This window comes from Equus quagga, chromosome 8 (assembly GCF_021613505.1).
Source record: "Equus quagga isolate Etosha38 chromosome 8, UCLA_HA_Equagga_1.0, whole genome shotgun sequence".
In the NCBI taxonomy this organism is placed as follows: domain Eukaryota; kingdom Metazoa; phylum Chordata; class Mammalia; order Perissodactyla; family Equidae; genus Equus; species Equus quagga.
In genome coordinates, this window is record NC_060274.1 from 8010413 (window position 1) to 8082501 (window position 72089).

Genomic DNA, 72089 nt, shown 5'->3' on the forward strand with positions numbered 1-72089 from the left:
TTCCAGCCACCCCCTGTGCCACAAGCCCCCAGGCGAACGTGTCTCTAGAGCAATGAGCTTCATTTGGAGGGTCATAATGTGTACTGGCCGTTACAGACGCCCCCTGAGAGACGGCCAGTGCAACAGCATGTCCCGCTGCATGCTGCGTGCTCAGAAAACAGCTTAGAACAATAGCTTTCTGCCCCTGTTCTGCAATAAGGGGCATCATTTTGAGAGAAAAGGGGGCTATGCTTAGCTCACTCATGGGGAAAATTACAGGTAATAAAAGTGTAACATTACAAGAATATATTAGAATTTTGATGACTGCTCCTTATAATGTGGTCACTAATGTTTCTTTCTCCCCCCAATATCTAACATTATAACAGCTATATCTTAGAGACTTTGTTTCATTTTCTGAGAAAGAAAGACAATTTTGTTACACCTGAAGTTCTACTCATACTAAGGAATTCTAGGACTTTATAACAAAATACATCACCTAGGGAGGATATTTTAGAAGTTTGGGTTTATGTTCTCCCCTCTCCCACTCGGCATTTCATGGAACTTCCTGACATTCATTAAACAGAACCATAATCAAGAGAATGTTAAGAGTTTCAAGTGACTTTTTGATTAAGGAAAACACTATACAAAACCAACTGAAAATTACAGGAAACTATTAAAGTAGTCTGATGGGAAATGTACAGACATCAATATCTTTCCTACAAACAAGGAAAAATCAGTTATAAAGCCCAAAAGTTCCCAGGCTTGCTATCAATAACAACAAAAACAAGTAAACTTGGGGAAAATCTTATATAAAATGCACAGGAATTATACATAGATACATATAGGAATTATACATAACTGAGTGACATAAATTGAGAGAGAAAATATTACGGGATGGGGAGATTGGGAAGGTTGAAGTATTGTAAAAATGGCAGTTCTTCCCCCAAAGAATTGAGATGTTCTATTTAATCACAAAGAAAATTAAAAAAAATTTTTTAACTTGAGAGAGTTAACATAAAGTTTACCTGGAAGATAGTTGAATAGTAAGAATAGCCAGTGAATAGTGTAGGGGAGGAAGATATTTCCTCTTCCCAAATGTGGGTTCGTCTGGCCGGAGAACAAATTAAATTCACATGAGACAGAATAGCAAGAGAAAATTAAATGAGGAACCATGGCCTGGGGCCTTTCTTCCCGAAGGAAGAAAGGGCACCAAAGAAGTGGGGTGCACAGAGTGGTTATATACCCCCAAACAGGGTGTTTCACATGTGATTGAAGTGTCCCTCCCACAATAGTTACAAGATTGCCCTGTCGGCACAGCGCTTGATGGACACAGCAGGTAGTGGGTTTGCTATCTTGGTGGGCATAGCAGGAGGCAAGTCTATCGTTTGGAGCTGGGTGGTCACAGGTGAGCACAGCAATCAGTTCCTAGCCTAAGGAAAGATGCTTAATCCTTAAAGAAATACCAACGTTGGGAGGGGGAGGGAAGTCAGTTACAGGAGGTTACCAGAGAAGCACCATAAAATGCAGATTTAAGTATTTGCCTTTGGTATTGATTAAGAGTTTCTAGAGAGAAGGTCATCTCCTTTCTTATTCCTGGTACAGAGAGGGAGGCACCTTTTACAGATAGAGATTTACCTTACAAATGTAAATGTGTCCTAACAAAGGGCAAGTTCCATTCCTCCTTCCCTGTCCCAGTTTATCAAAAGCAATCAGCCTCAAATAATCCTGATGCCAAAGAGACCTATCTTGGGGTGGCCAATTCCAGGTCCCCACAGTAGGAATGGTAAGGTCTACAGAAAACTTTGTCTATATTCACAGTAGCATTATAGACGCATAAGACAGGAAAATAAACAGAACAGAGCTGAGAACCGTAAACAGATCTTCGGATATATAAAAAGTATATATTTTATAAAAGTGACATCACAAATCAATGGAGATGGGTATCTTTAAAGTAATGGTGCTGGGAAATTTTCTTGACATTTTGTGAAAAGTAGCATTCGTTTTTCATCTCACATCCCTAATAAATTTCATTTGAATTAAATAATAATATAGAGAAAATAACTCCATAAAAATAATAATATATGTTAAAACTTTATGTCCTCTCAGTAAGGCAAGTGTCATGGCACAAAAACAGTGGAAGAAATAAAAGAACACTATCTATTTAAATTTTGAACACCTTTGTATGTTAAAACTCCTTAAATACAAAGGCCAAAAATAAGCTGGGAAAAAATTGTTGGCACGAATTTCCAGCTTCCTAAAATGCACTGGGCTTGCCTTGCTCTCTGTTCCAGCAGAGAATGGGCTATTTCTGTGCCGATGTGGGCTGTCCTGATCCTCTTCTTGCTTTCATGGCCCCTGTGCCCATGCACCAGAGACAGTGGAAATTCCACCGTTTACTTACTGAATATCTCTATAAAATATCTAATTGTTTCCGTACCTAAGGACTTCATCAGGGTGAGTGTACTTTTAGAAGTGTATTACTTTAGGCTTCGATTTTTAAAACTGGAAATATGATACGGTGCCTTTAGGAGAAGTCAGTTCTAAATTCTCAGGGGAGCAAAACTTGGAATTAGAAGGAGTAAACCTAACCAAATTTCAAGTGAATACTTGATGGGAGCAAAGAGGAACTTCACTGAGAAGAAGATATTACTCTGTTGATACGACCAGAGGTCCCTGAAGGCACTTCAGTGACTGGCAGATAAGTGAAGCCAGGAATTCTCTAACTTGTTCGGTTCCTGGCAGGTACAACTTACCTAGCGAACAAAATCCATGAGTTATTTATCTGTTCATTTCCAGTATAAAATGAATTCCAATTGTACTTACAGAAAATATCTATTGAAGGTGTGCGATATAAAATCACAGCCACATGCACACATGTTTGTTAGAAGGGAATAAAAACAGGTTCATTTGCAACTTCTGCTTCTGATCAAGGTGGAGTAACAGATCAGATTGACCCTCCTGCCTGAAACAATCATAAAAACCAAAGGAAATTCATCAAGCAGCAGTTTTCAAGGCACCGGACATCAGGTAACGAAGGAGAGTAATCCTGAGAGATGGGAAATAAAAAAGGTGAGCCCAGTGGTCACCCCAGCCTACTGCCTTGAGAGAGTTCCCAGGCCATGGCACAGGGACAGAGAATCCAGGGGGTGCCCAGGGGAGTCCTGGGTAAACAGAGCTCCACTGAATAAACAGAGCAGAGAGTACAGGAGACCAAGGTGCCTGGAGTTTGCAGAGTAAAGTACCAGAGAGGAGACAGCTGCATGGAGGGAGAAGTCCTGAGATCTGCAGAGGGTTCCCCTCAAGAATTCAGCAGGGTACTGATGGCACATGCACATGAGGAGACCATCTGTGGCTGGAGAAAGAACTGTCTAAGAGGATTAGAGAGAAAAGATCCAGAAATAGTGCCTGTCCCCATGGCAAGACAGAAAAGCATCATAATTAATGGGTCATTGGGTAGGGTACTCAAAGTTGTCTTTTGTCAGTAGTGTGGAACAATTAGCCTGAGACTCAATGCTGCTCTGTTCCAACCAAATTCTTTTTTTTTTTACTTTTTTTTTTTGGTGAGGAAGATTGGCCCTGAGCTAGCATCTGTTGTCAATCTTCCTCTTTCTTTGTTTTTTTCTCCCCAAAGCCCCAGTACGTAGTTGTGTATCCCAGTTGTAGGTCATTCTAGGTCTTCTATGTGGGACACCACCACAGCATGGTGGTCTGCACCTGGGATCCAAACCAGCGAACCCCAGGCCCCTGAAGTGGAGCACACAGACTTAACCACTCAGCCATGGGGCCGCCCCTGTTCCAACCAAATTCTTAAAAGCAAGATCCAAACTTTTTTCCAAGTAATTTAACTGCATCTCAAAACAAAGATCAAGAATATTTATGGATATACAAAAATACTAAGCACAAAACAAACTAAAATTCACCAAGCATGCAAAGAAACACGAAAATAACTATGAGGAGGAGAAAAATCAACCCATCAAAACCACCCAGAAGTGATCCAGTGTTAGAATTAGCAGACAAGGAAATAAATCAGTGATAACTGTATCGCTATATTCGAGATGTTCGAGTAGTTAAGTAGACCTGAACCAAACATCTAGAGACGAAAACTACAAATTATTAGCTGAAAAATACATGGGATGTAATTAATAACTGATGAGACCTTGCAGAAGAAAAAATAGTGACTTTGAAAACAGCGAGAGAAACTATTCAAAATAAAATACAAAAAAGAACTTTAAAAAAATGATAAAATCATCAGCAAACTGTGGGACAACTTCAGATGGCCTAATATATGTATATTGGGAGTCCCTGAAGAAGAGTAGAGAAGGGGACAACAGAAAAACTATTTTAAAGAAATAACAGATGGAATTTTTCCAAATTTGGTGAAAAGTATAAACGCATTGATCTGAGATGTTTATCTAACTGTGAGCACAAGAAACATCAAAATATCACTCCAGGTTACTTCATACTCAAATCACCAGCCACTGATAAAGAAAACATCTGAAAAGCAGCTGAAGAAAAAAAACATAATACATACATAGGAGCAAAGATAAGGATGACAGTAGATTTCTTTTGGGAACCAATGCAAGCAAGAAAATAGTGGAGCAACATCTTTAAAGTATTGGGGAAAAAAATCCAAAATTCTATACCCAAGAAAGTACCAAATCAAAATTAAAACAAAAATTTTAAATTGTAAAACTGTTGAGACAATTCACCTCCAACAGAGCCATGTTACAAGGAATTTTAATGGAAGCTTTTCAGACAAAAAGAAGTGGCACCAAGTGGAAATGTGGATTCACATTGTGTTTTTTCAAGCTTGGCATTGTTGACATTTGGGCCCAGATAATTCTCTGATGTAGAAGGGCTGTCCTGTGCACTGTCCTATGTTTGTCAGCATCCCTGGCCTCTACTTTCTGTTTTGTTTTGTTTTTTAAGATCGGCACCTGGGGGGCTGGTCCCGTGGCTGAGTGGTTAAATTTGAGCGCTCTTCTTCGGAGGACCTGGGTTTCGCCAGTTGGGATCCTGGATATGGACATGGCACAGTTCATCAGGTCATGTTGAGGCAGCATCCCACATGCCACTGTTAGAAGGACCCACAACTAAAATATACAACTATGTACTGGGGGGATTTGGGGAGGGAAAAACAGCAGGAAAAAAAGAGATTGGAACCTGAGTTAACATCTGTTGCCAATCTTTGTCTTTTTCTTCTTCTTCTTCCTCTCCCCAAAGCCCCCAGTACATAGTCATACATTCTAGTTGTAGGTCCTTCTGGTTCTGCTATGTGGGACGCCACCTCAGCATGGATCGATGAGTGGTGCTAGGTCTGTGCCCAGGATCCAAGCTGGTGAAACCCTGGGCTGCCAAAGCAGAGACTGCAAACTTAACCACTCAGCCACAGGGCCTGCCTCTCCCCTCTGGATGCTAGTAGCAACTGACCTCAGTTGTCACAGTATGATTTCATTTACATAAAACTCTAGGAAATGTAGGCTGATCTATAGACAGCACCTCAGTGACAGGGTGGAGAGGACGGGGCGGGGGAGGAGGGATGATTATAAAGAGGGTGAGGACGTTTTGGGAGGTTGGATATATTTATTGTCTTGACTGTGGTAACAGTGTTATGGGTGCATACATGTCAAAATTTATCAAATTCTACACTTGCAATATGTACAGTTTACCATACACCACTTATATCTCAAAAAGCTGGCTGTTTGTTTTTTTAAAAAAGATCCTACGATACTGAGGTTGAGGGCCTGCTTCAAAGGTTGAAGGGCTTTTCCAGAGTGGGTGAAGGGACCTTGAGCCAGGGGTTGAGTTACGCAGCTACATTAGGGATGATCATTTCAAAGTAAGCCAATTTTTACTCCAAAATACAGAATGCGGGTACTGCCCTAGAGAAGATGCACTCACAAAGTTGTTTAAATATCCATGAGTGCCTGGAAAGTGCCAAGCACTCCTCTGGGCAATGAGGATGCATCAGGGAACAAGGGACCCAAATCCCCATTGTCTTCCGACACTGTCAACCTACACTGTTAGTGGGGGAGATTGAAAGTAAACCCAACAACTATGGAAAATGTGCTTTAAAGAGTGAATGCTCAGAAAGCAAAGACTGTGTGTCTGCATCGGGTGTCAGGATGGGGGAGATGTTGTAACTATAAAAATAGACAGGATGGCCCTGCTGACCTGAGCACTGAGTACATCCTGAAGGAGAGGTAACGAGGATGCTGGGTAAAGCATCCAAGCAGAGGTAAGGTCCTGCAGGGAAGCTGGGGAGCATATAAGGGCGCCTGGCAATCACCCCAGTGAGAGGCCATGGTGGCTTGGACCAAGGCGGTGGCAATGAAGGTGGAGACAAGTGTCCGATTCTGCACATCTGGCTAAGATGGAGAAGACAGGGTGCCCGTGCGTGCGAGAGAATGAGGAGTCAAGATTGACATCAAGGCTTTTGGTCTGAGCAGCTGGAAGAATGGAATTGCTGTTAACCCAGAGTTTGAGTGTCTCAACTTGCAAGCTCGCTTTAAAATTCCTTTCAAAAAGTTGAAAACCTGAGCTCAGGTTTTTGCTGTTTTTGTTGTTCATTGATCCATTTATTTATTTTTGACAAATAAAAATTATGTATATTTAAGGTGTACAAGGTGACATTTTGATGTATGCATATACACATTGTGAAATGATGGCCACCATCAAACTAACTAACATATCCATCGCCTCTTATAGTTACCATTTGCATGTGTGGCAAGAACATTTGGAATCTTCAAGTATATGATTTCAAATTTCAAGTATATGATTCATTATTATTATTAACTACAGTCGCCATTGAGCTGAGGTTTTTTTAAAGGCTGTTACTAGAGATATTTCAAGCTTAAAAATAAAACTAGTTCGTTTGCTAATTGCTGCTTCAGTTGTCTGTTTGAAAACTAGTAGCAGCCAAACAAGTCTAAGAAAAAAATTTTGCCAGAGAGAAAAATTGAAACTGAGCAGCTCTTTTCTCGTCATGAATGGCGAGTGGGGTGACAGAGGAAGTCTGGTTTTAGCTGGAGCTAAAATGGATCCAGTTCGGGCAAAAATAGTGCTTCGCAGGAGTATACTTTGAGAAAGAGAAGCTCTACATCATATAATCTAATACTCATTCCCTTGTGGCTTCAGCCACCCGTGTAAAGCTGATAAGCAGAGTGGCAGAGAAAAGTAGCTAGATCATCTTTGGGTCCTGATGTGAGCAGCTAAGAGAGGGAGCGTGGAGGCAGCAGCAGCCACCTTTGAGGGGGAAGATGCAAGGAATTGACTCCTGAGAGGCGGGGAGCTTGGCCAGGTGCTGATCCTCAGCTGGGCAGAGGAGGAGGGGGCTCCCTTTAAGGTATGGAGGGAAAAGAGATGTCGGAGGAAATTCCCTGCCTGTCAAAGATGATAAGAGGGATGACAAGGTTTGCTGTCCGCCTGCCACCCCTCAACACTCACAGAATTCAACCATCGGAATCGTGTGTGTGTGCGAACGTGTGCTGAAGGGTGACCGAGTGACAAACTGGAGCCCAAATGGGTGAGCAGACCCTCAGACTGAAGTCTGCACAGTCCAGAGGACCATGACTCAAGTTGAAAGTTAATGGCCCCAGGCTTGCCCCAGCTGACCCCACAGCCCCTGGGGCAGCCCAGGCAAGGGGTTTTTCTAAGCACTGTGCAATTTTAGTCACTAACCACATGTGGCTGTGCAACTTTATATTTAAATTAGTTAAAATGAAATAAAACTTACAATGCAGTTCCTTAGTTGCACTTGCTACATTTCAAAGTTCAATAGCCACATGTGGCAGCTTGCCACCCTATTGGGGAGTGCACATACAGAAACCTTCGATCATTGCTGACAGTTCTAACGGGCAACGTCTATAGGGGCGGAGGAGACCAGCTGCTCAATTCTGCATGTGTTTAAGTGACCTCGGTGACATCTGATCAGGTCCTCTCCAAGCTGAGACCCATCATCATGATGGACATGCAGGGAAAATTCCAGAGCGTCAAAGAGATGACCATGGCCTCCGTGTCCTCACTTTACATTCACAGAATTATATTCACGGGGGTCCTGCCGGAGAGTCCCCAGAAAATATCTCATTTTGCCAAAATGTTCACTCTTTCTAAATCTTGGTTCACGATAAAGCTTTTATAACAAAGCATTTTCATGTTTCTACACTACTCCCTAATTATGAGTTACACACATACATATCTATGGCTATTCTGTGGAGCAGGACAAGGGACAGCATGAAATTGGTGACGTGACCCTAAATGGGTCACCTGGGCTGTCTGGAATTCAATTCCTCCAACCATAAAATGAAGTAGCTGTGTTACAATTTCAGGGATCTGTGTCTGTCTGAACTAATCAGATTTTGGAAGCTGAGTAAGTGACTTTAACTGTTGGCCAGATTCTTAGGAGGGTTCCACGAGCTTGCGTGCTCAACTCCCCAAAACAGTGGGAAACCACAGTTCTAGAGAGTTGCAGGAAAACAAGCCCCACAGCTACGGAGCTACTTACCCAAACTCATAAAAACTATCAGAGCAGGAATGGAATCCAGATCTTCAGACTCGCTGTCTTTCTGCTATCCCACGCTGCGACGTCACGTACTGTGCAGCACATGAAAAGCGACCAGGAGATAGGACTTGCCCACACGGACTTAACCACAGCACAAATCTGGGAACAATCAGAAGATGCCGTAATTTAGACGAAAGAGATTGGTGTTCTGTGGGGCCTCCCGATGTCCCGACGACACAGCATTGACCAGATTTTGTTTCTACCGCAGCTTTCAATTTGACGATGGATATTTCTGGGTTCTGCACAAAGCCAGCACAAAACTCAGCATCTGGTGCAATGAGAACATCTCACAATATGGAAACACAGTTCCTCTTCCAGACCGGCAGAGTTGGAGCGTAAGCAGGTGAGGGTGCTGAGTCCCCGGATGGCGTCAGCAGCATTCCCGAGCTATCTCCCAGAGCTGCAGGCCATTTCAACAAAGGGCAAGAAGACGCACCTGCTGCGGCTGCTGGCACTGGCTGTCAGCGAGGATTTGCCCTGTCACACAGACAACCGGCGGGGCTGAGGGAGAGACGTGAATTTCGTCACTGGCACACTGACATAAATTGGAGTTGAGCTGGAATGTCACTGGCCTTTTGCTGGCTCAGGGGGTCTTTTCCAACCACAAGCTGCTGGACTCAGTGACAACAGCTCTGTAGAGTTGGAATCCAAGGCAGGCCTGCCAAGTGACCCTGGGCAACCTGTGAGCAAGTGAGCCTGTCACCAACCAGGAAGGGCTGGTTCATGGTGGTACAATCGCTGAGGAAGAACATTCTGGAGCCTGGTTTCACTCACCTTTGGCTGTCTCCTTTACTTATTTGTCAACATTATAAATAAGAGGCAAATGACAGGACCTTAGGATGTCGAAATGTGAATTATCTTTTTTTTACCTAGATGTCTGAAGGTACTGACCAGAAGATAAGACCTCAAATAAAACCAAATGTTTTTACGAAGTGAACTTTAACTTTGCATATGTTACACCCAATTATCAATGAACAAAAGTTGTTTATGGATTTATTTACCGTTTGGCAAGGATTCAGTCACCTAGTCGCCGGTCCCACGGAAAATGATCGAGTAAACAAAAATCCTCTGGGACTGGCTCAAGACATCTGCTTTAGCACAAGTAAAGGAAATGGAGAGAAAAACAGATACTTTCTCCGAAAGAAAATGTGAGCTTGGAAGGAATATTTTGGTTACTTAGAATCAACTCAATGTGTATCATTGAAATTTCACAAAAATCTTAGTTCTTAAGTGAATTGGAGACCGCTCAAAGAGCATGAGCTTGCCAAGCTTGAGTTTTTCAATAGAAGCTGCATTATTTTGAGGGTCTGAGCCCATGGCTCTGATGCAAATGGGATTGAGTGGTTAACTAAGATTATCCAGAAAGTTTGGTGGCAGTTTCTGTGGATAGAACCCAAGAAGAGGCAGTAAAAGATGAAGGATGCTATTTCAGGATCTACTCCTAACCAGCTGAGTAATGTAAGGCCCATCACTTACCTCTCTGAGCCTCTTTTTTCATCTCTAAAATAAAGGATTTGGACCAGTAGTTCTCATTTGGTGACATTTAGCAATATTTGGGACATTTTGTCATGACTTAGGGGGTGGGGTGTTACTGGCGTCTAGTGGATACAGACCAAGGATGCTGTTAGGTTGAGCAATCCTGGTTTCAACTAGATTGGTCTAGATCTTCAACCAAGTAACGTCCAGCTCAAACATCCTAGGGTTCAATAGATAGTTCAATATATTTCTTCCATTCTGCATCCTTTATTTTCAAATCATCCCAAATTATTTATCTTCAACGTAAATAGTAATTTTCATGTTACCAAAAACACATGGATAATAAGCACTTTTTTAAGGTTTAAAAAACAACGACGACAGCAATAGAATAAAGCTTCCTCAGTTCTCGGAAACAGCCGCTTAATAAATATTTACAATGGCAGTTGGCAACGACTCAAAGCTTTCCAGGATATAATGCACATCCCAGCAGTAAACTTCATCTCTCGGGAATCTCTCTTAATAATGTTGTTTGGATGATGTTTACCGAATAAATGATTCATCGAATAACATCTTTGGTGTTGAAAGAAAGATGGAGCTTATAAAAGTGCTGGACTGTGGGAACTAGGGAGGCAAGGACATCCATGTATGATTTTGGTTGGACCTACCCACAGATTTCGAAAAGGAAATAAAGCTAAAAATGTTTTCCCTGTAAAACGCCCTTTCACATTCCTCTTTTCCAACAGATGCTTTGTTTAGAGGAAAATGCATTTTCTGTGCTGATCCCCACCCTTCCCCTGAAGCCTGAGTCAGATACCCTTCATCTTGGTGCTTCTATAGAACCCCGTGATACCTGTGGCATTGAACTTCTTGCATTTTATTATAAATGTTGTTTTATTTGACTGTCTGGCCTTCTGGACTCTAAGTTTCCCAGAAAAAGCCTGTACTTTGTTATTTCTCATCTTCAGCTCCTAGCCACATAGACATACAGTAGACGCATCATAAATATCGGCCGACACTGGTCAAAATGGCAGACTTAGCAAGTCTCACTGGCTCTTCACACAGAGCAATGCTAGTTAGCATCATTGTTGGATAGAGAGCCAAGCTCAAAAGCAAGAGAGGATTTCCCTAGGTGCTAGAGTCATAGAAGCAACTCGAAAACAAAGAGGCAGCTCTTAGGTTTCAACATGAGTTGAGACCATGGAATGCCATACATCCCTTGGCGCTGGGGTTTAATGCCCAAGGAGGAACAGAAGTCATGGATTCAAGCCTTATGTGTGCTGAGCAGCTGGAACTGAAGCCAAACCCAGGTTATGGCGGCTGACTCCCTTGCTACAGCAAGCTCCGAATAAACAGCTTTTGCTTCTTATGAACAAAAACCATTACCACACTTGCTGATTTTAGCTTTTATCACACGTTAATTCTTTTCTCTAAAAAATCAATTATTTCACCCTCTAAAATTATCTGAAGAAAAGAGGTGAAAACATTTTTTACAGTTCTCAGTTATAGACTCTTTTCTTCACATTGCATTTCTTTCTTGCTTGCTCTGGGTAAATGAATGTGGCTTGTTGGTCCCCTAATTCACTTCCAGTCCTAAGAAAACTATGACCTTAGACTGCCTGTTCTTTCTTTTGCTGAAACAAAGAACCCAAACTCTGATACTTGATCTTGAGGAAATCCCGAATATAAACAAACACTTTGATCCCTTGCCATCACCTGTCATTTCAACCAGAAGTCGACAAGTCTTTTCCTAGTCTCCTACTTGAATTTGCCTCTCTTAGGAACATGAAGAATTTCTGGAGGAGTTAATTACCCCGATGATATGCTCGATAAGTTTTTCTTAATGAGAGTGGTAATCTAAAGAAATGAAGAGGACGTAGGTAGCTGTTGATCCAGGAACCGTACACCTCATGCAAACCAGCTTGGCCCTACCTAGCTGTGATGATAGATCCACAACACAATGAGCATTATGAGGCTCTTTACCTGTGCATGACATAAAAGACTTTGGATTTGCTTCTAGCAAATCACTAAATCCTTAAATTACGAAGTTTAAAGGATCCCTACAGATTTAGTTCATTCCCTTCTATTTATGGATGAGAAAATTGAGCCTCATTAACTGACTAGCTTAAAGTAACAGAGCAAGTTATAGCCCTTCTGGGACAAAGTACAGATTCTTTTCTAGCCCAGTATTTATTTCATTGTACTACAGGACGCTTTCTTGGCTCCTTTTAGAGCCAAAGCTGGCTACAGATTTTATATCCCTAATTTGGGGATCAGTGAATTATTTATATAACTTCAAAATCCAGTGGAATCTGGTTTTATTGCCCAAACTTTATAATGAATTATTCTGATACCTGATCTGAAATTTTTCTCAAATAACCATTCTTACTACGGGCTGCCATATTGGTATTTACATAGTAAATGAGTAGCTGAGTCATTTGGAATTTTCTAAGTGATAGGACTTTCTTTTAAATTAGGATCTGCTATGAAGTAGTAGGGATCTAAAATAGGTATGGTTTAGATGAGCACTTATTACTTTCTCATGGAAAAGCCTGAAGGTACTAGCCCAGAATCTGTGGAACGTTCTATGCCACAAGGCCCTCAGGGAGCTTTTCTCCTTCTGGTCCACGGGTCAGGCATTCCTAGCCTTCAATTTCTTGGACCATGTTGGAGGCGAAAGCATCAGAATGCTACAGGCAGAGGAAGCAAGAAGAGACAAAGAAGAAGGGGGCAAACGAGATGCACAAGCTATCTTTTAAGAAAGGTTCTCAGAAGCTGGCACATGATGTTTTCTAATTGATCTCATTGGCCAGGTTTAGTCACAGGGCCACACTTCACTGAAAGAGCAGCTGAAAGCATAGTCTGTATTCTGGATGGCCGTGTGCTCCGCTGAAAGATAAGGGCTCTGGTACTGTCAAAGAAGATGAGAATGGGCCCTGAAGGACCACCTGTAGCCTCTGCCTCATTGCCATAGTTTAAAGGTCCTGGAACGTGTCTATTGACACCTGTGTTTTCACTTAACGTAAATATGCTTCCATGAAATCTTTTTCTCAAAATCTTCTTAAACTTTCACGTGCTTGGTGATTTCAGATTCTGTTTTAACACGAATTACTTCCAAGAGACAGAGCACTGTGGTATGGTGGAGTGAGCACTGGACTGGATATAGGAAGACCCACATACGGTATGGGCTTTCTAAGTGGTTGACTTTGTGTTTGAGCTCTCTGGACTTCAGTTTTTTTAATTCATTCAGTTAGTCAGTCAGTAAGTCAGTCAATAAACATTTACTGTAGCTCTTACTATATAACCCCTGGGTTAGGTACATGGTCTCACACAAAGATATGGCATTTTGTAAAAGTTTTTCATTAATTTTGCAATAAAGTCCTTATATTAGATGTATAAATTTGCAGAATTTACTTAGATTGGAGACTACAGTGAACACAAGGTTGCAAGACTAGCAGAACTCAAAACAGCAAAATGAAAAACAGAGGGAAATTTTTTTTTTTTTTTTGGTGAGGAAGATTGGCTATGAGCTAACATCGTGCCAATTTTCCTGTATTTTGTATGCGCGTCTCTGCCACAGCATAGCTTGATGAGTGGTGTAGGTCCATGCCCAGGATCCGAACCCACAAACCTGGGTCACCAAAGCAGAGTACTCTGAACTTAACCACTACACCACCCAGGCCAGCCCCACACAGAGAAATTTTGGAAATGTTGTGAATAGAATTGGGGAAATGCTGGAGGGTACAAGTGCTTTGAATAAACCTTTTATGCTTTCAAAATCTGCCATTGTACAATAATTAGGCAAATGGATTCAGGGAAAATGTGAATGAATATGATTAGCTTCCCATTGTTGACCCCAAAATATTTAGGTTCTTTAAAAAAATTTCAACAGATCGTACGGTTTTCATTTTCCTTATTCTCAAGTGTAGGAGAGGAGGAACTCTTCCTCTAACCACTCTAGGCCCTTCTGGCTGGTCTATGAATTAAATTGACACAAGACAATAATTATTAAATAATATTATTATTAAATAAATTATTAGATAATTAAATAGGAGAAAATCAAGCAAAGCTTTGTGACGTGTATACATGGGAGAAACCCACGAAAGCTGAGTAACCCACCAAAATGGCCACGGTTGTCATCTTAAGCACCATCTTCAGCTAAAGACAAAAGAGGGTATTGGGGGTAGTGGTTTGGGACTTCAAAGGGAAGGAAGGCAATTCACATGGAGATGGAAAAGCAAATGTTTGGAAGACAGAACTTCGATAAGAGTGGGCTTAGCAAGGACCCCCCAGTCTACCGATATCTATGGTGATCTATAGATCTATGGTGATGGCCTGTCCTGGGGACAGGCCTTTTATCTTAAATTCTTTTAGGCAGTTAGGGGGAAGTTCAAAGTTTCTTTGAGTCTTCTTTTGTTCTATCAAGGCAAAGAGACACGTTTTGGGCTGGCCAATTTTGATCCTCCACACAAGCTTTTTGTGGTTTAATTCAATACTTCCGAAAAAGATATGCCATCCCTCATGAAAATTATTGTGGTTTTGTGACTCACAACCTAATTGTACAAGATAATATGCTTCAAATGAGTATGGAGTGTCTATACTGGAATGGTCCTCGCTCCACATTGTGTAAGAAGGTCTTTCCTTAAAACAAAATTCAAACTTATCATCAGGACAGCTTTGGGTTCAATGGAAGAAGAAGGCATTTCCGAGCTCTGGGGTGCAGGTGGAGGATGGTGAAGAAGAAAGATTGAAGACAGTAGGGCAGAACAGGGCTGCATGGTGCTAGAGGACTATAGTTAGGACATAGCTCAGTAAGTCCCCTGACATACACGTCATCCATGTCAGTCTAGGGCTGTTTGGTCATCCCTAGTCTCTCTATTTCCATTCTTTCACTAGAGAGGGATGAAAAAAGTAGGAGTGGAGCAAGTCAAGTAGGGAAGAGTTTGGACGGGCTCCATTACCAAAAATTGAAAGAGGGAAAATAGGAAGGTCTGGAAGCCTTCTGAGAAGCCAGTCAGAAAAGACGCTCCTTCCAATACATGAAGTAGACCAAGAATAACTGCCATATGGATTCTATCACTCCCTTTTGGTAGTTGTATGAGTTTGCTAGGGCTGATGTAAGAAAGTACCACAAACTAGGTGACTTAAGCCAACAGAAACGTGTTCTCTCACAGTTCTAGAGACCAGAAGTCTGAAATCAAGGTGTCAGCAGGGCCAGGCTCTTCCTGAAACCTGTAAGAAAGAATTCTTCAATGCCTCTTCTAGTTTCTAGCGGCGGCCATCCACCCTTGCAGCTGCAGCCCTTTAGTCCCTGCCTCTGTCTCCATGTGGCCTTCTCCCTGTGTGTCCTCTTCTCTTTAGGACAGTGGTCATGTTGGATTAAGGGCTCCTCCTACTCCAGTATGACCTCATTTTAACTCATTACATTCCAAATAAGGTCACATTCTGAAGTACTATGGGTTAGGACTTCAGCATATATTTAGGGGGACGTATCAGTAAGCTTCTGCTTTTTCACTGTGGTGATTAGGCTGAAAGCCTTCAAATAGAGCATCCTGTATGGAAGGAGGTAGCAAGGGAAACGGCCCATCAGGCTGGAAAGAGGAGAATCCCAAGTGACAGAGTAGGTGGCAGAGGCTGCAAAAAACGAAGGAAAAATGGATGGAATGACAAAGGTCTTTTGAAAGTAATAAAGAAAAAAAAAGAAGAAGACAGCCATAGAAAGTTGGCCAAAGATGCCACTGGGGATAGAAGAGTCAGGAAGCCCAAAGTAGTTCATAGATATGCTTTATAAGAGCAGCTACAACTTCATAGCTTTAATTTTGCTGTTCTTCTTTCCTTCATCTGCATCCACTTTTTTAAAAAGTGTTTTAAAGCAAATTATAGACAGCATGCCATTTCATCCATAAATATGTCAGTCTGATGTACCCTAACTGATTTGGCTTCTTTTTTTCAGCATAACCACAATGCTACAATCACACCTAACAAAATTGAAAATAATTCTTTAATATCACCAAATATGCAGTCCACATTCAAATTTCCCCCATTGCCTCAAAGACTGTTTTTACAGTTCAGGCTGAACAAAGTCCACTTACTGTACTTGGTTTTATGTCTCTGAAGTCTCAGATTCTTTACTGATCCCCTTTCCCTATTGGTTTTCACACCACTGATTCGTTGGGAAAACTGGGTCTTCTGAAGAGTATCCTGAATTCTGGATTTAGCTGATTGCTTCCTGGTGTTGTCATGTCACGCACTTGTTACTTACCCTCCCCATTTCTTGTAAACTGAGAGATGTAGAGACTTGGTTGGACTCAGGTTTACTGTTTAGGTTGTGTGTGTGTAGCACTGACTGCGTTACAACACATGACCCATAAAGTCAGGTTGTCCCACTTTCAGTGATGCTCAAGTTGGTCCATGGCTTTCCATGGTGTCAGCTTGACCCCTCCAATATAAGATTCCTCATCATCATCTTACCTAATGATTTTGGCATCTATTGACTGTTGATGCCTAGATTCATTATTTCACGGGATGAAAAAGAAATCATTATGGACTCATAGATTTTTAAAATATATGTCATGTGTTTCAATCCAGTGCAGTTATTATTCTTTTTGATGCCAAAATTGTCCCATTTTAAGCCAATGAGAGCATCATCAGGTGACCCTTTTGTCCTTTCAACATGACCTATAGTCTCAGCTTTCTTGTTTTCTAGACCAACAGGATATCCCAGCTCATCATTTTAATTTCCTTCCCCTGATGAGGAATCAGCAGCTTTTCCAAGGAGGTGCCCCTCTCTTTCATCCACTACACCCCTGGTCCCAGCTGAAGTCCTAAAAAAATTAAAATGTCGTGGGCCCTTCCTCTCTCACCAGATCTCTTTGACCTCAGGCACTACCCTTCCGGTGGCGAAGTTTACGGCTTTGCTGTGAATTAAAAGATCTGTTTCTGGCACCTGTTTGTTTTTTTTTTTGGGGGGGGTTGTTTTTTTAAAATCAGTTTGAGATTAATTGACATTAGCGTTATGTATTCCCTTTGACTATGACACACACACCTGTGTTCAAACCCCCATAATATAAGCAGATGAGAAGATTACAGGCTCTGTAATCCTCAGTGCTCTGGATAAAGGATCTTGAGAAATAACGACTTGATGAGAGAGGAAACTTGTCACTAATCCAAACTTTAAAAAAAAATAGAAGCTGAGAATTATGGAAATGAAAATCTTAAAGAAAAGATTCTTCCTTTCTCATTCTCCACTAGTATTCCGTGTAGCATTTGAAGGGTATTCCTTCTATCCCAATTGGATTTGCTCTCTTTGAAGAAAGCAATCCAATTAAGTTGACATGATCTTGGGTTCCTGGAGAGGTTAAATGCCCAAGAAAGTTCTAATTGTATTCAGATATTAATAAGGCATTCGCTTTGACAAACAAACCTGTGAATGTCCCAAGCTGCCAGATCAAAGAGCTCGGAAGGCCTGCAAATCCATCTGAGCTGTACATTCAACCTGGCTTGGATGTCCAAGCCCAAACCTCAAACTCTACACTTAATTTTACATGAGAAATAGTAGTCTTTAAAGACAAATGTTGTCTGGGATGAAAGAAACTCAGTAATTAACTGTCTGGGCCTTTAAAAAAATTATTTTCCCTACAGCTCTTCAAATTAAGCCTGCAAAGTCTGCTGGGTTGCCATTGTGGTTTGGTGTTAGGCTTGTAGGGGAGAAAGACAAATCCTCTACCCACTCCAGGTCCTTCTGCCTGGGCTGCTAATTAAACCAACATGAGACAGAAGAACAGGAGAAAATTAAAGAAAGCGTTACAACATGTATACCTGGGAGAAACCCAGGAAAGCTGAGTTACTCAGCCAGAATGGCTGAAGCTGCCAGCTTAAATATCATCTTCAGCTTAAGACAAAGGAGGAGGTTGGGGGTAGTGGTTTGGGACTTCAAAAGGGAGGAAGGCAATTCACATAGAGATGGAAAAGCAAGTGTTTGGTAGACAGAACTTTGATAAGAGTGGGCTTAGCAAGGACTCTCCCAGTCTACTGATACCCAAAGTTATCTACGGTGATGGCCTGTCCTGGGCACAGGCCTTTTATCTTAAATTCTTTTAAGCAGTTAGGGGGAAGTTCAAAGTTTCTTTCAGAGTCTCTTGTTCTTACAAATAATCAAGCCAGGGGCTGGCCCCCTGGTCTAGTGGTTAAAGTTCCATGTGCTCCACTTTGGCGGCCTGGGTTCAGGGGTTCAGATCCTGGGTGTGGACCTACTCCACTCATCAGCTGTGCTGTGGAGGCATCCCACATATGAAAAATAGAGGAAGATTGGCACAGATGTTAGCTCAGGGTGAATCTTCCTCACACACACACACAAAAATTCAAACCAAAGAGACACATTTTGAGATGGCCAATTCTGATCCCCCACAATGTCTACTGTCTTATCTTATTTGCAAATTATCTAAACACTTAACGAATTTTTATCATTTGATTTAACCTAGCAAAACTTCAAGGTCTCAAGTTACCAAAGAGATTTTGGAAATTATTAAATACATGTCATAAAATACGGTTATTACTAAAAGTTTAAACTCTTATCTCATTTGCATCTAAATCGCTTGTTCCCAAAAATTATGTTTAGATTTCCCATGAAAACCTCATGAGATGTTAGATAAAATTAGCTATCCTTGTAAGCTATTTTTCCTGAGAAATTTGTAACAAGGATGACATGAGCTTATTTGACTAATAAACTCAGGCTGCAGGTTTGCATCCTATCCAATGCTGATAACTCGGAGGACATGCCTATTTTAATCAAAACAAACGTAAACAAGATTTTATTTACTGAAGATTATTTCATATCACGTTAACTTGAAAGATAATTTTCATCAGTTTCTATTATGTTTAAAAATAACATGTTAAGCACTTACTTTAAGCCAATTAAAGAATTCTTAATTTTGGCTGTACCATCTGGAGGTAAAATATCACACATATATAACATACATATAGAGACACATGAACACACAGGTAGACATGGACAGAGAAGTTAAACTTTTGTTATACATCAGGTGCAATACAAAACTCACTAGTTTCTGATAAACATTTGTATTTCAAAGAATGGCTCTCAGGTCCTAGAGAATGATAAACAAATGGCAAACAATAGGATATATTGGAGCATACAAGGAAACCATTTGGTGTAAAACTACTTTGACCTGACCTTGCTTTTCCAAAAGGGCTTGACGTGGCCGTTGAGCATGCATTGTATATCTGCTCTAACCATTTGCTGTGTCCCAAAGACAAGAACAAATGGTCTTAAGATAAAGATGTAACTTCCCCCGCATTGGCATTTCCTTAAGGATGAGCATCTCTCCCTAGGCTAGGAATTGATTGCTGCCCTCACCCTGTGACCACCCAGCTCAAGACAGTAGACCTGCCACTTGCTCTGTGAATTGCTGTGCCAGCTAGGCAATCTCGTGACTGTTGTAAAGGGGACATTCCAATCATATGTGATAGATGCTCCTTGAGGGTATATAACCACTCTGTGCACCCCACTTCGTTGGTGCCCTTCCTTCCTTGGAGAAGGAAGACCCTGGGCTAGTCCTCAGATCTGGCTCATAATAAACTCACCCTAATTTCGATTTATAGCTTGGTTGTGGATTATTTGCTTCGACAGGAAGATGGGAGCAGAAAATCTACATCAAAAAGGTGCTGAGAAAGCAATCAAGTTTTCTTCAAGATGCAGTTTCTGGGGCATATTTGTCTTATCAGTTTCTAATGTCTCAATCTTTTGTCTCAATTAATATCTAGGAGCACCTTGAGAGGAACAGGGGAAGCTTTGGGACTGGCAAATGAACTTTGAACTGCTTTCTAGAGCTACACCTCCAGCCTTGCAGAGATTTGCAAGACAAAGACCATTGCTTCCAGTTCCCCAAAGAACTGGATTACAGTTCAAATGACAAAAAGAGGTTGATCCGTGCTTCCAGTTACATTTTTTTTTCCTAATTGCTTTTTTATATCAGGGAAAATTTTTAACTTAAGAAGTGAATCAAGAGTTTCATGGGGGCTGGCCCAGTGGCTAGTGGTTAAGTTTGCATGCTCTGTTTCAGCAGCCAAGGGTTTCACTCATTCGGATCCTGTATGCAGACCTAGCACCACCCATCAAGCCATGCTGAGATGGTGTCCCACATAGCAGAGCCAGAAGGACTTACAACTAGAATATACAATTATGTACTGGGGGCTTTGGGGAGGAGAAGACAAAAAAAAGGTTGGCAACAGATGTTAGTTCAGGGCGAATCTTTAAAGAAAAATAAGATTTTTACATTCTAAAACTTTGAGGACAATGTATTGCACTTTTAAAGACCTGCACAAAATGCTAACAAAGGCCCACCTTTTTTTGCAAGTGTACAGTTTAACCGTGGACCAATTTACCTTGGGGGAGCACTTTTATTGTCTTTTTTATTAGCACTTTATATTAGCCTCTAGTTTTTATCTCACACTGCGTGGGCTCAGGCAACCCTATTGATTCCCTTTAGACATTTAATTAACACTGTCTAAAGGGCAGATTTATATGCTGTCTTACAGCAGGCAGGGGAAACATTCTCCAATGAGATGCAATGTCTATCCCCACAATACAATCAGGCAAAAAGAGATACAGTCACTTCACATGAAGCTCATAAATATATCAATTTTCCTATTAAATTTCATCTGATTTCCATCAGCTCTTATACCTCTAATCATAGCTTTCATTAGGACTTTATCAATAGGTCTTGGTCTCCTAATTTTGGACAGGGGATGCATTCCCAGGCAGACATTTTAAACCATACTCAGGCCGAGTTTATATAATCTCTTTATATAAAATTAGCTCAAACATTCCAACCTTTATAGCTTTGTCAACACTTATACTTTTACATTTTCTCAATTTAATTGTAACCTGAGTCAATATCTTAAGGCTAGCCATTATTTTTTTGTATTTCCTTTTTTTTAATTTGGCCTTTTCTTAGATGCCAATAAAATTATGTTGAGAGTTCTCAAAAATTTTTTTCCCTAATTTGGAAGTTTTCCCAATTTGACTGATCCATCATCTGGCCACATTGACTAGTAGCATCTTAATGGCGATTCATACCAATAAGCCTTGTACAGCTTAACCATGGATGCAAGACACCTCCCTAAAAGAGAGTGCAGAAGAAGCAGCCCTCACAAGATCCAGAAAGTTCACTCTCAAAAATAGTCTAAGAAAGCAAAGGCCTTCATTGCACAACAAGCAACGAAGGTTGAGACAACAAAGGCCCCTTAAGGAAGCAATTGAGACCCCTTATGAAAAACTCCCATGAGAATTTACACAGCCAGACAAAGAGAGTGTGTCCTGGAACCGTAGTCTACTCAACTGACTGCCAAGATGCATGCCGGTACATGTGCCCTTTGGATGGCGGAGACCAGAAAGGTCATAAAGCCAAGCTCTCAAGACATAGAACAAGACAGAAGAAAAACCCTCATAACCCACAGACTGTGGGACCAACCCAGACAACAGGCTTATAGAGGTGCCTGCAGCTTACCCTCTGGTTTTTCCTTTTTATGACAAATGACACAAAGATGGAGACAGGGGAAAATATGACCATCTCTGGGAGGAAAAGGATCAATAAACTAATGAGTACTCAATCAAATTTCCTAGAGTCACTGAGTCCAAGAAGCTAGCTTCACTGATATTTTCTTCTGCTAATCTAAATTTAGAAAAGGAAAAATACTCACCACTCTTGCTTCCATTAGATTCTGCAGGCAGAGGTCCGGGAGACTGACATGGCAAGAACACTTACCTCCTGCTGGTTCTCATCAGTGATCCAGGATCTCTCAACTATGGTAGTCCAGGAGAAAGCAGTGTCCAGCCAGTGAAGTTGTATCCCATCCAAGTTGCCAAACTGTAGGGGAGGAAGACAAATCCTCTGCTCACTCTAGGTCCTTCTGGCTGGACTATGAATTAAACCAACATGAGACAGAATAACAGGAGAAAATTAAACAAAGCTTTATAACATGTATACATGGGAGAAACCCAGGAAAGCTGAATAACTCAGCCAGAATGACTGAAGCTACCTGCTTAAATATCATCTTCAGCTTAAGACAAAAGAGCATGTTGGGAATAGTGGTTTGGGACCTCAAAGGGGAGGAGGGCACTTCACATGGAAATGGAAAAGTAAGTCTTTGGTAAACAGAAGTTTGATAAGAGTGGGTTTAGCAAGGACCTTCACAGTCTACCGACACCCAGAGATATGGCAATGGCCTATCCTGGGGACAGGTCTTTTATCTTAAATTCCTTTAGCAAATTAGGGAGATTGTCTAAGTTTCTTTCAGAGTCTTTTGTTCTTAAAAATAAGCAAGCCAAAGAGACACATTTTAAGGTGGACAATTCTGATCCCCCAAAGGATTGTGTCTTGTGTTTTAAAGCACAGAGTCCAGGTCTTCGTGACTCCTGGAGCTGCTAGCTTGAGTGTGGAGGCTGAGTGTGTAAGAGGAGAGAGAAGGTGCTACTTCAAGGGAGGGAACCCTGAGCCAACAGCGTGCCACCCTCGTGCCTCCTCCTCCTAATGGAGGTCTCTGATCTCATCGCCAGTCCAATTCCAACTTCCTGGCTTAAAAGAAATGAGCACAGAAGTATCATTTTGTAGGGAAAACAGAACCAATAAAGATAAACAAGAGATTTGGTAGATGAAAGAAGCCCAGGGAGCATTCTGATCAGTCCTCATGCAGCACCCCCTCAGCAGGAATTGTGGGGGATCAGAACTGGCCACCCTAAAATGTGTTTCTTTGGCTTGATTATTTTTGAGAACAAAAGACTCTGAAAAAAACTTTGACCTCCCCTTTAACTGTCTAAAAGAGTTTAAAATAGAAAGGCCTGTTCCAGGAAGGAGCTAACACCGAAGATAACTGTAATATAATGTAAAATGTGTCTCTCAGATCACATTGTCTGTAGTTGGCTCATTTACATTTCCAGCTCCATGTAAATTGCCTTCCTCTCCCTTGATGTCTGAAACCACTACCCTCAATGTCCTCCTTTGTCTTTAACTGAAGATGGTATTTAAGATGAGAGCCTCCACCATTTTGGTGAGTTGTCAGTTTTCCAGGGTGTCTCCCATGTATACATGTTATAAAGCTTTGTTTGATTTTCTCCTGTTATTCTGTCTCATGTTGATTTAATGCATAGCCCAGCCAGAAGGACCCAGAGGGTAGAAGATTTTTCTTCCTTCCCTACAGTTAGGCAACTTGGATGCAATAAAATTTCACTGGCTAGACACTGCTCGCTCTTGGACTGCTGCAGCTGAGAGATTGGGGACTCCTCATGAGACTCAGCAGGAGGTAAGCGTTCTTACCACGTAAGCCTCCCAGATCTCTGCCTGCAGGGTCCAATGGAAGAGAGAGTGGTGAGTTTTTTGCTTTTCTAAATTTAGATTAGCAGGAGAAAATACTGATGAAGCCAGCTTCTCTGACTCAGCAAATCTAGGAAATTTCATTGACTACTCATTGGTTGTAGATCATTTTCCTCCCAGAGATAGTATTTTTCTTTCTTAGACTATTTTTGGGAGTGAACATTCCAGATCTCTTTTGGGGGCATCTCTTATGTCTATGGTTAAGCTTGTTGGTTCCAATTGCTATTAAGATCCTACTCGTCAATGTGGCCATACAGTGCAACATTTAAATTAGGAAAACTTCTAAATTGGGGGAAAAAATTATGAGAGCTCTCATCATAATTTTTATTGGTACCTATGAAAAGGCCAAATTAAAAAGGAAATACCAAAAAAAATAATAACTAGCCTTAAGAACCTGACTCAGGTTACAATTAAATTGAGAAAATGTAGAAGTATTAAGTGTTGACAAGATTATAAATGTTGGAATGTTTGGACTGATTTTGTATAAAGAGGTTATATCAACTTTGCCTATGTTTTAAAATGGCTGTCTGAGAATGCTTCCCCTTTCCAAAATTATGAGACCAAGACCTATAAAGTCCTTGTGAAAGCTATAATTATAAGAGTTGATGGAATTCAGATAAAATTTTGTAGAAAAACTGATCTAGGTATGGGCTTTATGTGAAGTGATTGTATCTCTTTTGTATTGTAGGGAAAAACATTATGACTCATTGGGCAACATTTCCCCTGCCTGACTATAAGACAGCATATAAATATGCCCTTCAGACAGTGTTAATTAAACACACAAGAAGAAATGAATAGAGTTGCCTGAGCCCACACAGTATGAGATAAAAACTAGAGGCTAATATGAGATGCTAATAAAAAAGATAATAAGAGCTCTCCCAACAAGTTAAATTAGTCTAGGGTTAAATTGTACACTTAGGAAAACAACGGCCTTTGTTAAATACTTTGTGCTGACTTTTCTTTGTTTTTAAAGATTGGCACCTGAGCCAACATCTGTTGCCAATCTTCTTTTTTCTCTCTCTCTTCTTCTCCCCAATGCTGCCCAGCACATAGTTGTATATTCTAGTTGTAGACCCTTCTAGTTATGCTATGTGGGACGCCGCCTCAGCATGGTTTGATGAGCAGTGCCATGTCCACGCCCAGGATTCAAACTGGTGAAACCCTGGGCTGCTGAAGCAGAGGGTGTGAACTTAACCACTTGGCCATAGGGCCAGAACCTATGCAGATTTTTAAAGGTGTAATGCATTGTCCTGAAAGTTTTAGAACATACAAATCTTTGATTCACCTCTTAAAAATCTCCCTGATATAAAGAGGCAACTGGAAGGGTGTAACAGGTGGGGTGAGTCAGCCTCTTTTTTTGTCATTCAGGCTCTAATCCAGTTCTCTGGGGAACTGGAAGCAGCAGTCTTTGTCTTGCAAATCTCTGCAAGGCTGGCGCTGTAGCTCTAGAAAGCACTTCAAAGTTCACCTGTCTTTTGCCAACCCCAAGGCCTCCCCTGTTCCTCTCAAAATGCTCCTAGACAATAATTGAGATAAAAGATTGAGACATTAGAAGGAGATAAGGCAAATATGCCCTAGAAATTCCATCTCAAAGAAAACTTGACTGCTTTCTCTGTGCCATTATGATGCAGATTTTCTGCTCCCATCTTCTCTAGGACCTGAGAGCCATCCTTTGAAATACAAATGTTTCTCATAAACTAGTGAGTTTTGTATTTCACCTGATTCATAACAAAAGTTTAACTTCTCTGTGTCTACCTGTGTGCTTATGTGTATCTATATGTGTGTTATATACACGTGATATTTTATCTTTGGATGGTATGGCCAAAATTAAGAGCTCTGTTTAATTGACTTAAAGTAAGTGCTTACATGTCTTTCAAGTTAACGTGATATGAAATAATCTTTGGTGAATGAAAACTTAAGTTTGTTGGTTTGCTTAAAATGGACGTGTCTTCAGAGTTATCAGCATTGGATATGATGCAGACATGCAGCCTGGGTTTACTAGTTTAAAAAGCTCATGTTATTCCTGTTACAAATTTGTTAGCATGATAACTTAGAAAGATAGTTAATTTTGTCTAATGTCTCATGAAGTTTTCATGGGTTGTCTAAACGTAATTCTTGGGAACAAATGATTTAGATATAAAGGAGATAAGAGTGTAAACCTTTAGCAATAATTATATTTTTTGACATGTACTTAATAACTTCCAAATTCTTTCTAGTAATTTGAAACTTTGAAATTTTGTTCAATTAAATGATGGAAAATTCATTGAATATCTACATTATTTCCAAATAAGGTGAGATACTAGACATTAGTTACTAAATATAAGTTTATCTACTTTTGACTCCTTATTACAGAAAAACTAGAAGATGTTTTGGGTCTCTTGGTAAACATGTCTTCTGCTTTATTAAAAGATTGTACTATAAAGAAACATGTTTCTAGAAATTATAAAAAGTATTTATAAACTTGCCGAGCCACAGAAAGTTAATGCAAAAGACAGTTTATAATTGCTTACTTCTTAGTTTATACTAAAAATTAAGGTTCCTAAGGGTTAAAGATTCTAATATGTGATTAAAGCTACCAGAAATTAATAAGGAAAATATGTTTTGTATTCAAGGAAAGTAAGATGTTTTCAGTAAAGAAAGTATAAAGAATGGAAATATTTTTGTTTTGTTGGTTAAAAAAGATAAATTTGTCCAAAAGTACTAGGAGGAAAAAAGGAGGCATGGGACAAATTCTGAACATAAAAATAAAGTTATAGAAGGATTGTGAAAAATAAACTCTGAAAAGAGTTTTATTCATGGTCAAGTTGGCTAAAATTAAAATGAATTTAATTAAGTAAATAAGTTTTAATATCAAAAGCTGGGGCAAAATTAGAATTTGGTTTTTTTCCCCCTCTTAGGATAATTTTCTTGAACTTTTAGTCTACTCTTGCTAAAGAGATTATGAAAATATTTTTCTTTGAGAGTCTACCAGAAGGGTAAGGGTTTTATCAAAATAAATTTCCTGTGTTATTTTAATCAGGTCTTTACTCACAGGTGCTAAGGTTTTTCTTACAGCTATTTAATTCTGTGTATTCACCTAAAATTCTTTAACTGTCACCATGGTTAAATGGATAACCAAGCATTGTTGTATAGGGACCTATTGTATTGTGTGGGTAAATCTTATTGATGTAAGTGTTTTAAAAATTATATGACATTCCAAAAAATTCTAATCTGTCCTGGTTGTCAGTCATAATTCTAGTTATTATTGTAAAGTGTTGTGTGTCACAAAAATAACCAAGCTTCTTTGTAAATTGACATTTTTAAGTCTTTTATTATTTACAGACAGTTTGTTTTACTCTGCTTTTACAAATGTTTTCATCTAGAAAACATTTCATAGAGATTTCATAGAGATTTACTGAAAGGATTCTGACACATTCTAAAATACAGGTTTCTGACAAACTTTCAGATTATAAGACTGAGCTGGCTAAGAAATTACAGAACTCTAACAGAGAAACTGATGACTTCATGAAACTGCTAACAAAAGATCAAGATCAAAAAGTGACTACATGGGACTGAATGAACTGATGAGGATGATTTTAATTTTTATGAATTTTTAAAAAAATATTGCTGATTTTTAAAAATATTTTTTCAGATTTAAAGAAAACTTTCTCTTCTCTCTTAAGCTAACTATGACATAACAATTTGATAAATTATACTTTTGTAAACAAAATTGAAACATCTATCTTTTTCTCCCTACCTGACCCCTCCAGAATCTGGAAACTTTTAGTAAGTATTGTTATTTTCATAGCAATATATTTATTTGCATAAGTAAATATAAGAATCTGTTCTCCTTATAACAGGACACAATTGGAAACATTGGTTATCTTACCAAAGCTTTCACTGGAATCTCATATTTGAGAGAAATAGGCATAGATTCAGATATGAACAGACAGCTTTTGTGAAACAAAGATTGGACTTTATGGAATAAAGCCACTTGGAAATATTGGCCTGGTTCCTTGTTTACAGAGTTCCCAGCGACCTTACTGGGTAAGTAAGGAAGGTCACTCATCTGGCAGGTGCCTGGAACCTTGAAATATTTTTGGGACCTCGAGAAGAGAAAAATTTACCCAAATCTGTAGGTATTACAGGCTTTGTCTGATAACTCTTGGCTTTCCTGGCCTTGAGAGGCCTTTAAAGTTCAATCTGAGATTCTTTATAAAAAGTTCCAGCAAAGCATGCTGAAAAGTGCCTAAATGAGGGCCAGACCAGTGGTGTAGTGGTTAAGTTCACGTGCTCTGCTTTGGTGGCCCAGGGTTCACAGGTTCAGATCCCAGGCACAGACCTACACACCACTCATCAAGCCATCCTGTGGCAGCATCCCACACACAAAATAGGAGAAGATTGGCACAGATGTTAGTCAGTGACAATCTTCCTCAAGCAACAAGAGGAAGATTGGTAACAGATGTTAGCTCAGGGCCTATCTTCCTCATCAAAATAAATAAAATAATAAAAAATAAAAGAACCTATATGATCAATTGCTATTCTTGATGTACTTATGTAAATAATTGGGCCAAATTTATTTTTATTTGAAATCATTGACAACTGAAACCACCCTTGTAGCTGAAGCCCTGCAACCTGGAGCTGGACAACTTGATATAAACTTAAGAGAGATCACCACAATAGCATTCCTGTTGCTAGGTAAGCCACTCAAAAGGATATCTGAATACCCAATGACATCATCAGAGACATTTTAAGCTGTAAAAGATGCTTTGACATTGACATCTAGAAATCTTCTTAACTGGCTGTCCTCTGAGCTCAGAAACTGGTTTATAATTTGCTCCAACTATTAACCTTGTTTTTCTTTTTGTTTCCATAGAAATGTTTCTCATTTAATACCTGATTGCTTGCTTCCACAATATAGGCCTAATTTTGGGAGCCCACCTGCATCACCGCCTCCTGAAATGAATTTAACTGAACTGATCTATTATCAGGACTGAAAACATGTTCAGTGAGATGAAACAATCTACCACTCAGCTTCTGGACTACAAAACTTCTTAAAGTTTCAAAGGACTGTGAAACTTCTTAAAGTTTCAAAGGCAAGACTATGGGGGATCAGAACTGGCCACCCCAAAATGTGTCTCTTTGCCTTGATTTTTCTTAGGAAGAAAAGACTCTGAAAGAAACTGACCTCCCCCTAAAACTGCCTAAAGGAATTTAAAATAGAAGGGCCTGTTCCAGGAAGGAGCTAATACCTCAAGACAACTGTAATGTAATGTACAACATGTTTCTCAGGTCACATTGTCTGCAGTTGGTCCATTTACACTTCCATCTCCATGTAAATTGCCTTCCACTCCCTTGAAGTCCCAAACCACTACCCCCAACATCCTCCTTTGTCTTTAGCTGTGGATGGTATTTAAGATGAGAACCTCCACCATTTTCGTGCGTTACTCAGTTTGCCTGAGTCTGTCCCACGTATACATGTTACAAAGCTTTGTTTAATTTTCTCCCGTTATTCTGTCTCATGTGAATTTAATTCATAGCACAGCCAGAAAGACCCAGAGGGTAAAGGATTTGTCTTCTTCCCCCACAGAAGAGAATTGCATTGGGTTGACCAGGGAGTCACCTCCTCTGCTGGTGTCAGCCTCAGCTCTGCTTGAGAAGGTGACTGCCTGGCTGTGCAGCTCACTGGGCAGACCTCACCCCAGTGGGGAGTGGGGCCCCAGACTCCTCATGTTAAGGGAAGAAGGAAACCAGACCTCACTTCAAGGCTGTCCCTGGTGGTGAGGAGAAGAGAAAACCTGCTGTGTGGGGAGCTTGGGGATGTTTATTCTGGAAAAGAGGAGTCTGAGGTCAAAGAAAGCTATCTTCAAATATCTGAAGTTCTGTGTAGGAATGTTTTAATTTAACCCATCTCACTCCAAAAGGGAGAATAATGTCCTAATGCGTGGAAAATTGTGGGAGGTGAATCCTGACACAATATGAGGATGCTCTTTTCAGCAATCAGTAAGTCTAACATGGAATGAGCTCACCTGACACAGGAAGCATTTGTGTGTAACTATTTGGGACAAACATTATTGAGGATTTAACCATCAAATTGTGCTGTTCTGATGTCCTCTGAGGTCCCTTCCACCCAGGAGTTTCTACAAGTCCACAGTTCTGGGTCAAGGCAGATCTCCTGCTGCTGTGCCTGACCACAGAGCCCTATGCCCAATGACCTGGCAGTGATGCAGATGGACAGGAGCAAAGTGAAGAGGACAATGGCGAGGGCAAGATGAGGGATGGGACAGAGAGGAAGGAAAAAAGTCTGAAAGGGAGGGAGGGAGTGAAGAATGTCTTGTCAATGACTACTGACGATAGTGGGCCACTTGTCTGGGTGTTCTGCTCATCAGCTCTCTGACTTGGGTATAGTCACCAATTTACAGAAGTTAGGAGCCTGCCCAGTGAAATAGATGCTCTAGGGCAAGGCTGGACCACTCTCCAGCTGTGTGGACTGTCCCCTCCTGGTCCCACCTGGCCTGCTGCCATTAACCCTGTAAGCTGCCTAGAGAACAGACAACAGACATCACTGTGAAACAATCTACTTTCCATCATCTTTGCCTCATGTCAACTTCAACTTACCCAAGGGGCCGCACTGCCCAGAGACTGCGTTCTGCATTTTCACTGTGACGGCTATCTATGCGTCATGTCAGAAATCATCCTGCATAACACTTGGTCACAAAACCTCCTCTCCTTTGCTGATGGATCACGTGCTCCTGGCCTGTTGTCCTCCAAGTACTTGATGTCTGGCTCGTCATTGGGTAGGATTCATGAGTTCTAACTGCCCACCTGAAGTGCTTCCTCTGGTAGGGGGAGCTGAGAAAGTTCGGACACAACTGGCCTTCCTCGGTGCCACCAGAAGACACATCTTTGGGACAATATTTATTCACATTACAAAGGAACCTGAAAGAAGATTGAGAAATACTTCCAAAATTAATTGCAATGAATCATCCGATTATATGGATTAAGTGAGCATTTGGCATTGGATCCCATTATCCTCTTGTCACGCTTCTGCCTATGTAAGCACCCCCCACAGACGAAGAGGTAAGTGAATGAGAGACCAGATTCAAATTGCAAGCACTGACTGAGCTGCATCACTGAGTTCCCCTCCCTCTGTGGTTTCTTCCCTCCAGCTGCTCTCCATCTGTGTGGCTCTTCAGTAGAGTCGAGTCTGTCACCTAAGGAGGATGGATTTTATGGCAGCCATGCTGTGGGCTTTGCTCCTGTGCTGGTACATCCACAGAAAAGTCTTGAATGACTGGGCAAACCGATTGCTGTAAGTGATCTGAGGTCTTGGCTTCTCCTTATCTGATCATTTACTATAAGTAATTCATTGTGAATTTCAACATCGTTTCTCCTTGGCAATGACACTCTTCTTACCTCTCACTTGGTCCCTCTTGCTCACGGCATGAAGATCTGGTGTCTTGAAATGGACCATGTCAATGAGTCAAATCCACGGTGGTGCAGGTGTTTGTCAAATTTCCTGGTAAGAGGCAGTCAGGACCACCCCTGGGCCCCTGGCATTGGAGGCCGGGCTTATGACCATGGCCACTTTTTAACTCGCCCACTCCCACAGCACTTCCGGTGAGTGACAGAAGGCAGGGGCACTGTGGGGGCACCCTTGCCTCAGGTTCTGACTCATCCTTAACTGGGTGGCTGACACTGAGGAAGTCCCTAAATGGCTCTGATCCTCAGTGTCCTCATCTATAAAATGGGAGTGCTCACATCCACCACACAGGGATTTCTACAGATTACAGGAGAGAAGTCACACGGACGCAGCCTGGAACAGAGCACACGCTCAGCAGACGTGAGCATCCTTCTTTCCTCCCTCCTCCCCATCATGCTCTCTGGCACTCACTGGTCCTTCTCTTGTTTCTGCCATTAGCATTGGAGTCTGAAAAAAGGCTGGAGGTGGAGGTCATGGTGCTAAGACCAAAGCCACAAAGGATCGTGTTTGACTCCTAGGAGAAACCAATGATCACCTCAGTCTCCCCAAGTCAGCCATGGCAACACTACAAAGCTCTGTCATGTGATGGGTGTCACGTCAAAGAGGAAGGAGTCTTGGTACTGGTAGTTCCACAGGGGAGAACGAGGTCCAGCAAGTGGAGACAGCACATGGACAGGCACTGGTGTTACAGAAGATGGAATTTTTCTATCAGTTAGAAATGTCAGACACTGAAGCTGGCAGCCTCCAAGGATGAGTGGCTGTGTGTGGAGGATCTTGTCAAGGGATCCGCGCATTGACCGAGTTTGGACCAGCTGACAGTTGGTCCCTGAGGATTGTTCCCAACTGGGGGATAATGTCCATGGTGCTCAGCACACTTGTTCAGTTGGCTAAATCACACTGCAGAATTGCAGACAGCAACTTTTAAAGCAGTGTTAGGTCTTGCGGAGTTCTGGCATTCTTTGAAGATTATTGTAAGAGACGATGATGATTTAGGGCAAACAAAAGACAGACCAAAAAACTTCAAAGGAAAGAGGAATAGGGTATCCACAGTGGTTGTTGAAAAGCTCCAACTTATTCTGGGGGATCTAGAGAAAGCAGGTTTTTGTTGGGGCTTTTTGTTGTTGTTGCTGAGGAAGATTTGCCCTAAGCTAACGTCCATTGGCAATCTTCCTCTTTTTATATGTGAGCTGTCACCACAGCATGGCCACTAACAGACAAATGGTGTCGGTCCATGCCCAGGAACCAAACCCAAGCCGTTGAAGCCTAGTGCACTGAATTTAACCACCAGGCCACCGTGGCTGGCCCTGGGGATTTTGATGTCTGTGCCCATTCATATTTCTGGCTTGCCGACTTCTCCAGCATCCAGTCTGGGTTATGTGAGGCAGAAAGAAGAGTCATCACTCTTTAGACCCAGCAGACCCTAGCCAGTCTGCCTACTTTCCACTGCTCAGTCTTCGTACTACTGTTTTATGCACAGTGTCCGGGGTGTTGAGCTGTACTCAGTGGGAAGAATAAGAAAAAGTACATTGACTCCATTTTTCCGGAAGTGGAAGTTAAAGGGATATTTTTCTTGCTTGACATTGCCTTATCTTTTTGCTAGTTGGCATTATTTATCTGCCTTTTATTTTATTAATGATTTTTCCTTTTTATTTGAAAAATATCTCTGCATCTGGAGAGCATTTGAGCAGAGAATGAGAACACATCTCCAGGTTCATGGCCACACCCAGCCACTGCCTTGTCTCTCCACAAATCCTTCCTGTTATCCAAGATGGCTAAGAATGAGTGACAGCTTCCCGGGAATCTGGCATTTCAGTCTGTGATGGTTCAGAACCTTATAAGCTGAGACCCTATTCACCGTGGCCTACCACCTTGGCCTTGGCTAGTCCCAGTACAACCAGAAATTTAAATAGTCAACGGGTACAATTGCATGGATGAGCTTTGTAACTACAAGTTTTATGCCACAAATACTCCCCCAAACTATTGATCCTATAGAGTCAGAACCCATTCTCTTAGTGGATGGCAAACTGGGGCTGGCATGGCAGAGGTCCTCCCATTCTGATGTCAGCGAGCAGAGCACCCACGTGAGCCAGGCAAAGGCTCAGAACAGGTTGACGGGGTCCCAAAAGGTGCCCTAATTCTTGTGGGTTTTTTTTTTTTAATTACGCTTTTTGTTAAGGGAGATTGGCCCTGAGATAACATCTATTGCCAATCTGCCTCTTTCTCTTTTTTTCTCCCCAAAGCCCCAGTAGGTAGTTGTACATCCTAATTGTAAGTCCTTCCAGTTCTTCTCTGTGTGATGCTGCCACAGCATGGCTTGATGAGCGGTGTGTAGGTCAGAGCCAAGAAACAGAAGCCGGGAACCCGTGCCACCGAAGTAGAGCGCACGAACCTAACCACTCAGCCAAGGGGGCCAGTCCCAATTCTTGCTTTTTAATGAAAACAGAAGCTTGCAGCTGAAGCAGGAAGGCGGGCTCACTACTCTTAGACCCATGCTATTATCCCCGCTGACTACTGAACAGAAAAAAAAAATAGGAAAGAAAACTGGATTAAATGTTTGGTAGTTTTTTATGCAGAGATATCAACAGGCTACCTTCCCTACATGGCAGCTTCCCACCGCAGTCAGGATCCTTTTGGCCACCAGGAAAGATGGTTTGCCTGTTTCTCTTGTGATTGGATACACCCAGCACCATCCCAGAGAGGCGCCTCGATCAAAGGCAGAAATATCTAGGACGAAAAGACAGCAGAATGGAAACACTCCTGCCTGTTCCCCACTTGACTGATGTGTGTGTCGAGCATTCTATTCTTTCCTTACAAGTGGGTCAAAGGAAGGACACTTCAGGGTTGACGGGCAAGAATGCCAGATTGGCATTCTTTAAAAAGCAGAATCCTAAAATCCAGAAAAAAATCAGAATGAGCAGCCACAGCGTGCACCCTAGGTGTACTCACTGTGGTTGGTAGCACGAGCCCAGAGATAGCGATGTGCAAACCACCTTGAACCCACATGGGAGCTCAGACCCAAGACCATGATTCACATTCTACCCGGCAAGCGAAGCCAAGTGCGTGTGCATTCTCTGTAGAGTTCAGAGAAGAGAGGTTGACTCTATGGGTGAGATAGGAATATATTAATTTCCTGGACACTCGGTTTCCTAGAGAAAGATTAACCGGTCTGCGATATGCGAAAGCTCTCGGATTTCTCGCCAGTGGGGTACAGAGGAAGGATTGTTTGAGGTGCTGGTGTGAGGCGGCGACGGACTCAGAGAGAGCGATGTTACAATAAACACAGCATCCCGCCCTGTTGCTTGCTCAGGGCATTTCAGGAGAGCAGCAGGACACACGCCGCTGGAGGAGGGCACGGCTGGAAGTCAGCCTGACCAAGGAAAGGTCTGGACCCAAGGCTGGTTGCTTTCTAAGGTAAACTCACTCTCACCCTTTGACTTTTGGTCAAGAGTTGCGCTGAGCTGGCCACAGCCTCTCTCAGCCCCATTTGTAGCAGAGCAAAGAAGAGCATCAGGACTTCTGCCTCCGGTCACAATGCCAACTGTGGATGACATTCTAGAGCACATAGGGGAGTTTAACTTTTTTCAGAAACAAATGTTTTTCCTCTTAGCTCTGATCTCTGTGGCTTTCACCCCCATCTATGTGGGCATTGTCTTCCTGGGCTTCACCCCGGACCACCGCTGCCTGAGCCCCGGGGTGGCCGAGCTGAGCCAGCGATGCGGCTGGAGCTTGGCAGAGGAGCTGAACTACACGGTGCCGGGCCCGGGGCCGGTGGGCGAGCCCTTCCCCGGCCAGTGCCGCCGCTACGAGGTGGACTGGAACCAGAGCGCCCTCAGCTGCGAGGACCCGCTGGCCGGCCTGGCCGCCAATAGGAGCCACCTGCCGCTGGGCCCCTGTCGGCATGGCTGGGTGTACGACACGCTGGGCTCCTCCATCGTAACAGAGGTAAGTGAGCGTGAGACATAGAGATCCAAAAAGCAAATAGGGCAGCTTTTCTTAAGGAAGAAGCCAGTAGAGCCTGGTTCTTATACTGTGCCTGGCACACTCTTTAGACTCACAGTATCTTATAAAATCCTACTTTCCAACAAAAACATGCAGCCTCTTATTTTCCTGGAGTATGAGTGGATTAGTTAAAATGTTATCAAATTCTGACAACAATGGTTCTCATATACGCAAGTCTCAGCAGTAAGAAACAAGCAAAAGCACATCAGAATTCCTGCAGAGAAGGCAGAGAAAGACAATTGTCAAACTTCCTTTTTTTTATGGAAACCCTATGCCCCCTCCATCCTTCCACCATACAGCCGGGCTCCTGAAATTTCATGGAATTCACCCAAACGGTGCCTTACTGTAATATAATGAACTTTCTTCTTAATGGCTTTTTTCTCTTTAATTTGCTCAAAGTCTCCATATAAAACCCTCTGGGGTTGGAGCTCATGCAATGGTACTATTATTTTATTAAAAACTAGAGTCAATATTAACATCTAATTGTGAAGCCTCATTTCCATAAATAGAAAAAAAATGGAGATTTGCTTTTATTGGAGGCAAAGCAAAATGGAGGGATGAAATTATTCTGAAGATCTAGAGAAAACCAGCTGCCTAGCTTAATGTAGGAGGACTGCTTAGATAAGGTGAAGATATTCTCTATGAACAGACATTTAGAGGGAGGAACCCTTTTTAGAGTATTAAGTAGTTACATAGCTATGTAAAAGAGGGTCATAGATTTAACACCATACAACTTTAAGAGGCTTTACAGCTTGGCTAATCTCATCCCTTCCTACAGAGGTGAGGAAACTGAGGCCCAGAGCTGAGAAAAATTTTGCCAAAAGCCATAGAGTGAGAATTAGCTGTTAGCCTGGAAACCGGATCTCCTGACTTCCGGGCCAGCACCTGTTGCTCCTTCAACCCTGCCTCTTGTTCCAAATGGAGCAAATGAAACAGCCTATTTAGCAAGACACCACTGCTGTTAAAGAGACAGCAAAGAGACGATGAACAGCCCAGCCTGCTCCGAGCAACATTTGTATCCTGTTTGCACACCTATTTGCCTCTGCGTACTAAAATTAGTAAGAAAAAATGATTTGGGGCATAAATGGAGTAATGACCCATTTCAGCTGAGTTTAGCCTAATGACATACTGCCAGATGGAACACTAAAGAGATTGCGGGACAAATCTTTTTGTTATGTAAAGAAAATTAATACCAGCAGGAAAGTTGGTTTATTGCCATCCAGCCACATCAGTTCAATATGAGGAATATTTAAGGGGTTCCCTGGGCTGAGTTATGTCTAACAGGATTTTATTTCCTTCCCCTGGTGACTTGGCCCCTTGGCAGTTTAACCTAGTGTGTGCCAACTCCTGGATGCTGGACCTGTTTCAGTCGGCTGTGAATGTGGGATTTTTCATCGGTTGTATGGGTATTGGCTACATAGCAGACAGGTAGGTGCGGCTGAGAGGTGTGGAATTTAAACAGCCCCGAACGGTCAGACGCACTTGGCGTCACCTGCCCCTGCTTGAATACCATCATTTCCTGAAACATGAAGACCACAATTTCCTGGGCCAATTTCTTAGGGCTGTCTTGACAATCGTAGAGATCTGTTGCTGCTTCAGTAATCATGATTGATATCTTTGTTCTCCAAGTTTCTGGGGTCGTAGAGGGATGTTTCAGCATTAGACAGAAGTTTTTACTTGTGGGCTATGCAGAAGCTTAGGGTGAGAAGGGACAGTAATAGACGATTTGATCCCTTTGGTAATTCCCAATGTGTTCTTTGGCCTCATCACCATCCACGTGGTCATGAGCCTTCATGGTCTCTGAGCTCCGTCCTGTTCTCTGCCTGCCTCTTCTATACCCAGTGCCAGCCTCGATTCTCCTCGCTGTCCTCCTTACCTCGCAGCCCATAGGACTGCAGAATTCCAGAATCAGGGCCCTGGGGCCAGATGTAATTATATGTATGGAACCTAGATTATAATTTGATGGAAGGGAAACAGGGTCTGTCTACACTGAGAGAGGTAAAAATACACTTGCATAATGTCAGTGTCCCTGGAGAGAGATCAGGAAAAACCCTTCCACATGGAACGTACAGCGAATGGTCCTCTCAGATGGGTCTGTGTCTTCCATGGCTCGTACTAATCCAGCTATCCTGATGTCTTTTATTTATCCATCATTTTGTAATTAATCACATCAGCACATCAACTTGTGCTGAAAGTTCCTTATAGCATGCATCTTTACTCTGTTGATGACCAATTAGACATTTTTAGGAGTCCTCAAAAGGGAAAGGAAGAGAAAAATTTACTTTGTACTTGATAAGCACTTTAGAGAACTTGGCCATCAGGGTTCATTTTTTAATACTCATAATACCAATTGTTTATTGAGTATTTTCCACATGCCAGCCACTGTGCTCAACATTTTGGATGGCGTCATTCTCTCTAAATCATCAGTCACCTAGTGAGATAGTGATATATAACTGTATCCTACATATATATATCATCTAATTTATTTCACATATTTATAATTCATTACAAAATATATATTTATTCTGAAATAAATGGTAAAGTAAACACACTTTATGCTTTTTGCCCTCCCCAACTGTATCTATGATATAGACAAACCCAAACCTGTGAGTATAATATTAAATGTGAATGGAATATTTTTCTGATTATATTGTGTTATCAGGCTGGATTAAAACCTTCGAATGTGTTCAAGATTAATAACGGTGTCTTAGTCTATCACCCCTCCCAGGGGCATCTGCATTTTCACAGCCTGGGGCCCACTTTGTGTGGGAGGCTGGTGAGGTGAAGAGGAAGGTCATAGGCTTTTATTTTTATTGCCAAAGAACTAAGGACAGTGGTTTGGAGATGCCCCCTTACGTTGCCGGGAGAGACACACTGACAAGCGAGATCCAGAGTCCAGTGTGTGGCTGCCTGGCCCTGCTGGCTCCTTGCTCCGTCTCACTCCCTCCTTCACCATAAGGTGCAGACACTAACACTCAACTCGCCAGGATGGAAGTGAGTAAATAGGTGACCGAGCCTCAAAGCTGGTTAAATAAACAAGTTAATTATTCTCATCCCACTCGTTATTATAATCCCACAGATTATAATGCCCTCCTGACTGTGCCTTCCTGACTTACCATCCCCAGTCAATTATCCACCTTCTTAGATGACCTCATTATTTTGTTCCTATTGTTGGCATCGCCAGTGTAAAGTTCATTACTCATTATTCTCCACCGAAAATCTATGTACGTACCTCTGTTTCTTGTTCTTAAACTGTCTGAAGATTTATTCATTGTTGCCCCTTCTTCTGTTCTATTTGTGTATGCACATAAGAGTGTGCAATAAGATAACCACCACAGAGTGAAAAAAAAAGGCAACTTATCTTTTCCATACTTAATGCCTATTTCTGAACAATTTTCAGATTTTATGCAATGGGACAAGAATCTCATGGAAACCCATCTTATGCTACAGGTTAAACCAACATTAAATAAAAGAGATTGTCTTCTTGAAAAATTTAAAAAATATGACCTAAGGGCTGATGAGAGTATCTTTTAGAAGAAATCCAGGGGGACGTTATGAAAGGATTGTAAATAAGAATACTGAGGGCCAGTCCAGTGGCACAGTGGTTAAGTTTGCACACTCCACTTCAGTGGCCCGGGGTTTGGATCTGGGGCACAGACCTACACACTGCTCATCCAGCCATGCTTCCTAATCCTTTAGCTTCCTAATCCTTTTGTATGTGGCAGCATCCCACTTACAAAATAGAGGAATATTGGCACAGATGTTAGCTCAGTGAGGATCTTCTTCAAGCAAAAAGAGGAAGCTTGGCAACAGATGTTAGCTCAAGGCCAATCTTCCTCACACACAAAAAAATAATAATACTGAGTCTTACACCAAGTCAACTTTCTGAAGATCAGCTTTACAAATGGAAGGAAGGAAGCAAGGGAGGGAGGGAGGAAAGAAGGAAGAGAAGAAGGGAGGAAGGAGAAGCCATGGGGAAGGAGAGAAACATATATTAGAGAACTTGAAAATAAACTTTTTATATCGAATTTATTTCATCATCCAAATCTCCTAAAGAGTTATTTTGAGTATTACGTGACGCAAAAAAGTCCTCTCTCGTCAATTCCAGGCTTTTTAGTCTAGTAATCAGTGATGATAAGTGCTGTATTTAGTGGCAGGCTTAATTATTTAACAACTGGCCTTCTTAGGAAAAGAGCCCTGATTTGTAGCATTTGCTGATTTTAGCGGTGTAGATACTTCCACGGTGGTCCATTTCAAGCAACCACAGCAAGGTCACTGAACACAGAGTTGACTAGAAATGTGCACCATTGTATGGTATTTCTACTATACAGATACAACAGATAGACATAAATAACCTCATGAGCATAGAAAGTGGTCAAACACTGTAAGGCAATTAGGAAGCTATGTTTTACCTATTTATTACGCTTGTTTTTAATACACTTTACTGAATCGTAAGTGTATCATTTAATTTTTAATAATGGCTGTGTTTAACAATTAGCTCGAAAATTTTCTAAAAGCCTGACGGTCACTCTCGAGGGCCAGCATCCCACTGTCTATATTTTAGGATGGAACTAGGTCAGAGCAGAGTCAAAGTCCCAGTGGGTCACAGTCAAACTTACCCAACCAAGTGCAATATTTCACAACAAGGGCTCCACTCCCTGCCCTGTGCCTGTCACTGTATTGAACACCCTCGTGTGTTATATTCCATTTAGGATCATAACAGCCTTTAAAAGGAGATTTCATTATCTCCATTTGCAGATGAGCATGCTGAGGCTCAAGGACAAGAGAGCAGTGTCTCCCAAATGTCAACGTGCATATAAACCACCTGGGGATCTTGCTAGAATTCCAATTCTGATCCAGAGGGTCTGGAGTGGGCCTGAGAGTCAGCACGTCTGCCCCTCCCAGGTGGTGCTGGCAGCCCCGGGCCACGTGCTGAGTAACAAGTAGCTAAAGGATTCAGGAAGCCAGCAGCCCTGGGGTCCACACCCCTCTGCTACTTTATCTCTTCATTTTCATTTAACCATTTCAGTGGTTCTTTGGGGGTGGGAGGAAATCGTCGCCAACCACTATCCCATATCTCCAAAATTTCTTCTAGCCCTGCCTTATTTTTTAAATAGTATTGTCTCCTTATTTGCGACCTATCCCCCAGTGAAGTTTTTCTGCATTGCAGATTTGATTTTCTGAAGGTTTTTCACGCTCTGAGTTTCACGTGGTGAATACTCCCCCTCATCAGCCCCGGGATTTTGTCCCCCTACAGGAGAGCGACTGGGGTGTTTATGGTAGGCCCACGGCAGCTTTGGAAGCTGGACAATCAGCACTTGAGCACAGGTTTATAGACTCGTTGAGGGTAAAGGAAGGGTTTGGGTAGGAGAATGTGGGAAGAAAGCTAAAGCATCATGTCGAGATGTGAGTTGAGAAAGCTTTGAATAAAAGGCCAAGGGGTATATAGTTACAATGGGGAACCATTGACTGAGAATCAAGAAATGACGTGGTCAAAACAGGGTTTTTTTTGGTTAATAATTTTATTTATTTATTTATTTTATTTGTTTAAAAGATTGACACCTGAGTGAACAACTGTTGCCAATCTTTTTTTTTTTTTCCTGCTTTTTCTCCCCAAATCCTCCCAGTATATAGTTGTATATTTTAGTTGTGGGTTCTTCTACTTGTGGCACATGGGACGCTGCCCCAACATGGCCTAACGAGCAGTGCCATGTCCACGCCCAGGATCCGAACCAGCGAAACCCTGGGCCGCCGAAGTGGAGCACGCGAACTTAACTACTCAGCCACAGGGCCAACCCCAAAACAGGGTTTTAAGAAGTTTAGTGGTTTACATTAATTACTAATGAGACTGATTGATCTTTAATTTCAGATTTAAAGCATTAATATTCCCAAATAATTATTAACGATGCTGTGGATTATTTTCAAATGGCCGGTTAATATTGAAATAGTCCCTGGAACATAGTTGCCTAATAGGAAGGGCAGCAATTAAAAAATGTCTGGCCACCATTGAATGTGCCATGCTTGTGCCGTAAAACACTAAAGACTACTCAGTTTTAAGTGGATAAGCAAAAATTAAATAAACATTGCTATCTATGAAGAATGTTTTAAATATCCACTAACAACCAGTTAGGGTATCTTCAAACCAGAGGAATATGATGAAAATGTGAAAATAAAAATACTGAGCCCCTAGTCAGCTTTCCGAGAGCCAGCTTTGCAAATAGAAGGAAGGCAGAGGAGGGCTATGTGCCAAGCTCTTTACATGAATATCTCACTTAATCCTCCTGTCAACTGGGTCAGAGAGGTCTTTTCCAGATGAAGAAATTGAGAGAGGTTGAATAACACACCCAACCTCATAGCAAGCAGTAAGGCCAAGGTCAAAGCCAGGTTTGCAACTTTCCCCCTACCCCGCGTACTGAGACACTCTCCAGGTCCCTAAACTGATGAAACCCAAGTCCCTCAAATAAAATGTGTGGAAGCTATCCAGCTAGGGTACTCCTTAACAAAGGCCCTATATGAGATGGCAGCGTGTGAAGTGATGACCACACGACACAGAAGACGAATTCCATGAAGATACGCAAACCCCACAAAATCCAAAAGCGGTGTTGGAAATGGATGGGGGACTACATTCAACACTGAATTTTGTTTTTTCTAAAGCAAAAACTCTTGGGTGGTCAGTTGGTTGAGGCTGTCAGTGCAAAGGCACCAGCTCACACGATGATGGAAGATCTAGACAGGCCCTTAGGGCATTCAGCACTGGGTGGCCTGGAAGAATCACCCTATTCATGGATACCCTCCACAGGGTGGGACTGAGAAGGTTCTGTAGCCCTGGGGTGAGTGGGGCTCATTGTGCTTAAAATTTATACATGGTGCACTGAGGAAAAGTCCTGAATGGAACCGACCTGGAGTCAGGGATCCTCTTGGTGGCTATCAATCTGTGCCTCCTGAATTTCCACAATTCAGGGTTAACTTCCACTTTAGTTTAGCTTTCCATGACTTCTATGAATTTTCTGCAACCTTCCTGAATCTGATCTAATTCTCTTCCCTCTCTCTGGTTTTCTCCTTGCAGGTTTGGCCGTAAGCTCTGCCTCTTGATTACAATCCTCATAAATGCTGCATCTGGAGTTCTCATGGCCATCTCCCCAACCTACACACTGACGTTAATTTTTCGCTTGATCCAAGGACTGGTCAGCAAGGCAGGCTGGTTAATAGGCTACATCCTGAGTAAGAATGCTTGTGAACGCAGCTGTGAGAACAAAGGGACATTGCTGCCAAAATACAGTCAGATGGGGGGAGCTGTGCAGAAACAGACTCAGCTTCAAGGCACTGTTGAGAGATTTCTTTTTATGTATCAAAACAATTTCTAAAATCTTTTCAATCAGCTCATTCTGCATTCCTCCTATAAAGAAAACAATGAAGGCAGAAATGAGGCAAAACATCATGCCATCCAGATTCTTACATAACTCTTTAGGAATTTTTTGTTTTCTCTACCCTGGGGTGTTACACAGAGAGAGAATCTAGCCTATCAGGCTGATACATAAAGAAAATTCAATGATGAGAGATATATTAGATTTATGAGACTTTATTACTTTGCATAAATCCATTGTAGCAAACCACAGTTATCGTCAATTTATAGACAAGGAAACTGAGAATACAAGTCTTGTGGTCAATCCAAGATCCTCGGCAAGCCATTCGTAGGACCAGCAATGCCATTTACATCCTACTCATTAGTAACCAGTTATGCTTAACCTCCGTGGAGTATAGGAGAATATTTGAATTCTAACAGCACAGCGTCTTTAAAGCAATATCAGGAAAAATTACCACCATAATTAGATTATGGGAATTAACTCCATCAAAACTTTCCCTTTGGCTATGTTCAAATAGCATCCATACAAAGGGAAATGGACACTGAAATTAAAAGAAGAATAATAAAGCTCTCATTACACATTAGAGAACTGGAATATGTGTGCTTAAAATTTTACCTGATAAAGTTAATTTGGGGAATTCTGAAACAAAGAGGAGGTGGTGCTTAATACTATTAGGTGCCTGTCATGGTAGGTACCTAATCTATATTTGCTCAAAAGGAATTAATGTATGTGGTTATTCCATCAGTAATTTGGTTTCTAGAACACATAATATGAAGAAATATGTGGAATTTAATTGTATAAATTTAAATTTCAGCAACAGTTAATTTCAGCCTCCTCCCATTAATTTCTTCTCTAGTCCCTCTGAATGGCCTTGATGTACACCTTGCAACGCTACTTCTTTCTAGCCTACCCCCTATAAACCTCGTCCATGACCCCAACCACTTCCAAAGACAGAAATTTCTATTTAATGAGCACTTACGTAATTTTTGTTTAACTCTGTTTTAAAATACATTGGGATAATTTGCAGTAATTTACAGAAATATTTTTAGGGCGCATTTCTGTTTGGTTTATAAATAGTTGAAGTCTTTAACATGATTACCAAACATTTAAAGCAAAAACTCTGTGGCTCATGGAATATCTGGAATTTCAATTCTAGTATGTTTGCAACATAAAAATGACTATTCCCTAAGCCCATGTACCACAGACTTCATACATCTGTCATGATGTAGTCATGAGATGGGATAAAGCTGGTTATTCTGCCATGTGTGCTGGTATGCCAATAAACTGGCTCTTGGAAAATAAAAAGCCATGATTTATAGTGTTTTCCAGTTTCTAAGTTGTAAATCCCCCCACCATGACTGATTTTAGGATACCAATGGGTTTAACAAGCAGCTTGCAAAATTCCTGAAAATGTAAAAATCGGTTCCTGCAAGCTACAGTCAGCTAGGAAACCCGTTGCTGGGTTTTCAAACCGTTTTACACACATTAACAGGATTACCAAGAAAATGTTTAACTCATGGAAGAGGACAAGTTGTATTGAGGTATTCATTTACATAAAAATCATCTACAATCTAAATTCAGTGTTTGGTTCAGTTTTTCAGGTCTTAAATCACCACTGCCTTATTACTCTAGATCAAAATTTTGCATGGATCTGAAATATAATTGCATTTGTCCTTGAAATTATTCTCTAAATCAAACATTTTGCTCATATTGGCACGTTTCACCACATCTAATGTGGGATTATAAGATTTATTAATTAACACAAGAGCAATAATTATAACCAAATAGGTCCCAACGAATGTTTTAAAATTTTCAGAGAGCTTCATAGAAAGTTCTAGAATTTGGACTACTTTTTTGAGGTTAGCATTCTAGTTTTGCCGTAATTGGACAACCAATGCACTGCTGTTGACCATTTGGGTTCTCTCTGCAGTTACAGAATTTGTCGGGCTGCAATATCGGAGAACAGTGGGGATTTTTTACCAAGTCGCCTTTACCTTTGGGCTCCTGATCCTTGCTGGGGTGGCATACTTGCTTCCTCACTGGAGGTGGCTGCAGTTGATGGTTACTCTGCCCAACTTCTGCTTCTTGTTCTACTATTGGTAAGTCCATTTGGAACAAAAAGGAGATAAATTGCAATATTTTATTTCGATAAAAGGCTGCCTTCGCTAGCACACACCATCCTTCTGAACTGTAAGTTTTCCTTCACTCTCCAGGCCAGTTTCACAGGCAGCCCAGGTCCATGTTTCAGGAATAAAATATACGAGCTTCAATCTGTCTCCCTCTCTGAAAATCAAACGTCCTTTCCCTTTGGGTGTAAGAATCTTATTACTTGAATCTTACATTTTCGCATTATTTGTGTGATGTTCAAATTAGCTTCTAGTGGCTATGGTAGCCTTTGAAGAGATTGACAACATGACTGTTCTTCTTCTGTCCCTCAGAGGAAACTTTAAGATGGGGGAGGTGGAGCATGGCTTTTGTGTGTCACCACTTCTCCATATCGATGCCCAAAGCAGGCATCCTAGCAGTTTTCATCCAGATAAGGACAACATGGCATCCCAGGCAGACCATACCAATCAATCAGAGTTACCTGGGCAAGTGAAATGTATTTGTCACCCCTGCTCAAGGGGAACTTGGAAAATAGTAGACACAGCAGAAACTATCAGAAACCCCAATGCAAGGTAACCTGAAATAAAGCAAGGAGGATGCCGGATTATCAAGAAAATCTCTCTCCCATGCAACAAACCCACTTATTTAGTTCCTGGACATCTCCTCCTGTTCTTCCTACAGTTGTCCTGTCTAAGAATTAAACATCTCCACTGTCCCAGGAAGCCTGTTTCTCCTCCAAAAGCCAGTAAAATTCTGAGAGGGACTTAGCTCCCTCCCTATAACCATTCTACGTCCTTTCTGTCTCTGAATCCACTGCTTTCTTTCCTCGTCCATTAGGAATTCGTGATGTCTTGCCTGGCCGGCTGCAATAGACTCGTAACTGGTCTCTGACGTTTGCTTTACCATCCTCTCATCCATGCTCCACACTACTTTTCAAAAATCTGGTTCCACTGTGTTACTTTCTCGCTGAAAGTCTTCCAATAGCTTTGTTCCCGTCGGAATAAAGACCTAACGCTTTAGCACGGCAGCAAAGGCCCACCTGTTGTCCAAGTTCTGACCACCTCTGAAGCACGTCTTCTTGCCACTTTCACTCAATAGAATCAAATCTAATTGAATTACAATTCTACACGCTCCATGATGGGACTACACTTTCAAAAGTCCACTCAAGACGCAGAGTAGAAAACAGTTGTTTTGGAGAAGACTGGAGGCAAGGAGATAAGGTAAGAGACTATTGCCATTGTCCTTGCAAGAGAAGACAAGGGCCTGAATTAAGATAGAAGCTGTGGGTGTGAAGAGGAAAAAGTTATAAACCATTTTAATAAGGTGGCGATGACAGAGCTTGGTGATTGAAGGTGGAAGTTTAGAGAGAGAAGCTACCTGGTAGATGACACTCAGAGCGTAGACTTGTGCGTCTGCCTGTTGGTGGGGGTGTCACTCAGAGAGAGAAGGAACACAGAAGGAGAGCGGGTTTGGAAGGAAAGATGACGAGGCGAGCTTTGGGCGTGAGGAATTTGAGGAGCTGGAAGGACATCAACATGCAGATGTCCAGGGGCCATTAAACTTAAGGATCAGGAATTCAAGAAAAGTTCGCCATCTTTGTTGTAGCTATGGGGATAGATGAGATCACTCAGAGAAAATGACTAGGGCCAGGAGAGGAAGAGGATGGGACAGAACATGAGAAAACACCAATTTCGGAAAGCCCAGCTGGGGAAGAGGAGCCAGGACTGAAGAAGAGTGAGGTGGCACCATGGGTGAGAAAGGAGGAGTTACAGGGGCAGAGGTGGGATGGAAGTCACCGAAGGTGGGACTCCGGGCAAGCCTCACCTTCCCTGAAGCCATCCTCATCAGCCTGCCCAGATGGGGCCTCTGTCCCCTGCTTGATAGCATTGCCCATATATCTCTGTAACCCTCACGTTTCATTGCTTGTTGGGATCAACTGTTGACTTGACACTGCATGACTTGACTGTCTGTCCCAGTGGACTGCCAGCTCTTTGAGGTCAGGCAACATGAGGGGTCCTTTGACCCAGCTTCCTGTCCATGGCCAGAATCCCATAACAACATCCCCACTGGGTGATTATCCAGCCTCTGCTTGAATGCTATCATGGATGATGCTTACTCCATTGTCAAGCAAGCCACTTTACTGTAGACCCAAAGCTTGTGTTCAAGAGAAATTTCATTGAGCAAGAATTTATATTCCCATCAAATTTACCTAGTGTTCCTAATTTTAAATTTAGAGCTTCAAAAAATTACTTTGGGGCCAGTCCAGTGGCATAGTGGTTAAGTTTGGCATGTTTGGCTTCAGCGGCCTGGGTTTGCAGGTTCAGATCCCAGGCACAGACCTATATCACTCATCAGCCACATTGTGGCAGCGACCCACATATAAAGTAGAAGAAGATTGGCACAGATATTAATCTTCCTCACACACACAAAAAAATTAATTTCTATTCTACTGGATAGTTCTTTGACTGTTTGGATATGCCTCTCAGAGTTCATCCAGACTTTTCACCTCTAGCTTACCATTTCTAGTTCCTATCTTCTCTGACCTGGTTCCAAAGTTCTTCACCTTCTTGGCCCTTCAGCTCAGGCAATAGTTGGCTCAACTGGCACTGCTTCTTGACGCATGGGCAGCCAGAACCGAACATGACCACCAAGTGTGATCTAGAAAAAATGCCCTGCAGCATTCAGCAGAGAAGATCCATGCTGTGAGCTGTGGATTGACTGCCACTTCTGTTCCTGCACCATGCTTCTGTTCCTGATATGGAGTCTTAACCGAAGAATTGTCCCTGATTCCTCTCTCCACTACACTCCTGCAAAAACATCCATCTTGAGTTCCTTTTGAGAGACCTGCCTCTCAGAGCAACGTTTCTCCCCTAGAGTGATGACCCCTACTGGGACCTTCCTGATTCAAAGCCGGAACTACCACCAGAGCGTCCTGCTACCTCCTCCCCCCGAGCATCATCCTGCTCAAGGATGTACAGGGGCTCTGTGTGTCCTGCTAGGTCAAGCTCAATCTGTACGGTCAGGCTTTTAAGTTCTCCCACCATCTGACCTCAAACTCTTATCTCATTCCTTTGGGGAATCAGCTCTCGGAATTGCCTTCCCCATGATGGTCTGCATACTCCCACCTCCACACTTCTACCCCATCTGTCAGCTCTCACCTGCTTTGCAAAGCCTGGAGCCCATCCCAGCTGACCGCCTCTCCTCCCTGTAGCACAGAGCTGGATATTCAGCTGGCCCCTGCTTTGCAGTCTACTTCCCATGGTTCCACTGGAAGCTCTCTGAAGAGGGGGCCCAAAGGGTCCCTGCACAAGGCTGAATAGAAGCCAGCATTTGAAGGAGGAAAGAAACATACACTCTGCAGAATTTTACAGAAAGTTTTCTTGTTGTAATGAGGACTTTTAAGATCTACTCCCCTAGCAACTTTCACATATGTAATACGGTATTATTAACTATAATCACCATGCTGTACATTACATCCTTGAGACTTATTTGTTTTATAACTAGAAGTTTGTACCTTTTGACCCTTTTCATGCATTTCACCCACCCCCTACCCCTTGCCTCTGGCAACCACCAATCTGTTCTCTGTATCTATGAGCTGGTTTTGTTTTGTTTTGTTTTGTTTTGTTTTGTTTTGTCTTTGAGATTCCACATATAAGTGACATCATGTGGTATTTGTCTTTCTCTGTCTGACTTATTTCACTTAGCATAATGTTCATCAGGTTCATCCATTTGTCACAAATGGCAAGATTTCATTCTTTTTATGACTGAATAATATTCCAAATTTCTTTATCCGTTCATCCATTGATGGTCACTTGGGTTGCTTCCATGTCTTGACTATTGTAAACACTGCTGCAATGAACATGGCAGGGTACATATATATTTTCGAGTTAGTGTTTTTGTTTTCTTAGGATAAATACTTAGAGGTGGAATTGCTGGATCATTTGGTAGTTCTATTATTAATATTTTGAGGACCCTTCATACTATTTTCCATAGTGGCTGCACCAGTTTGCATTCCCACTAACAGTGCACACGTGTTCCCTCTTTTCCACATCCTCGCCAACACTTGTTATTTCTTGTCTTTTCCGTAATAGCCATTCTAACCAGTGTGAGGTGATAGCTCACTGTGGTTTTGATTTGTGAGTCCCTGATGAGTAGTGATGTTGGGCATCTTTTCATGTACCTTTTGGCCATCTGTGTGTCTTGTTTGGAAAAATGTCTATTCAGATCCTCTGCCCATTTCTAAATAGAATTGTTTGGTTTTTCGCTATTGAGTTGTATGAGTTCTTTATCCATTTTGGATATTGACCAGTTATCAGATATATAATTTGCAAGTATTTGCTCCCATTCAGTAGGTTGCCTTTTCATTTTGTGGATGATTCCTGTGCTGTGCAACCTCTGCACAATTTTCATTCCTTTGTACACCCAACCGAGCCTCGCTGTGTAAGACCCCTCACAGAAATCTGATTATGACCCCTGAGGGGAAAGGAGTTGAGTAAGACTTTCCCCTCCACTCAACAGCACTGATAACACTTACACTGTCCTCCAGGTGCATCCCTGAGTCTCCGAGGTGGTTGATCTCCCAGAACAAAAATGCTGAGGCCATGAGGGTCATTAAGCACATGGCAAAGAAAAACAGAAAATCTCTGCCTGCCTCTCTTCAGGTGAGCCAGCAGCTGAAGCATCAAATGAAGGAGCAGTGAAGAAGAGGATTCGGGCAAACCACGCACTGTCTCAATGGGGAGCCCCAAGGGGCCCGCCATATACAGCAGGATATTTCTGTTGTGCTAATATTCTGTGGTTCCCTGGTCAAATATTTTAAACGGATAGAAACATAAAACTAAAAGGAAACCAAGAATCATTTAGAAGTTAAATGAGGAGCTTCTATCTTGGGCAGCACAAGGCCATGCTGGCCATTCCTGCCTAAGTACCTGATGTCTTGGTTACCTGTGTGTCCTCTGCATCCTTGGGGAGGGAGGTTTTCCCCAGAGGGAAGGTGCCCAGGTAAATAAAACAGTTGTTCAAACACATAATAATTTCTTAGAATTTTAAAATTTTTGGATAGAAAACGTCCCAAAATGCTTTAAGCAATCCCCTGCCTTCTTGAATAGAACAAATTACTAAAGAGTCTGTCTCTCTGCTTTTAGGATTCTGCCTTGAGTAGACGTCAGCATCTTTAGCTGAAACCTTTTCATCTGACAGGGACTGGAAAAGAGAACATCGAGCTTATTATAAAGTTATGTCAAAATAAGCGTAAATAATTTCTGAATGAGAATCTAAGATAGGTAGCCTGTAAGAATTTGAGATTTCCGTGACATATAAAATGAGGGATTTTGGTCTCAGAGGCATTTTTTCTTCCTTTCCTCTCTGGTTTCTGGGTGGTTATTCCATTAATTCCATTATTTTCCATTAATGACTGGTACGGCACCCATTCTTAGGTTTAAGGTCCTTACGGGGATTGGGCAGGGAATAAAGCATGCGTGAGCCGTTGCCTCGCCCAAGTTCAGAGTTCACATAATGATGATAAGTCTGGTCATTTCTGGTCTTGCTGGAGGTGGCTTCCCCTTTTGGGCATCTTTCACACACCGTCATGTGTTGCTCTAAGGAGGAGTCAGAACCCTGGAGATTGAATCTCAGCTCCATCACCGACTATTTTCTTCTAGAGCAGGGCTTCTCAAACGTTGACATCTGTGCACAGGACTCACCGGGGGACCTTGTGAAAATGCAGATTCGGATTCACTCTCTGTGGGCTGGGGGCCAAGATCTTTCATTCTAACAAACTCCAGGTGATGCTGAGCTGTCCAAGCGCCAAGGTCTCAGAGCAGAGCCTCCTGACCCATGGGTCACAAATGGGTCCAGGTCAGAGAGGGTGTGTCAATGCCCTGAGCCCTCAGAGTCGCTGGGCTGGGCCTCGATTTTAACCTACTGTGTTTTACCAATAGTATTGCTTTATATATGCATATATATATATATATGCATGAGTTATCTAATTTCTCTGTAGCCCAGCTTCCTCTTCCGTGAAATGGGGTGAACAACATAGACCCTAACTTCTCAGAGATCTGTAAAGATTAACCAAGCTGATGTGTGTGAAGGGCTTAGCAGAGTCCTGGGCACATTATAAGTAAGCGTAAGGTCCTATTACTCTTCCTGTATGACCCTGGGACACTATCACTAAATATACAAAGCCATTCCTCTTGTTTCTGTTCTTAGAGCCTCAGACCTGGCGAGGAAGTCAGCGAGAAGTTGAATCCTTCATTTCTTGATTTGGTCAGAACCCCTCAGATAAGGAAACACACTTTGGTCTTGATGTACAACTGGTAAGGAATATTTTTCCCTTTAAAATCCCTCCAAATTCTTTTCATCACAGCCATCCACATTCACTTAGCCTAGTCCCAGTATTAGCATCGACAGTGGACGGCAGCATGGCTCATTTATAGCAAGTTTTCCTGATACTGTTTTTCTCAGGCAGACGTTGACATCACCTTACGGTCCCAAGGCATCGATCCAAACACTCTCAACCTTGGTTTCACCTTACAATCTCCTGGAAGGTCATAAAATACCAAGAGTAGACCACCCTTGATCCCAAGGATACTGCTTTAATTGGTCAAGGGAAGGGCCCAGGAACCAATATTTTAGCATTTCTCCAGGGGATTCTAATATTTGGTTAAAATTGAAAACTGTTGGAGTAGATTAATAGATAATGAGTATAGATCTCTCCTGATTACACAGGGCTGACAAGGAAAGGGCCATTTCTTTTTCTTTTCTAACTGGAGAAAAAAAATAAACTTCCAGGGGGCCGGCCCCGTGGCCGAGTGGTTAAGTTCGTGCTCTCTGCTTTGGCGGCCCAGGATTTCACCAGTTGGAGTCCTGGGCGCGGACCTAGCACTGCTCATCAAGCCATGCTGAGGTTGTGTCCCACATAGCACAACTAAAAGGACCCACAACTAAAATATACTACTATGTACTGGGGGGCTTTGTAGAGAAGAATGAAAAATAAAAAATAAGATCTTTAAAATGAATAAATAAACTTCCAAATAAGAATGAACCCCAAGAATAATCCACTGGCTCCACAATCCGGTAACTTAAGCCTGACGGTCTCCACTGCCTACAGGTTGCTCTCAGAGCGTTGAGCCATTCACTCTACACCAAACCGTCTTTTGCTCAACACACTTTCCTCGCAGTGTGCAGCACTGGGACAACTCACATCAGCCAAACAAAGATTTATCATCACTGACAAATGTAAAGCTCGTCAGGAATTAATTTAGCGACATTCACCATATTGTACGTAAAATGCACCAGTGAAATTTGGCCTCATCATCCTTCTTTCCTTTTCTGACAATTGTGACTTTTGCCAATGATCTTCATGTTTTCCATTACAGACAATGAAGACTTTTAGTCCACAAAACTAGAAACATCATCAAAATATTGTTTGTATCAGGCCAGAAGATAAATCATCCAGAAGGGAGGCTGTACCGTTTGGTCTTCTGGTTTCCTAAAATCTGAATTGAACAGTCAACCTTTTTGATCCTAACTGCATTAGAAGACCACACAGAGAAAAATACTTAACAACCACTAATAACCTGAGATCATTTTACTAAATAAATCACTCTAGTGAGACACTTTTTCTTACCTTTCAATTTGGCCAGGGAACGCTATCCTCATTTCTTCCCCTTTCCTGGTTCTGGGGTCACAGCCAGACATGGCAGTGAGTCAGATAGCGTAAAAGCAATGAAATGGAGGGAAGAGCAATAAGAAGATGGCAAAGAAAGGTCACTTACAATCCACTCTTATTTTTCCAGACCCCTCTCCCTTTTGGCAACTTGCTTTTGATGCTTGGCTTGACCTGAGCTCTCCTCTTTGCTCAGGTTCACGAGCTCTGTTCTCTACCAGGGCCTCATCATGCACATGGGCCTTGCAGGAAGCAACATCTACCTGGATTTCTTCTACTCTGCCCTGGTTGAATTCCCTGCCGCCTTCATCATCATCCTCACCATTGACCGCATCGGACGCCGTTATCCCTGGGCTGCATCAAATGTAGTGGCAGGAGTAGCGTGTCTAGCCTCGGTTTTTATCCCTGCTGGTAAGTTTCATGCCAAGGTGGGTCTTGTCTTCCAAGGCCCTGAGAAGAGGGAGTGTCACAGCCCTTTGATAGGAAGAATAGGTAATTTATCATCCAAGTCAATTTGGAAAGAGTGAATCCAATCTTTAGGGCTTTCCCAAGAAAACCCAGATGGCCACCCTGCCTTTAAGAACAATGACACCCAATGGTTGCCTGCTGTAATACAATGAGGGAAGCTATGAAGACCCACGCTACAGGCCATCAAGCTGGGCCAGAGCAGACTGCATGGGCTTTGGGCTAGAGCAAACCCAGGATTAAAGTCTTATTCCAGCATGTTCCAGATATTATTTAGGCAACTCCCTTGACCTCCCCACATCATCTTGCAGAATAAATGAGAAAGCTTAAGTAAATGCCATGAGCAAACAATTATTCCGTTCCTTTCTTTCCTTTTCAAATGCTTTCTCACTGAAGGAGAGCAAAAGCCTGTGTGACAGAATGGGCCTTCGTTTGAATCCTTCAGTTTTTAGCAGTCATTCAGAATGTGCCCATACTTTGCTGTTTCTTTCAGGTGACCTCTGTAGACTATAGTTGGCCCAGCTTCAGAAACTGGTATAAATCTGTTGTCATTAATGACTGACGTCTAAAGTTAAGATAGTATTAGAATTGTATCTAAAGTTAAAACAAACAGACATGGAGAATTTGCTGACGTTGTCTTGAGTCTATAGAAGAATCCATTTTGTGTTCTTGTCCCGTTCTGGAACATGGCCTTTCCCCTTGCAAAGCCCCCTCTGGAGCACTGTTTTAAGACCAGGGGTAGAGTGCAGTGTGTGTAAGTGGTGTGTTTTTTCCCCTCAGATCTGCAATGGCTAAAAGTTACAGTCGCATGCTTGGGCAGAATGGGGATTACAATGGCCTATGAAATGGTTTGCCTGGTCAACGCGGAACTGTACCCCACATTCATCCGGTGAGCATGTTTTCCTCAGCACAAAGAGGGCGGTCGCGACACTTGCTTACTGGCTAGAACTACCACTGGTGCCAACAACAGGCACCTTCATCTTCAAAATACAGGGTAAGAGAAGATGAGAACGTTTCAAGGCAGTAGCCGGTTCACATCTCACGCTTATAGGCTTTAAAATACAGAAACTGTGTGGTGAGAACAGAAGATATTGAATCACAAGAGAGGGATTACCAAATGGCCACAGGAGAGAGTGACAGGGAACAGTGCAAAACAAGACCATAGAAACAGCACAAGGAAGACAGGTGGTGAAGGTGAAAAGTAAAAATCACCCCCCGTCGATTAAAAATCTTCAAGAAAGCTAACACAAAACAAGTACAAGAGAGCGTGAATGGAATCATGTACCATTTAGCGTTTGTGCGCATTGAAGATGACATGAACAATTTTTCTAGTTCACAGGCATTTTAATGAGTTAGGGAAGTATTTATTTGGGGGTGAGGTGGGAGATAATGCCTGTACTGGGATAAGTTAAAAAGTTTAATCAGCTTCCTGCACTCCAGGAATCTTGGTGTCCTCGTCTGCTCCTCCATGTGTGACATTGGTGGCATCATCACACCGTTCCTGGTCTATCGACTCACCAGCATCTGGCAAGAGCTCCCACTGGTGGTCTTTGGTAAGAAATCCTCAGAGAGGTCTTTGAATGAAAACCTGATTTTCTAGAGACCTCCATTTTTGTGCCTCAAAATAAGTGTCATGACTGTTAGCAACTAGTCAATATGATTAGCAATTAGTACTACTATTAGTGGGAATAAGACTAGTATTCGTAATGCCATTAGTAGCTTCTAATACTCTAGTACGGGAAATTCATGCCCTTAGAGGTACAAAGTCAAGAAAGAGTGAAATGGAAGGAACTTTCTGAAGAAGGCCCCTCTCTCTTCACTGATTTCCACCCCTCCTTGAGTCTCCTTGTCAAAGAGTGCTCTCTCTGCCTCCTCTATGCCCAGATGCGGAAAAATACAAATCATTTACTTGATTACTTCAAAGAAACGTGGTTAAAATTTTGCAAAGGGCAATTTCAAAACCCAGGGGAGAGAAAGACCAAGATGAAGAAAATGCACCAGCATAATGGAACCCTTGTGTTGGTGTTGGCAACCCCTTCCTCAGATTAGATTAGATTTAAGGAGCATTGGCACAACACTTCCCTTCTGACACTGCCCGTGGAGTTGGGGCAGGCAGGAACGTGCCAATGCAGAGCCCTCCCCACACCTGACCAGCCTGCAGGATAGAAGGGGACAGGGACAAGTCTATTTATCAACAATTAAGACACAGAGGCGTATGTTGAACACAAGTCATAGACTTTGAGAGGTGACAGGGAATGCTGGGCACTTCCATTCATTCAACCTCCATGGCCTCCTCCCACAGCTGTAGACCATGGGACAGATCCTCTCCTTCTACGTGTCCACACAGATAGGTCTCCAGACACACACACAGCATTCACCTTCTCATGTCGGCCGCAACGCCTCAATGCACCCATTTCAACCTCTTTTAAGACCCATTCTGAGCCACTTTTAATTTGACAAAAATGTAGCGCTTTTCCCCGTGGGTGCACAGCACTCACTTAATTTGGGAGAGGCAGGACAAGACCCTCTGAGATGCACACCAGGGGAGCACGCCCATTGCTTTTCTCTTAATGCTGTGCGTTGCCACCCACACGTAACTCTGCTCGTTCCTTCTTCTCAAGGGATTTGTGAGGGGGAAAATTTTCCACTGCTGTACATCTGCCAGCAAAAGTCCCAAACCGTTGATAGAACTCTCCCTCAAAACAGACCCAACGAATTCCTCCACATTCTGACTTAGTAACAGCAAGATGGCCAAAATTGGTATGACACAAGTTCTTTATCCCGAGATAACCATGATTTGGCCACAGGGTGGCTGGCACTGCTTATGGGACATACGTGCCCCAGATTCCTTCCTCCCCAAACACTGGCTGAGGGGACCCGTCTCCAGAGATCCCTTTCCATCTTGGGGAAGTGTCTTCATACCCTTGAGACTCCTTCCTTCCCAGGAGGAAGTTGGAGATGCCGCAATCGCGGCCACTCCCTTAGGCGGGCAGTGGGTGAGCAATGGGTCAGTGGGACATTTCTGGGTTTGGAACAGACTTGTTTCTCTAAGTATTATTTCACAAAGCAGTGCAACTTCCAGGCCAGAGGAGCCGTTGTTGACCCTCCATCATGCCTTGCCTTTCCCAGAAAAGATAAAGGGTTTTAACTACATTCAACATTTAAAATAAACTTGAAGAGAAGTCCCATCTTTATTTTTTCTAGGACTTCCATCTTCTTGCCTTGCCAGCCCTTAATCTGAGTAGCTAGCAGGAAGCAAAATGAATAGTTTTGCATTTTAACTTCTTTCCCTTTCATTTCCCACACGATAATGATGAGCTGGCTGTGGTCTTGACATAGCCAGAAACAGTGATCTAGAAGCCTGAAAATCAATAAACGCACATGTTGAGAAATCCTGGTTGAAATAGTACTGGAAAAATCGATAAGGAATATCTTGGTTAGTTAGGCTTACTTTTGCAAATATAAAATGCTAAATGGATGAGAATTTGATGCATCTATTATCTTCTCTTCATAGAACTCAGTTCAGAGAATCGAAGCCAGCTGAATGTGTTTATTGTTTGCATGGGTTGCAGCCAAGTGAGTCTTGAGAGGTTCGGGGAGATTTTGAGAGACTGGCTATTAGGTCATACCATGTGGCACGCAGTATTCTAAGCGCTTCAGAAACATGAATTCATTTCAGCCTCAGGACAAGCCTGCCCCACTTTATGTAGGAGAGTCTGGAGTATCCAGGAGATTGCAGAAATTCCCAGGGCTTTAAGACTAGGAAGGAGAGGTCAAAACTGGAACCCAGGTGCCCAGAGCGACGTCCAGTGCCCTGTGGCCTCTTTCCTGCCATTTTTTAAGGATGGAAAGAAAAATGGAGTCCAGCGTGCAGTTTTTTGAAACCCCAAAACTAGTGAAGGACCCACATCCCACTTGTGCATTCTATTATAAAAAATGTATGAAAACATAGTCTTAAGATCCCAAAACTTCAATGGGAGTTTAAAGAAACAAAAACACCATAATGTTTACTATTACCCCCAGGATATGCAAAAGATTATAGCTGGAGACAAAGGAAAAAGAAACAAGAGGAATTTATTGAACACCTGAATTAGAACTAAAAGGCCTGGCTTTGCTTTTTAATGCTGTTCTAATGCTGTTATGCAGTAATACATTTTTATTACTTTTTATTTGCTAGTAATGATCCAAGTTTCTGACTGATTTTCTTTACTAAGTGCTTTATACTGACAGGGTTATTTTCTTCCTTTTCTTAGAGCTGATTTTTTTTCAGAGGTATTTTCTAACTCCAAAGTGTCGTGATACTGCGGCAGTGTCCTCTAGCCTAGAATAACCTAGACTCCAAATGTTAAGTATTTCATTTCCCTATAAGGAATTGTAATCCAACTGAGTTTGGAGTCAGCAAAGTATTTATGATGGAGAATAGGGCAGTCAGAGTTGACAAAGGAATCTATAAGTATAGGAAATCAGCAAAATTGTTTTTAAAAAAGAGCTAAGAGGAGCTCTAATTATAGAAGGTGCATGTCTCAGTTCTCACTGTGATTTGCATTGTTGGGCTTTCAGCCGTGGTTGGCCTGATGGCTGGAGGACTGGTGTTGCTTCTACCAGAGACCAAAGGGAGGACTTTGCCCGAGACCATTGAAGAAGCTGAAAACATGCAGAGGTAGGGAGCTGAAATTCCCAAATGAACTCTTCGATACATGTTTTGGGACAACTCTGTAGCCACTTGGAAAGAAAGATGGGTTGACTCCATACCTTACACCATACATTGAGATCAGTTCAAACTAAATCAAAGACTTAAAAGTACAGAAAAAGAAACAACGAAATAACGAAGATCCTATAGCAGAGCTCCTTTATGCTTTCATCATGGGGAAGGCCTTTGTGAATAGGACGAAAAATCTAGGACCAATAAAAAAAAATCAATGAGTTTATCTTCAAAAGAATTTAAAATTCTGCATTGAAAAACTACCATAAGCTAAAGAAAAATAACAAATTTAGGAAAGAGATTTATTCCTCAACAAGGGCTTATTTCTCCAATATATAAAGAGTTCTAACAAATCCATAACAGCAACCACCCAATAGAAAACGTGGGCAAATGACTTGAACAGATAATTCAGAGAAAAGAAAAGAAAAACAGCTCAAAAATTTACTCTACATCCTTCATAATAAGAGAAGTGCAATTTTTGAGTTGATTTTTCACTTGTCCAACTGTTGAAAAGTAAATAAATTTTGGTAAAAATAATTTCTAAAGTTCTATTTGCAGAATTGAAGATAACAGTGTCTAGATCTTGCAATCATCATCTTTAACTGATGTAGGATTAAATTTAGACATTTCCCACATTCTCTATTACAGAGAAGGGTGGAACACCTTAAATAAGCAGCTTAAGCCAGCCTCACTCCTAGGGGAGAGTTTCAAGAACCACTCCATCCACATTACTTATTCACCAACCTCTGTCCATTTTCTTTTCGAGACTCCCCACCCAGAATGCACTGCCAGCCTGATGCTGAACAAGGCTTACACTCATTTGTTGTTCCATTTATTTATTATCCATTTTATTTTGCTTTCCAGCCTCCTCATGATTTCTTTCTCCCCTCTCCATTTTTATTTTATTATTGCAGACCAAGAAAAAAGAAAGAAAAGAGGATTTACCTTGAAGTCAAGAAATTAGACATTCCCCTAAACTAAGAAGAGCCCTCATTGCTGCTATGGTCTTTCTTTGATGATCTGAGGCCAGAATCAGAGATTTCTCCACTCCTCACAAAGCACGTACAATTCAACCTTACTTCCCTTTGAATCCTATTAATCTAGATCTATGGCCAAATGGAGCTTGTTGTACAACTGCATTAAAATCTACCCATGGACCAGATCCTGCCATGCCACTCCAGCTCACTCCATTCCCGGCATTCCCAGGACAATGACCATTAATTTGCTGGGAATTTTTTAAATTGTTGTATTTCTTTATTTTGTTTCTTTCTCCACAATTATGTGAAACCAAAACATATAGGGGAATTGTGGGCCAGGGAAATAAAATAAAAAAGATTGTGAAAAACAATAAAGTTATCTTCAAGAAATAACATCCAAAGCAATATCAAGTTGTCCAGAATGTAAGTCAAGAATTTTAAATAGGCCTTTCAGTGTTACATGTGAAGAAACTTTAAAATACATTGATTATTATCTGGGTTAGACTTTAAGGGAATTTAAAATAAAAGAATCAGGAGCACAAAGGAGTAATCACTGTCATCTCTATTTAGATGATGGATAAGCACAAATGTGTGCTTTCTACAAGAGATCTTGAGAAGTGTTTGATAAAGAGCAATGTTAAACTTGGCATTATTAAACGATAGATGATAATGCTTCCGTCTGGTAAAAATTTCTCTAAATTTGTGGATTTAAAAAATTATATTGATATTTTACCAAAGTAATGTAGTAAGTAGATTTTTTTAAAGCTAAATAACGACCTATAATGAAAAACAAAAGTTCCTTGCCCCATTTCTCCTCTACTAACTCCTCAGAAATAATTTTCAAACATTTTTGCTGTTTTTTCCCCTGAGATTTATTGTATATAAATAACTTGCTTTATATTGACATTTCTTGATTTTTTTAGTTTTGAATATTACCTGTTGACTTTTTAATATAAAAGATGAACATATGGCTCTCTTCGCGTCACCCCTCATCCCAACACACAACTCCTTTCTTCTCTACAAACTTGGCTTCATACAATTTTTACTAAATCAAATAGTCAACATTCACCTTAGTATAGCTGTGGAACTATTATTAACAGCCGAGCCACATAGTATAGTATGATCATATACTATGATATATATATCATATATCATATACTATGATAGTATATATGATTCCTTTCACATTCCATTTTTCCTGAACTGTGGTTCTCGTTGCTCTGCTTTCTATATATTCATCATTAATTTTCTTCCAGCTCTCTGAAAGAACAATCCATTTCTTTTTTTTTTTTTTTTGAGGAAGATTAGCCCTGAGCTAACTACTGCCAGTCCTCCTCTTTTTTGCTGAGGAAGACTGGCCCTGAGCTAACATCTATGCCCATCTTCCTCTACTTTATATGTGGGATGCCTACCACAGCATGGCTTGCCAAGCGGTGCAATGTCCACACCCGGGATCCGAACCGGCCAACCCTGGGCTGTCGAGAAGGGAAACGTGCGCATTTAACGGCTGCTCCACTGGGCCAGCCCCCATCCATTTCTCAATGTCTTCAAACGCATCACACGGTGGCTCCTGTTCCTTCTTCCTGACAGACTTCCCTGCTGGAGCTGGCAGCCCTCCTGCTCTGGGGTAGGCTGGCTAATCTCTAGGCTTGATGCTGTTGCCCTGGGCTCTCCTTCCTTCACCTCCTGAAATGCCCCAGTCCCTCTCTCTTGCGTTGGACACCCTGTCTCCCACATCCTGGGTCATCCTCGTTCTTGGTTTTCTCCCTCATTTTGAAGAAGCGCATCTTCCAATATCGTCCTGAGAAAGAGCGCACGTTTGCCCCTCTATATTCCCTTTGGTAACAACAGGAGTAGAAACCTGCAAACTATGTGTCCCTGGCCCTGTGCCACCTGGCTTCCTGTAAGGCTCTCCCAATGGGTAGCGCTGGCCAGATGGGAGGGAGGAGCAAGACAGAAGCCATTTTCCCCCATCTCATGAAGAAGTCTGGCCACCTGAACCAGAGGGATGGAGGCCCCCAGACCCTGGTCGGTGGTGCTGTCGCAGTTCTAACAATGACAGAGGCAGCGAAAGCGCCTCCTCGACTTCATGGCAAGAAGAGGCCTGTGGCTCCAGCCAGGAGCAATCGCCGCTTCCCGGTCTTTGTGTAAATACCATACTGTCTCTCCAGCACACCTTTCTCCCTTTTTCTCTGCCAACAGTTTTGTAAACAAGTGTCCGTATTAAATTGCCTCTGCTTGAAATATCTACAGTGGCTTCTGTTTTGCTGATTAAACACAGATTGATATTCTAGTTGGACCGTGAGTAGATGACACCCAGGAAATAGATGCCCAAATATGGGAATCTGTGGTTTGTTAAATAATATGATTGGGGTTGAACACATCGATGGCATTATTGTCAGGGGAAAGTGGGATACGGATAGTATCTATCTGTCCAGTGGCAAAACAAGTTACTTAAATTAGGGCTGTCATTATCTGAAACGAAGTACCTAGTCAAAGCAAGACTTTGGAAGGCCAAGGGACGGTTGACTTCGATCACTACAGTGGAAATTGTGACCAGGAAAGTTCTGGGGCAGGGCTGGCTGCTTCTGACTCCACGGGAGAAATTACACATACACACAAAATTTAGGGCTTTAAAATATCAAGTTGTGGCTTTGTTGGAAAAGTTGAGAGCTCCCTCTAATGGTGTTAAAAGAAATTCTTGAGCTTGATGGAGGCAAGGCTGATACCACTGAAAAGCAGACCCAAAATTTGATCCTACAAGTTCCAGAATTACATCATAGGTTGAATTCACAGCCTAGCCATTTCTCTCAAATGAAAGTTACACAGTAAGTGGGAAGCAGTGGATTCCTGAGAACTAGAATGGAGACACTGGGTGAAATCAAATGAATCTGAAAATCTTGACCCTTCAAGTCCCCTGAAACTCCTTGGCCAAAAGAAGCAGCTTCTCTCTTCCTTTGTGAAAAAAATAATCCTCCCTTGCTTGAACATGTGGGGGATTGGAATTGGCCATCCCAAGATATGTCTCTTTGGCATGAGGATTATTTTGGTCTGATTGCTTTTAAAAACTGCAACCATGAGAGAAAATCTGGTAGGTAGAAGTTACCTTTTGTAACAGACATTTACACTTGTAAGGGAAATCTCCATCTGTAAAGGTGTCTCCCTCTCTGCACCAGGAAGAAGGGGGATGACCTTATCTCTAGAAACTCATCAATGTGGAAGGCAAGGACTTAAATCTGCATAATAAACTTACCCTTGTTTACTGTGCTTTTCTGGTAATCTCCCATCACTGACTCCCCACCCCCAACATCCTCCTTTGTAGCTGAAGGTGGTAATTAAGATGAGAACCTCCACCATTTTGGTGAGTTGCTCAGTTTTCCTGAGTCTCTCCCACGTATATAGGTTATAAAGCTTTGTTTAATTTTCTCCTATTATTCTGTCTCATGTCAATTTAATTCATAGTCCAGCCAGAAGGACCTAGAGGGTAGAGGAAATGTCTTCCTCCCCTACAAACACTTTTAATAACCTCATCTTACATAGCAACCTTAAGAGGGGATACCAGTACACCTCCCCTCTCCCATTATTGACCCCAGATATGCCTAGAGTAGATTCCAGCACAGCTCGAGGGGAGAAGTAAAATTCCATCTCTGTAAGCCTGAAGGAACGTAGGAATAAAATAATTATTAAGAGCACAGAGAAGGCAATACTATTAACCTTCTAAAAGCATTTCTTTTTCTGTGTGCCTGGAATTAAACACCATTTTTTGTAGGCAGGCAACAAGCAAGTAGTCAGATTAAAAGGTGGCAATCTGGAAAGAAGACAGTGAACATTTATGGAGCACGTTTGTGCGTGGGCCATGCTCAGTGCTCTGTGGACGTGGCCTCCTTGTGGATCCCTCCCTACAGCCCCAAGGTGGCTGGGCTGCCCATCTCCTGGGAGCCAGAGGCCTCAGGATGTGTTCAGGGTGTGGTGATCCCAGCAGGCCCCAACCCTCTCAAGAAAAAGAAAGGGGCTGGCCACGCAGACTCTGAGAGGTGACTTGTGACTGGAAGGGCCGCAGACCACTCTCTTGGTATTGTTCAAAACATGCCCAGTAGAATGCCTGTTCCCTAGGGCCCCATTTCTCAAAAAGAATGTTAATTTAATCCAAAACAAAAAAAAATGTGTTTATTTGTCTTTAATGAGGAACAAAGATCTTTTCTTCAAATATGGGTCTCCTGGTAGGAATTCTTTGTGCTCTTTGCTGCATCAACCACGTTCCTAATGCATTGTTTATTTTGTAATTATGGTTTCTTTAAAGCAGAGCCAGAACTCAAAATACTTGGAAACAACCTGAATCCAAAATCTCAGACTTTTACAGAAGTTTTTATTTTACATTTGACTTGCCCTCATTTAGACAACGTTCTTCGTGACTGATTTTTATTGGATATCAAGAAAGCATTTAATTTACATTAATTAAATTACAATACAAATGCAACTCATTTTTACATTCGTATTTCATCGAGTTACATAGTGTCATCAAATTAGGTAATTACAGTACCAAGTTCAAGGAGAAGAAACAGATTTGGGAACAAAGCTGACTGACTCTTGGTCTGCCTGTAACTCAACTAGTAGATGCAGATGGCGAGCACACTAGAATGTGGCCACCTAGCAGGAGCTGAGGGTCCATCAGCTGGTTTTACAGAAGGAAGGTGTGTTGGTCAGGGTTCTCCAGAAAAACAGAAGCAATAGGAGATAAATACACATGAAAGGAAATTTTGGCTTACACGGTTATGACAGCTGAGAAGTCCCACAGTCTGCTGTCTGCAAGCTAGAGACCCGGGAAAGCCAGTGGTGTCCTTCAGTCCAAGTCTGAAGTCCTGAGAATCAGGGGCACCGATGCTGTGACTCCTAATCCAAGAGCAGAACACAGATGTCCCAGCTCAACAGGAAGACAGGAAGGGAGGGTGGCAGCCGTGGAATGAATCCTCCCTTCCTCTGTTTCTTGTTCCATTAGGGTCCTCAACGGATTGGATGATGCCCACCTACACTGGGGAGCGGGGCATCTACTTTACCGAGACCATCAATTCAAATGCTAATCGCATCCGGAAACACCCCCAAGACATGTCCAGAAATTATGTTGAATCTGGGCACCCGGGGGCCCAGAGAAGTTGACACATGAAATTAACCATTGCGGAGAGGGAATCCTGCGCGTCAAGTTAGGGAGAGGCTGATTTTGTGAGCCTCTCCTGAACCCGATGCTGATGTTTTCAACAAAACATGGACTTTTCTTTATTTCTCTCATGCAAGCCTCAATGAATAGGACTGTGTGTATAAAACACCACCTTGACTTCGCCCCAAGAATTTGAATTCTCTTCCCGTTTCCTTGTTTGGCAGATCCTAGCACAAGATCCATGATTAACAAGGACTCTGAAACTTCGAACCTGAGTGAGCCCTACTAAGCTCTGGAATCAGAAGTGACTGGGGTTGGGGCTGGCCCCGTGGCCCAGTGGCTAAGTTTGTGTGCTCTGCTTCGGTGGCCCAGAGTTTCACCGGTTTGGATCCTGGGCACGGACATGGCACCGCTCATCAGGCCACACTGAAGTGGCGTCCCACATGCCACAGCCAGAAGGACCTACAGCTGGAATATACAACTATAATATACAACTATGGGGGCTTTGAGGAGAGGAAGAAGAAGAAGGAAAAAACAAGAAGATTGGCAACAGATGTTAGCTCAGGTGTCAATCTTTAAAAAAAAAGTAAAAGTGACTTGGCAAAGACGTCTTTTCCAAAACAGTGTGATTCCACTTTATGGTATCAGACAAATGGGTCTTGAGCTCAAGTTTACATTTAGATGTCTCTGGCAACAATTTCTTCAAGGCAGGAAGATGTGGAGGAAGAGATGTACTCACCCCTCACCTCTCCGGCTGCTGTCATTTTCAGGTTTGTGTGACGTCAACGTTCCCTCACTCTCCGTCTCCCTTGCCTAGACTAGGATATAACAAATCTTGTGCCACGAATGCTTGTCCTCGAGCGTAGAGCACACAAGGACACCACCTCTATCAGGACCGGTCCTGGCAAAACTGAGGCCTGCAACTTCCGGGTTCCCTTGTCCCTAGGCTGCCTCCCCTCGCTCCCCACGCCTACCCGGCTTGGCTAATCCAGGGCCCTTTGATGCCAAGCAATCTCCCTTCTGGGCCCTAATTGAAAGATATGTGCTCCATGACCCTGGATGTTAGGACTGTGGAGCACCATGTGGGGGCAGGGGACATTAATCCTGGAGCCCAGTCTGTCTGTGTTATGGGAACTAGTGGTCTCCATCCCAGCGCATTGGCCTTCAATCATTAAGCACTTGTGTGCCCAGAGGCTCCTAAAAAGAAGTGCCTCCAAACACCAGATGCTGGGGTAGGATTCCTAAGTCAATCCCTCCAGCCCAGAACTCTCTTCCCAGGTCCAGACATTTAGATGTCCATGTAGACATCCAGGGGGTTCCTATAGACAGCGTTTCTCAGTGGGATCTTACTGCCAAGGACTAAAATGTTTATTATCTTTAGATCTTGATCAGGAGAAGAATTCTGAAAAAACCTATATTTGCATGGTGCTTGCATATTTTCTAAGTCGTCTCTCCTCCCCAGGAAAACTTGTGGACTGTCACCAAGTATTTCCCCAAAAAACCAATGTTCAGCGACTTTTTTCATGTCAGCCCAAACTACTAGGTCGGGGATACCAGGAGGAGTGAAGCCATGTCCTTGAACCCCTGGAGCTCGCAACTTAGCGAGGATCACTATCTGAACACAACAGACTACGGTGCTGTGACTGGAGCTGTGTGTGCGTGTGACGTCCCTTAACATCAGTGCTAACCTCAGACTACTAACCATGGTGTCCAAAGTGGGCAGGACCCTCTCTAGTCAGTGGGATTGCCTATCGAATACTAAAGCCAGCATCACACTAGGCACTGGGACAAGATGAACAAGATGCATATGGGTTTTGTTGAGGCGGGGCACGGTGACGGATAAAGGAAGTAACCTAGTAATGACAGCACAGTGTGGAACAAACAGGAAGGAAACGCACGGGCTCACAAAGTCAGAGCTGGGTCTTGCTTGCTGAGTGGGGGCAGGTGTCCCTGGAGAGCTGACACTTAGCTATAATCCTAGGAATCAGCAGGATTTGGCAGGCACATGGAGGAGAAAGTGTGTTCTACGCAGAGACAGCAGCAGGTCCGGGGAGCAATGCCCTGTGTGGTTGAGGTTCAGTGCGTGCGGGAGGGGGAAAGGCAGAGAGAGCAGCCAGGCCTGCACGACCTTGCCCTTGACATTGTGGGAAGAGAGTCGGGAAGGGAGAGAGAGGAGGCTGGGAGCAGCCAAGCGTTGGGCCTGAAGGGGGTCGGGAGGAGCGGGTAGATGAGACAGAGGTTTAGGAGGAAAAAAAATGTGACAGCTGATTAGATATGGAGCCAGCGGTTAAATGAGGAATTTAAGAAGAGTATAGCAATGAGAATTATCCCGTAAGAATCTAACAGAAAACAAACTAGAAACTAATCCCAAATGCTCAGCGGCCTGGGGACATTTCATATGGCAGCAAATATCCAGGGGCAACTCTGTCGGCCCTGGGGCTATCAGCATCTTAGAGCATGATACAGTAATTTTTGTACGCAAAATAACCAGAAATCATTAAAACAGCTTCAAGTACATTAAAAGCACTCTTTCAGAAAGCAAGAAAAAATATGAGATTTTTGGAAACAGTTTCATCTAAATTGGTTAAAAGAGGAATAAAGATTGAAAGTAGGGGTAGGTAATTTTTAATTTTCTTTTTTTTTTTTGAGGAAGATTAGTCCTGAGCTAACTGCAGCCATTCCTCCTCTTTTTGCTGAGGAAGACTGGCCCTGAGCTAACATCTGTGCCCATCTTCCTCTACTTTATATGTGGGACGCCTACCACAGCATGGCTTGCCAAGCGGTGCCATGTCCAAACCCAGGATCTGAACCGGCGAACCCCGGGCCGCCAAATCGGAATGTGCGAACTTAACCACTGCGCCACTGGGCCGGCCCCTAATTTTCTTTTTCATACTTTTGTCATTTCCCTCATTTTATATAATGCATGTATTTTTTTTTTAAATATTTGCTCAGGGGCCCGTCCCATGGCCGAGCGGTTCAGTTCGTGTGTTCCACTTTGGCAGCCCAGAGCTTCACCAGTTTGGATCCTGGGTGTGGACCTAGCACCGTTCATCAAGCCATGCTGAGGCAGCATCCCACATAGCAGAGACAAAAGGAGCTACAACTAGAATATACAACTATGTTCTGGGGGTCTTTGGGGGAAGAATGAAAACAAAAAAAGAAGATTGGCAACAGATGTTAGCTCAGGTGCAAATCTTTAAAATATATATATATCTTATATATATATCTGTTCAACAATATTTGATGCATATAAAAGCACATATGTGAGACGTGGGTCGCCAATAAAGATTTCCTTCCTTAACCCATCCCTGGCCCGCACTCCATCACACCAAGGGTAACAACTATTCCAGATTGTGTCTATCTCATTTCCTTCCTTTTAGTGTTTATCACAGACACATACAAGGAGACACACACAGACATACACACACGTGTGTACACATCTCGACTTTCTTTACATCTCTGTTTTATAGTTCGTTATTTTCTGCTCTTATCTTTCTCTCCATTTTTCTTACTTTGAGTTTATTCTGTGGTTCTTTTTCTAATTCTCTATTCCAAACAGCCAGAAGTGGAAATCTTCCTGTATCGCATTTATTTATGCTCAGAAAAATATAACACATTTAAAGCAGAAGAAAAAGACTTCGTTTTTAATTCACTGTTACTTACGAAGTTTATTTTTCTGTAATAATTCATCATTTGGGGTTTGGAATCCCTGAAGCTCTATTTTTCAGGTTATAAGCTTTGTAGCTTATATTTAATCATTTTATACATAATTCTGAGTCTTTTTTGACCATGATTGAGCCAGTAATTGTAGCAAGTAGCTACCATTCCATTGCATTTTGTTAAAGGAAAATGTACTTTCCTAATCAGGATAAAATATACTTTAATTACTAATCAAGCCAGTTAGTAGCCAAGAAAACATCTTGCCAGCTCCTATTCTATGAAAGCAAACAAACTATAGTCACTTAATAAATGTTTATCCTGAAAAAGAAACACATGAATGTACTTGAAGTTTCTTTGGTTGTTGAAAATTCAACCTCTTTTGACACGTTAGAAAACAACGTTAATTCAGTTGACCCAATAATCCTTAAAAATTGGATTAAATGGACTGTTTGTTTTTATTCTTTGAAACTAGATGATGATAATAAAAATCTGGTAATGATTACTTGAAAGTGTGACTTAGAATAGCATATCGTCTTTCTCTGACATACTTTTAAAAAACAAAAGTTCTAGTATTTGGAACAGAAAGGAACACTCACATGTTGCAACCTGGCCATGTCAATGAGATTAAACAAGAAGGCAAGAATATTTCTCGCTAAGCTCAGAAACTAAAAAAGCAAGCGTTAGCTAGCAAAGTTTTAAGTGGCCAGCTTTGATTATGTAAACTAACAAATATTCTGACAGCTGATTCTGGGGTTAAAGCCACAATAAGATAAACCCCCTTGAATGTTTCATGTATGGCAGGGCTAGTCCGTGGCTATGAGAGTCAGCTGTCTCCAGAATGAGATCAAATGGAGCAGCTCCAAATGTAAAGTAAAAGAAATGCACAGGAAGAAAGAAATTCTGCTTGACCCACAGACCCTTGCTGAACCCCAGACTTCGTGGCACCCTCTGGGAATCAATCTAAATCAAGACACCCTACCTTTGGCCATCACGCAATACAAGGTTTGAGCCTTTTCTCTTTTGGGAGAAGGAAAACATCTGGCAGGACATTGATGGTCATTTCCTATTTGTTAAGGTCCTGGGAAGCCTGAAGAAACAGCAGAGTCAGTGTTTAAAAACATCAGAACTGGGGCCGGCCTGGTGGCGCAGTGGTTAAGTGCACACGTTCCGCTTCAGCAGCCCGGGGTTCATCGGTTTGTATCCTGGGTGTGGACATGGCACCACCTGGCAAGCCATGCTGTGGTAGGCGTCCCACATATAAAGTAGAGGAAGATGGGCACGGATATTAGCTCAGGGCCAGTCTTCCTCAGCAAAAAGAGGAGGACTGGCAGCAGATGTTAGCTCAGGGCTAATCTTCCTCAAAAAAAAAAAAAAAACAAAATAGCAGAACCTACTAGAGATGCAGGTTGGGGATTCTGACAGTACCAAGAGTGGCTAAATGGGATTTGCCATGAATAATCTGAAGAGTTTCTGCTTTTAGAACCGCTAATCTCAATGTTGTCCATAAGTCTTACTGAAAAGGCTCTGCCAATCATCCATGTGCAAGAAAAAAAGTATTAAAATGTATGGGGTAGAAGCAAAAATAAACATTTTATTGACATTCACAGTAGTGTTCATTTGACCAATACTTGTTTTTTTTAATTTTTTTCCTTTTTCTCCCAAAGCCCCCCAGTACATAGTTGTGTACTTTTCAGTTGTGGGTCCTTCTAGTTGTGGCCTGTGGGATGCCACCTCAGCATGGCCTGATGAGCGGTGCCATTTCCGCGCCCAGGATCTGAACTCGCGAAACCCTGGGCCGCTGAAGCAGAGCACGCGAACTTAACCACTGGGCCATGGGGCCGGCTCCCGACCAATATTTATTAAGTGTCTATTATGTGCAAGTTCTGTACTGGGCATAGAGATTCAGCATGGAACAAGGAGATGCTATTCCTGGAGTATGGAGTTCGTATTGTAGCAGAAGAGAAAACATTAAACAAGGAGTTAGAGTTCCAGGGTAATAATGGCGAATGGAATACACTCACCCAGCCCATTGACTGACACAGAGAACGTGCTTGATGAATGGCAGCCCAGAAGGAGAAGCCTTCAAGTGTCAGGGGAGGCCTGGCCCAGTCTGGCAGCCAAGGAGGACATCCCACCAGATGGGAGGCCAATGTGTGGGAGATAACCTAACTCTGTTCCTTGAGACTGTCTTACTATGCATGGAGAAAACTCGCCTGAGCGCTGTGGTGTATTTACTGCACACATTTTTTTAATTGTGGTAAAATACACATAATTTACCATCTTAACCATTTTTAAGTTCAGGGGCCCCAAGTACATTCACATTGTTGTGCAATCATCACCACCATCCATCTCCAGGACTTTTTCATCTTCCCAAACTGAAACTCTACCCGTTAAACTCGAACTCCCCATTTCCCCTCCCCCAGCCCCTGGTATCCACCCTTCTACTTTCTGTCTATGAGTTTGTCTACTCTAGGTACCTCACATAAGCAGAATCACACAGTATTTGTCTTTCTGAGACTGGCTTATTTTGCTTAGCATGATGTCTTCAGGGGTCATCCACATTGTCATCCAAATGTCAGAATTTCCTTTCTTTTTAAGGCTGAGTAATATTCCATTGTATGTATTTACCACATTTAGTTTATCACTCACCCATCATTGGGTTGCGTCCTCTTTTAGCTGTTGTGAATAATGGTGCTATGAACATGGACATACACATATCTCTTCAAGACCTTGTTTTCAACTCTTTTGTGCATATACCCAGAAGTGGAATTGCTGGATCATACGGTAATTCTGTTTTTAATTTTTTGAGGACCCACCATACTCTTTTCCACAGCAACTGCACCATTTCACATTCCCACCAACAGTGCACAAGGGTTCCAGTTTCTAGATGGGCACATTTTTGTGTGTGTGACTGAGATGATGGCCTTTCCATTTAATACCATAGTCCTTGTAAAGAATCATTTTGTATCCTTAAAAAACATGCTCCAGAAAAGGCAGAGACTTTTTTATTTTTAAAAGTTTTAATAAATCATATTTTTCTTTAGTTTCCTATTGTAGGGGAGGAAGACATTTCCTCTTCCCAAATGGGGGTTCGTCTGGCCGGAGAACGAATTAAATTCACATGAGACAGAATAGCAAGAGAAAATTAAACAAAGCTTTATGAGGAACCATGGCCCGGGGCCTTTCTTCCCGAAGGAAGAAAGGGCACCAAAGAAGTGGGGTGCACATAGTGGTTATATACCCCCAAACAGGATGTTTCACATGTGATTGAAACATCCCTCCCACAATAGTCACAAGATTGCCCTGTCGGCACAGTGCTTGATGGACAGAGCAGGTAGTGGGTCTGCTATCTCGGTGGGCGTAGCAGGAGGCAAGTCGATTGTCTTGAGCTGGGCGGTCACAGGTGAGCTCAGCAATCAGTTCCTAGCCTAAGGAAAGATGCTTAATCCTTAAAGAAATGCCAACGTTGGGAGGGGGAGGGAAGTCAGTTACAGGAGGTTACCAGACAAGCACCATAAAATGCAGATTTAGGTCCTTGCCTTTGGTATTGATTAAGAGTTTCTAGAGAGAAGGTCATCGCCTTTCTTCTTCCTGGTACAGAGAGGGAGCCACCTTTTACAGATAGAGATTTACCTTACAAATGTAAATGTGTCCTAACAAAGGGCAAGTTCCATTCCTCAGAGCCTCCTTCCCTGTCCCAGTTTATCAAAAGCAATCAGCCTCAAATAATCCTGATGCCAAAGAGACATATCTTGGGGTGGCCAATTTCAGGTCCCCACACTATCATACCTGTAGAAGCCACAAACATGCTCATTCTAATTTTATTTTACAGTATTTGCTTGTGTAAATGTGTGTTTACAATGATCCTTGTACAAAAACCATTTAGACTCTGAACACCTTCCATCAGACATAACTAGGATGTCGGCCAGCTCTGGTCTCAGAGGCTGTTCCCACCCTGGGAAATGGTCCCCATAATCCCATGTCCCTTGTCCCCTGTCCCCTGGCTGGGATCCTCGCACTCAGGACCTCACAACCAGGAGACAGAGTTCCAAGTTTCCACCTGCTCCCACGGCTTCTCAGTTTAGGGTCCTCATCATCAAGAGTTGGTACAAAATGCGCAAAAATGTTTTCTCACAGCCCTCAATGTAGGTCGCTTTTCTTTCAGTCGGAGTGAGTTGGGAGGCCAGGAAAACGTCCACGCCTGGGTCTTCAAAGGAAACCTGCTACCGGCGCTTTCAGCGGCCGCCTCGGAAGCCAAGCCTGGCTGCCTCTAATTTTCCTAAGTAGGAAATGACCACCCCAGGTCAGACACGGACACATCATTATCTCAGCTCAACAAGAGGATGATGGTCAGCTGGAGGCGCAGCAGGGGCAGTAATTAACTTAACGAGACGACGGAGGGAAACTCTAAAGAGATTCTCCTCCCTTCTTTTAAATTTGGCTCTGGATCTCGGCCAGCTTCGACCAGCGGAGTGGTTCTTTCTAAAGCATCCCAGAGAATGGGGGATTGACAAAGGCCAAGTGTCTCTGATGAAATGAAGTCCCATTAGACCCATTAAACAGGGTTCTTAAAGGAACCAACTAGGTAAATCGCTGTGCTGTGGTTAATAAGAGAGTAGAAGATGCAGAGAAAGACAGTGTCAGAAGTTAGGAAGGCCTGAGACAGACACTTGAATTGCCCTTACTGCTGTTCCTCTGTGTCTGCAACTCCAGTCAATTTCTGAGGCAGGAGAGAGAAGTGGTTAAGACCGTGGATGGTATGGAGATTAACAGATTTTTCCATTAAATAGCTATGTGATGCAAATTTTAAGACTTCTGCTATATACATCAAATTGTCCTTCAGAATGTATTACAAATTGATATCACCAACATACTACTGGAGAGTGTCACTTTTGCATATCTTCATTGCCACACACAATTCCCTCTCTTTCTTTCTCTCTCTCTCTTGCACACACACACCAGCATCACTCACACACACGGTTTTACAAAGTTGATCAGCAAAAGACATTATCTTATGGCTATTTTATCTGCATTTCTTTGAGTAATGAGGTTGAACATGTTTTCATGTTCGTTGGCAATTTTCTTTTTATTATGAAGTGATTATTTTTAACCTCTGCGCATTTTCCTTTTGGGATA

At 42.3% G+C, this 72089-nt stretch overlaps 1 protein-coding gene across 1 annotated transcript; it reads left to right on the forward strand.

Moving 5' to 3' along the window:
- Positions 1-33968: 33968 nt before the first annotated feature.
- On the forward strand, positions 33969-58974 carry SLC22A2 (solute carrier family 22 member 2). Its single transcript, XM_046670099.1, has 11 exons — positions 33969-34804; positions 36186-36289; positions 41928-42082; positions 44156-44324; positions 48878-48992; positions 50539-50645; positions 52194-52408; positions 53243-53351; positions 53903-54015; positions 57023-57122; positions 58079-58974. Exons 1-11 carry the CDS (start codon positions 34394-34396, stop codon positions 58143-58145), a joined length of 1665 nt encoding a protein of 554 aa, XP_046526055.1. The 5' UTR covers positions 33969-34393; the 3' UTR covers positions 58146-58974.
- Positions 58975-72089: the final 13115 nt, after the last annotated feature.

Coding starts and splice junctions, on each gene's coding strand:
- SLC22A2 (XM_046670099.1), top strand. CDS start 34,394: ATGCCAACTGTGGATGACATTCTAGAGCACATAGGGGAGTTTAACTTT. Junction 44,325..48,877: donor TGCTTCTTGTTCTACTATTG/GTAAGTCCATTT, acceptor ACTGTCCTCCAG/GTGCATCCCTGAGTCTCCGA. Junction 54,016..57,022: donor GCTCCCACTGGTGGTCTTTG/GTAAGAAATCCT, acceptor TTGGGCTTTCAG/CCGTGGTTGGCCTGATGGCT.